Source organism: Arachis hypogaea, chromosome 9, assembly GCF_003086295.3.
Source record: "Arachis hypogaea cultivar Tifrunner chromosome 9, arahy.Tifrunner.gnm2.J5K5, whole genome shotgun sequence".
Lineage (NCBI taxonomy): Eukaryota > Viridiplantae > Streptophyta > Magnoliopsida > Fabales > Fabaceae > Arachis > Arachis hypogaea.
Genome location: NC_092044.1, coordinates 42,478,105 through 42,550,193, shown reverse-complemented (window position 1 = coordinate 42,550,193; position 72,089 = coordinate 42,478,105).

The window sequence follows — 72,089 nt, the reverse complement described above, 5'->3', positions numbered from 1 at the left end:
CTGGTGATTTCTGAGGGAATCAGGCCCAATTTCAAGTTGTCTCTGCATGGAAAAGACCCAAGGATGCTAGGGGGAAAAGGGGAGATCACCCATTTGACACTAGGACACAAATTTTAGCTAGTTTTTGGTTCTTTGGTTATTATAGGGAGAGAAACCCTTGTTCCTCTCTAGATCTAGTTTCCATTTGATCTTCCCTTGTTGATTTGTGAATTGGATTTTGTTAATTACCAGTTTTATTGTTCAATTTGAATTTCTTGTTATAATCTTCCTTGCATCTAATGATAGTTTTATGACTCTTGTCACTTGTCATTTCATACCCATTTCATGAATGTTGTGAATCTTGACTTGTTGATGTTACATTGATGAATTCCATGTTTAGCCTTGTTAATTGCTTGATTGTATGTTGATAATTGTTAGTGGGTACTTGTAGATTTCAATTTAAATGCCAATTTGAACATGTCTTTTGTTAATGCTTACCAAGTGTTCGATGAATTGTTTACTTTGAGTATGGAGTAGTCTTTTCCACTCTTGGCCTAAGTCAAGGGAATTGGGTGAACTTGAGTCATTGGGTCTCATGGATTTGATGATTTGGGAGCCCTTGGTGGTCAATTTGATACTCATTGACGCCAACCCACTACTAATCTAATTAGTAGGTAGGTTGGGGCTTATGGGTTGATGTGACCAAAGCCATTTAACGTACTTCAAGTCTAGGGGTAGATATCACGTACTTAAGACTTTGAGGGTAGACTTAATGAGCTTGGTTCCTCATAATTGTCAAGATATAGTTGTTGGACAAGGATTGTGATCCCAATTCCCATGCCTAGCCAAGAGTTGCTTTTATTATTCATATTTGAAAACCAATTTTCCAATTCAATTGCCTTAGTTATAGTTACTTGCTTGGTTTAAAGTAGAATTTAGTAGAATATTGCTTGTTCATTGAAGTTGCTCAAGTTTTCTTAGATAGTTGAATTAGTTTATCGCAATTTAAGATTATTTGCTTGTTAAGATTTCCATTTATTTTCATGCTCATAACTCACAACCCCAGATTTCTAACCAATGTCGAAGCACATGTTTGCCCATTCCTTGTGAGATGACCCGAGGTTTGAATACTTCGGGTATTTCTATTTGGGTTGAACTTGTGACAACCAAATCCCTCTTCTAAATTTGACCTCTCGAGGAATATTGTTGGTAGAGCTATACTTACAACGTGGTTTTACTAAAGAGACTATTTACCAATACACCCTTGGGAGTCGTGTCAGCGTGCCACTTGGAACAAATGCCACAAAAATGTGTTGGCGTGGCACACCAGATTCTGGGCATGGCACGTTGGTACAACATTCCAGAGAGCAAAAATGAAGACCATCAAAGGGGCGTAGCACACCAATTCATTACTAAAAGAACCATCACTATGGCGTGCCATATTATATCGAAGGCATGGCACGCCAGCTCCAGAGTTCACTTGGGCGTGCCACTTGAGGATCAAGGCGTGGCACGCCAAGCCTAAATGACCTACAATTGAATGGGCGTGCCACTTGAGCAATAAGGCATGGCACGCCAGTGAACAAGAAGACAATGCAAAAGCTGGGCGTGCCACTTGGTATCGAAGGCGTGGCACGCCAGCTCAAGAAGTCCTACTAAGGCGGGCCACTTGAGTGATGAGGCATGGCACGCCAGCACCTATGGAGGCCAAATAAAGCTGGGTGTGCCACTTGGTATCGAAGGCATGGCACGCTAGCTCAATCATCCCACTTTGGCGTGCCACTTGAACATCCAGGCGTGACACGCCAACCTCTGGGACCAAGGCAAATGAAGGTCGTGACACGCCAGTCTCATGGCGTGGCAAACTGGTAGTGTTTTCCAGAGGAGGAATTAAAGGGCCAATGAACTCAGGCATGCCACTTGGGAGATGAGGCGTGGCACGCTAGCAAGAAGATGAAGCAAATAAAGGGCGTGACACGCCAGTCTCATGGCGTGGCACGCTGGTAGTATTTTCCAGAGAGGAGGAAGAGAAGCCAGTGAACTCAGGCGTGCCACTTGGATGACGAGGCATGGCACGCCAGCAAGAGGGTGAAGCTTTAAGAGGGGTGTGGCATGCCAGACCCTGGGCGTGCCACGCTGGTACAAATTTCCAGAACCATAGAGATAAGGAAGATGACCTTGGGTGTGCCACTTGGTGTTGAAGGCGTGGCACGCCAGGTTACTTGGGCCAATTAAAATGTCCTGGGCATGCCACTTTGGCTTGAAGGTGTGGCATGCCAGGGGTGAAACAGAGGACGGCGTGCCACTTGAATGGTCAGGCGTGGCACGCCAAGTCAAAAACAGAGGGAGCGTGACACGCCAGAGAAGCGCCAGTCACACGCCAGCTGGAAGATCACATTTGTTGAGTTTCTTTTTCCTCCAAATTGTAATTTTCTTTTCATTTTTGTAATTTCTTTATTTCTAGATCTAGGAGTAGTATAAATACCCTTGGAAGTATTGGAAAAAGAGGGTTAGCAAGTCACAGAGTTTTGTTTTGATTTCACTTTTCACTTTTCACACTTCATCTCTTCCATCTTTGTACTTTTTTTCTGAGCTATGAGTAGCTAAATTCCCTCTCATTGAGAGAGGGAGCTCTATTGTACTCGATAGATTAATGATAGTGAATTTTTTCTCCTCTTCATCTTCTCTTTGATTTTCTAGAAGGAATTTCGATTTTCATGCTTAATGTTCAATTAACTTGGAAAAGAGATTTAATGCAAAATGGGTTTCATGGGAACCTTGGAAAAGGAAACATGAAACCATGCTAGAAATCCCTTCTCACACTTGAGTAGAATCTAGGTTTTCGTGTTTGGATATGGTGACATACAATCCTCCCTCTACTTGGATCTATGATGATGTGTGGTATAATCAGAGACCAAGCACATCTCTCTTCATGAGCAATTAGACCAAGGAATTGGCTATTGATCAAGATCTGAGAGATTGAGTCACCAAGGAATTGGGGCTCAATCAATCATGATTGTCAAGAGGTCAATGAGTTGCATGATTGAAGAGGATATGAGCTGGATTTAATCCAAAGAGACAATATCTCCTGATCTCAATGAATTCCCCCATTCTTATCTCTCCCATTCTTTTATAGCTTTTACTTACATTCTGCAAAATCCCATTTCCCTTTACATTCCTGCTATTTCTATTCCTGCACTTTATTGCTTTCCTTTATTCTTTTGCCATTTATGTTTCTGCCATTTATAATTTTGCACTTACAACTTATTCTGTTGAGCTTGACTAATTCACCAATTAATTAAAATTGCTCAAATCTACCAATCTCTGTGGATACGATCCCACTCTATTGTGGGTTAATACTTGACAATACTTTTGGTGTGCTTGCCAAGAGCGAATTCATCAATATTATTAGGAAGGGTAGTGAATTCAATTCACCAAGTATCTGGAAATTTAGTACCAGATTCAGAGACGAGGATGTCAGTTCCTATGTAATCCGCATACGGAGGTCGGACAATTGATGATTCAAGAATTTTATGGGAATCTGTGGATCACATACAAAGATGTTTCTGGAGTTAATGAAAAGAACTACAGAAGTTTTATAGAAGGAAGAATCGTTGATTTTAGTCCAGAGACTTTCCGACAGGCCCTCCGATTACCACAAAATGTGCCCACACTTCGATGCTACAGTGAGAGGGTAAACAGAGATCAGCAACTGGAGCAAGTGCTCACTGATTTATGCATTCCAGAGGCCCAGTGGATATTGGGCACAGACGAGAAGCCTTGCCATCTCAAGAGCAGTGACTTGACTCCTTTGGCTAGGGGGTGGCTGGATTTTATCCAGAGATCTATCATGCCCACTAGCAACCGATCCGGGTGCACTGTGGACCGGGCCATTATGATTCACTACATCATAAGGGGAGAGATAGTGGAAGTGGAGGACGTTATTGCTCAGCAATTCTATCACATCGCCTCCAACCCCATTAAGAATGCCAGGTTGGGTTTCCCACATCTCATCTACCGTCTCTGTGAGGCCGCTAGGGTAAAGATAGAGAATGACTTCCTTATTTCAGTTGAAAGACCTATCACGAAGAAGACTATGGAACTGGTCAGGGAATACCAGACACTCCCTAGAATAGAACAAGCTGAATAAGAAGATAAACAGGATCAGCCCCCATTGCCTCAGAGATACTACTTTCCACCCCAAGAATACTGGCCACAGTTCACATCCTCCATTGAGGAACACGAAGGATAGCCACTGGCAACAGTACACTGCATCTATTGAGGAGATGAGGGCGACACAGAAAAGCCGTTGGGAGCATCTCACCACCACTCATGATGAGATGAGAGCTGCTCAGGACTTTCAGCGCCAGGAGATTTATCAGCTAAGATAGAATTATAGCCGCCTGAGAGGACCATACGAATCACAACCAGATGAGAGAGATCCCCACCAGGGAGATTGAGATGGCTTAGTTCCTTTCACTTCCTATATTATTTTGCCATTACTATGTTAGGTTCCTATTTCTGCTGTTTTGTCTTAGTTATTGCATGATTTGTTGTTATTTCAAATCCTAGGTTTTAGTTTGATTTTCTTTTTTTTTTTCTGTTATTTGCTTTTAATTCTGAAAAATATCTCATGTATTGCTTACAGAGCTTGAATTCAAAAGAAAAAAAAGAGAAGGATATATTGCATGAGAAATAGAGTTTACAACAAAGAGTAGTCTTAATTTACTTAAATGTGGTGGTATTCTTGTGATTCTGAATGCATGACATGAACCGTGCATATTTGAATTTGAATCAAGGGATGTTGATGTATAAGGAATATGAATCTAGAGAACTATTATGAATTCTCTGAAGTTAGTGAAAGTTTAATCATTGAAGCAAAAGAAACAGCAAAAGAAAAAATAAAATACAAGGTCTAAGGCTCTGAGCATCAATGACTAGGGAGGTCAGACATGATTAAAAGCTCAAAGAGTTGTTTCCCTAGTCATATGCTTGTGGTGTTTTTGTGTCAAGTAATCCTTGAGATAGAACACTAAGGGTCAAAATCAAATGCAATTCACAGAGTATGCCAAAGACTTTGAGCACCATTGTTTGGGAGCAACTGAAAGAAAAATCAGAACTGCAAGAGAGTTTCCCAGTTAAGTCCTTGTGGTATTTTTGTGTCAATTAATCTTTGAGACAAAACATTTAAAGTCACGGCTAGGCTCAGGATGCAAAGCACCAAAGAAAAGAGAATTAAAGAAAATTTGTTGTGTTCAAGCATTAAACTGAAGTATAAAGATTAGAGAACTCATAATATTATCCGGATTCTCATTTCAAATGACAGTGACACTCCTCTGATTCAAAGGATAGTAAGATGCCAAAACTATTCAGGATTGATGGGTTGGAAAAATGATTCTGTACAAACTAACCGGCAAGTATATCGGGTTGCATCAAGTAATAATAACTCACTAGAGTGAGGTCGATCCCACAGGGATTGATGGATCAAGCAACTTTAGTATGGTGATGAATTTAGTTAAGCGAATATTGATGAATTGAGTGGAATTGATTTAACAGAAAGTAAATAACAAGGAATTTAAATTATTGAAAGTAAATTGACAGAAAAGTAAATAGCAGGAAGTTAAATTGACTGAAACTTGAAGTGCAAGAAAGTAGAAGAGCTGAATCTTAAATTGCAAGAAAAGTAAATAACCGAAGCTTAAGGTGCAGGAATTAAAATTGCAGGAATATTAAATGGCAAGGGAACTTAAATTGCATGAATAATAAAAGGATTTGGGTACTGGGAATCGAAACAGAACTAGTAAATGTAATTTGCAGCAAGTTCAAAAAAATCAAAGTGAAAGAAATTCAGAGAAAATGATTCATCAGGGATTGGAGATACTATAATCCTTCATAAATCAATTGGGTCTCAACTCCTTCCTCAATCGTATGCATAGATCTATGGCGGATTGAAATTGATTGGATCCCAATTCCTTGGCAATCCAATCTCTCTAATCCCAATCAATCTTTCCAATTCCTTGATCTAATTGTCATGAGAAGAGTTCGAGCACATTTCTCTCATCCATTAGCCACACTAACTCTCAATATCTCAATTCCTTCCGAATAGTGTTGATCAAGAGAGTAGTGAATGATAGAGCTTCAATTCTAATGAGGTGATTCCCCTTCCGAGGCTCACACTTGCACTCAATTATCTTAAACCCCCTTCCGGAGTGAATAACTCACAATCAAAAGAGAAGATACCCAATAGCTACACAATTGAATTGAGAAGAAGAAGAATTTCATTGATTCATTGGAATTACAATAGAGCTCCTCCCCCTAATGAAATTGGGGTTTAGTTCATCATTGCTCTACTACCAAAACAAATTTCCTAAGAAGATGAAGAACGGAAAAGGGAAAATAAAGGAAAGCTAAAAAAATGAAAATCCAAACGAAGATCCCCCTATGAAATTGAATTTTTCTCTATTTATACACTTTCTAATTTTGTTCTTCCAGTACTTGGAGTGGGCTTTTTGGCCTTTGAACAGATCAGAATGGGTCCTCAGTTGGCGTGGTTGGGAGCTTTCTTCAGGAGAACGGAGCGTTCTCAAAGTGAACGCTGAGTTCATTCACCGACGCGTGCACGTCCTATGTGCGTGCACGTCCTATGTGCGTGCGCGTCCCTTGCTTTTTTCCCATCGACGCGTCCGCGTACTGCATGCATGCGCGTACCATGCGTTCGTGTGCATCCTTGGTAGCGTTCATTAACTAAATGCTACGTTCGCGCCATGAACGCTCTTCACACGTGCGTGTCCTGTGCGCGTGCGCGTGGATGATGAAATGTCTCTTCCACGTTCCAGCATCATGTACGCGTCTGCACCCTTCACCACTTTTGTTACATCGACACGTGCGCGTTATGCACGCATGCGCGTCAATGCCCATCTTCAAATTCAAATTCTGAAAGTATCGCAGGCGTTCATCCTAATTGAACGTAGCGTTCATTGTTGGTGAACGCTGATCCTCAATCCACACGTGCACGTCATGCGTGCGTACGCGTAGATTTCAAAATTGCTCACCTATGTGGAGGCGTCTTGTACGCGTGCACGTCGCGTGTGAACATAGCGTTCATCAAATGAACGCAGCATTCGTCTGCACCTTGCTTCTTTGCTTTCTTTTTTTCATCATCTTTTCAGCTGTCATCAACCAAACAAGCAATCAAAGTGTCACCAAAATCACAAGGTTTTGCATCATGCATAATAGTCAACTAAATTGTGCATAAATCTCATGATTTTGCATAAAATTAACCATGTTTGATTGAGCCATGATATACATGAAATTCTACTCCAATCACTTACTTATTGTGCAAGAAAGTGTAATAAACCTAATTAAAGCGAGTAAAAATGCTTGTAAAACTAGCATAAGATGACTTGTCATCACAACCCCAAACTTAAACCTTGCTTGTCCTCAAGCAATAAAAGAATTATGCACAAAGGTTCTTTTAATTGGAATGGATTGAAGAATAACTTGTAATGTCCTGTGAGTGAAGTGATTAAGTGACAGTGGGGTGAACTCTAAATTATATGCTCATGCAAGGGCTTCAGTGCTTACTAGTCCCTACATCTTGGAAGTCTTAGGTCTTAGAATTTTTATTCAAATGATATCATGGAGATCTCTCTTTAGGTAATCACCTTGAAGCAGCTTATGGTTTCTGTGTTTTGGCATTAACTCTAAGTGTCATGTCTCAAAGCGGCTCTTTAAATAAGCTTTTAATCAATACTCCCAAACCAGTTGGTTTTAAGGTATTAGGTGTTGAAGCACCCCTTATGATTTACTTGTTCAAGCCTCTCTCTTTGACACAATTCTACCACAAGCATTTAACTAGGATAGTAACTCTTTGATTTCTTATTTCTTTCTTTTTTCCTCATAGTAATTGATGCTCAGAGCCTTTTGCCATGTTCTTTTGTTTTTTTTTGTTTCTTTTATTTGCTTTTGTTGCTGCTTCTTGGATCAATAAATGTTTGAGAAACTCCACAACAATTCTTTGAACTCTATTTCCTGCCTATGAGCTCCCATGAAAGTTTTCATAAACATGCAACCTCAATACACAATCATATAACTAGAACCACCACTTCTCTTAGTCTTTTGCTTGCCTCAAAATAAATTTTTGATTCCTCAATCCTTCTTTTCAAAGAATTGTTCTTTGATGCATTTTTGAGAATTTGAGTGCAAGTAAGTTTTCAATAGTATAGTGTTGTGATATATCAAGAAATAATTATTGCACTACAGAGAAGCTATTCTAAGCAGACATAAAAAAAATCTACACTAATTTAACTAATTAGCAGGGTACACAGAAACTTCCAATTCAAAACACTTTAAAGCAAAAGGAATTAAGTAACGATACAACCTCCTGGGAGTGTCTTCCAACTTTCCTTTTGTCATCATCTATAACTTTCGTACTTCTTTTGGTGATGATGTATGATTTATCCAAGATGATGAATGCCTTTCCTACATAATCACTGGAAGTTGCTTGTTCCCCAAGCACTTGAAATATGGTTAGCATGCATGAATAATTGTAGGCTCTTGAACTTACTTTGGTGTGTGAACACCAAACTTAGCCCCTAGCCACTGTCTATGATGCAGCAAATTGCTATACATGAAACCTTGTGCTTTTAAAGAAAACAGATTATGAATTAGAACCTAAGTAAATGTCAGGTAGTTTCTCTGATTATTTGGAGTTGGTAATTGATCTCACAGAGGGATGTAATGTTTTCTTGATAAAATTGGTGGTGGGACACCAAACTTAGAATCACACATTCACCTTTAAATTGTTTTTGGTGTGCAACACCAAACTTAGTTCCTTACAATGCAGAGAAATCTACTTCACTCTTTATTGAAATAGCTAGAAAAAGAAAACTACCTCCGGTTGGGTTGCCTCCCAACAAGCGCTTCTTTATCGTCATTAGCTTGACGTCCTTCATCTTTACCTATCCCAGCTCCTAGATGCTTTCTTATTTGTTCCAAGATCCTCCCAGGTAAGGCTTGGCTCTGTGACCATTTGCTGTGAATGTGTCCTTTGTGGCTTCATTCAGAAGCTCAATGCTCCCATAAGGAAGAACTTTTGTCACCAAGTAAGGACCAGTCCATTTGGACTTGAGTTTGCTAGGAAACACCTTGAGCTTGGAATTATATAAGAGCAGTTGTTGTCCTGGTTTGAACTTCCTTTTTAAGATTTTCTTGTCATGCCACTTTTTAGCCCTCTCTTTGTATATCTTTGCATTCTCATAAGCTTCCAACCTGAATTCATCCAACTCATTGAGTTGCAATAGCCTTTTCTCTCCTGCTGCTTGAGAGTCAAGATTGAGGAGCTTAGTGGCCCAGTAAGCTTTATGTTCTAGCTCTACAGGAAGGTGACATGATTTTCCATAGATTAGTTGAAAGGGTGACTTTCTAATTGGGGTTTTGAATGCGGTCCTATACGCCCACAGGGTATCATCTAATTTCCTTACCCAGTCTTTCCTTGTGACTCCAACTGTCTTCTCCAAGATTCTTTTCAGCTCCCTATTAGCCAATTCAGCCTGGCCATTAATTTGAGGGTGATATGGTGTAGCCACTTTGTGAATTACTCCATATTTGTGGAGCGGTTTTTCCATTTGTTTGTTACAAAAGTGGCTTCCACCATCATAGATAAGGCCTTTAGGCACTCCATATCTGGTGAAGATGTGTCTTTTAAAGAACTGAAGAACAATTGGTGCATCACAGGTGGTTGTTGCAATGGCCTCTACCCACTTTGATACATATTCCACTGCTACCAGAATATATTTGAAGGAATAGGATGGGGGGAAAGGACCCCATGAAATCTATACCCCAGAGGTCAAACAATTCCACTTCCAAGATGAAATTTTGAGGCATTTCATTTCTCTTTGTTAGTCTTGTAGCTCTTTAACATTCATTACATTGGTGCACAAATTCTCTAGCATCTTTGAAGATAGTTGGCCAATAGAATTCACTTTGAAGCACTTTAGCTGCTGTTCTTTCTAGTCCAAAATGTCCACCATAAGCTAAACCATGACAGTGCCATAATATGTGTCTCATTTCATTTCAGGGATACACCTTCTAATCATCCCATCTGAACACCTCTTAAACAAGAATGATTCGTCCCAGAAGAACTTCTTGGCTTTATTACACAGCTTCTTCACTTGTTTCTTGGTGAACTCTTGAGGAATCTTTCTTCCCACCTTGTAGTTTGCAATGTCATCAAACCACGGTGCTCGCTGGATTTGGAGGAGATGTTCATCTAGAAAGCTTTCATTCACTGGTTAGGAAGCTTCTTAACTTGTCCCTTGTGACAGCCTTGATAAATGATCAGCAACCTGATTTTCACTCCCTTTTCTATCTTTTATCTCAATGTCAAATTCTTGTAGGAGTAATATCCACCTGATGAGCCTGAGTTTAGCATCCTGTTTTGACATCAAATACTTAAGGACAACATGATCAGTATAAACCAGAATTTTTTATCCAATCAAGTATGGTTTGAACTTATCAAAAGCATAGACTACAACTAATAATTCTTTCTCTGTTGTGGTATAATTTTTATGTGCTTCATTCAATACTTTGCTTGCATAATAGATGACATGGTGCAAGTTGCCCTTCCTTTGTCCCAATATAGCACCAATTACAAGGTCACTTGCATCACATATGAGTTCAAAAGGTAATTCCCAATCTGGTGGTGTAATGATTGGTGCTGTTGTGAGTTTAGTTTTTAAAGTTTCAAAGGCATGCTTACAATTTTCATCAAAATAAAAAGGGTTATCAACCACCAGCAAGTTGCTTAGTGGTTTAGCTATTTTGGAAAAATCTTTGATGAATCTTCTATAAAATCCAACATGCCCTAAGAAACTTCTAACAGCTCTCACATTGGTTGGTAAATGAAGTTTCTCTATGATTTCTACTTTTGCCTTGTCAACCTCTATCCCCTTTCTTGAAATTTTGTGACCAAGAACAATTCCTTTGGGTACAATAAAATGGCATTTTTCCCAATTTAAAACTAAATTAGTTTATTGGTACCTTTCCAAAACTAGGGTAAGATGATGCAAGCAAGCATTGAAAGAATCACCAAAAATAGAAAAGTCATCCATAAAGACTTCAATAAATTTTTCTACCATGTCAGAGAAGATTAATAGCATGCATCTTTGAAAGGTAGCAGGGGCATTACAAAACCCGAATGGCATTCTTCTATATGAAAAGACTCCAAAGGGGTAAGTGAATGAGGTCTTCTCTTGATCTATGGGGTCAACCACTATTTGATTGTAGCCGGAATATCCATCCAAGAAGCAGTAATAGGCATGGCCGGCCAACCTCTCAAGCATTTGGTCTCTAAAGGGGAGAGGGAAGTGATCCTTCCTTGTTGCATCATTTAACCTTCTGTAATCGATGCACATCCTCCACCCTGTCACTGTTCTTGTGGGAATGAGCTCGTTCTTCTCATTAATAATCACAGTCATCCTGCCTTTCTTTGGCACTACTTGCACTGGGCTAACCCATGAGCTGTCAGAAATCGGATAGATGATCCCTGCATTCCATAACTTTATTACTTCTTTCTGAACAACTTCTTTCATTGTGGGGTTTAGCCTTCTCTGTGGTTGTACTACTGGCCTAGAATTTTCCTCCAAAAGTATCTTGTGCATGCATATGGCTGGGCTTATGCCTTTCAAGTCATCAGTGGTCCACCCCAGTGCATCTTTGTGAGCTTTTAATACAACAAGGAGCTTCTCTTCTTCTTCTTCACTCAAGGCAGAATTGATGATCACTGGAAAGCTTTTCTCTCTACCAAGGAATGCATATTTAAGATGCGAAGGAAGAGGCTTCAATTCTTGTCTTGGCTTCTCCTCTATCTTACATTCAGAGGAAATTTCAGGCACTTATTCCTTTAAGATATCTTGAGCTACGTCTATTTCTTCTCCTTGTTCTGCTTAACCGTTGGTTTCAAACACTTCTTCCACCAAATCTTCTATCATTTCCACTCTCATATGATTTTTTTTCTCAGGGGGGTATTGCATGGCTTTGAAAACATTGATGATCATTTGTTCATCATGCACCCTGAGGATCATTTCACCCTTCTCTACATTGATAATAGCTCTTGCTATGGCTAAGAAAGGCTTCCCCAAGATAATTGAGTTGTGTCCCTCTTCTTCCATGTATAGAATGACAAAGTCAGTGGAAAAAATAAACTCTCCAATTTTCACCAATAAATTTTCCACAACTTCATTAGGTATCTTGAGTTATCTATCAGCCATTTGAAGTGACATTCTGGTGGGTTTGACTTCCTCTATGGCTAGCTTTTTTATTAGTGAGAGAGGCATCAAATTGATGCTGGCACCTAAGTCACAGAGAGCCTTTTCCAAGGTCATATTGCCAGTGGTGCATGATACGATGAAGCTTCCAAGATCTTTGAGCTTTGGTGGAAGGCCCTTCAGAATCACTGCATTGCATTCTTATGTCAAAATCACAGTCTCTTTTTCATTCCAGCTTCTCTTCTTGTTAATGAGCTCCTTAAGAAATTTCACATTTAGAGGCATCTACTCAAATGCTTCAGCAAGTGGGATGTTAATTTCCAGCTTCTTAAAAACCTCTAGGAACTTGGGAAACTATTGATCCTTAAGCTCCCTTTTGAACCTTTAAGGGTATGGGAGGGAAGGAGTGTATGGCTTCACCACCTTCTTTTCCAATTGTAGTTGCTCTTCCATGACTTATTTTTTCCTTCTTTGATGCTTGTGGTTCCTCCCCCTTTTTATTGGACATATCTTGGTCATGCTTGTCTTCTTCTACTTGCTTCTTGCTGCCAATGTCATTCTCCAGTGTTTTTCCACTCCGAAGTTGAATTGCTTTACACTCTTCTTTGGGGTTGGGAATGGTGTCACTTGGTAGTGCATTGGTTGGTCTTTTAGCCACTATTTACTTGGACAATTGTCCAATTTACCTCTCCGAATTCCTCAGTGAAGATTCATGGTTCTTATTAGCCAATTCTTGGTGCTTGATCATTTTCTCCATCATCATCTCCAAATTGGAGATTCTTTAAGATTCTTGGGGTGGTTATGGTTAAGTGTGAGATGTTGAGGGTGAGTAAAGGTTATTTTAGTTAGCTGAGGGGTCATTAGGTTGATAGAAGTTAGATGTAGGGTGGTTATTTTGTGGTTTTCTGTATGGATTTTGATTAGTGTTTTGATGGGTTTGATGGTTTGTGTTTCTGGAGTTATTTTGGTTTGAATTTCTCTGCCAAGGTTGCTGGTTTTGGATCTCTCCCCACCTCAAGTTGGGGTGGTTCCTCCAAGATGAGTTGTAGGTGTCTCCATGGAAATCATTTGATCCAGCTCTTTGATTGTGCATGTATTGCACTTGTTCAGGCTGCTGCTCCTCATAGCTCTGTTCTTGTTGTACCCACACCACCGGTGGTTGATTTGTGGTGCTCACTGCTACAAGTTGTAACCCATCCATCCTTTTTAACATCATTTCAATTTGTTGTTTGAGTTGCTGATGCATAATCTTATTTTGAGCTAAGATTGTATCAAATCCTTCAAGCTCAAATACTCCTCTCTTTGGAGCTGCTTGCCTCTTAGAGGAGTAGAAGTACTCATTGTTGGCCACCATGTCTATAAGATCATGTGCCTCTTGAGCAGTATTCATCATTTGTAAAGATCCCTCTGAAGAATAGTCCAAGGCTTTCCTTGAACTTAAAGACAAGCCCTCATAGAAATTTTGCAGCTCAACCCATTCACTAAACATTCCTTCTGGACATATCCTAATCAAGGCTTTATACTTCTCCCAAGCTTCATATAATGACTCTCCTTCTTGCTGTCTAAAGGTTTGCACATCAATTTTTAATTTGATGACTCTTTGAGGTGGGTAGAATTTGGCTAGGAATTTACTGACTAGATCATCCCAATTGGTGATGCTTTCTTTTGAGAATGTCTCTAACTAGTGTGTGGCTTTGTCTCTCAGTGAAAATGGGAATAACAAGAGCTTATAGATGTCAGGGTAGACTCCATTGGTTTTAACAGTGTCACAAATTCTTAAGAACACAGAGAGATGTTGGTGTGGGTCCTCAGCAGCACTTCCTCCACATCGACAATTATTTTGAACTAGAGTGATGAGTTGGGGTTTGAGTTCAAAATTATTAGCATAGACATTAGGGGTTAGGATGCTACTACCACAGTTTCTTGGGTTAGGGATAGTGTAGGAGGCTAGAACTCTTCTCTGAGGTTGGCCATTATTGTTAGCCACATCCTCAGGTGGGTTAGGGATGTTACCCTCCATCTCTTGATCTTCTTCCTCTGATTTTTCTTCTTCAATAACTCCCTTCTCTCTTGCTTCTCTTCTCAATCTCAAGAATGTCCTCTTTGGTTCAGAATCAAAAGAGGTGGAATCACCTCTTCTTCCTCCTGGCATGCAACCAAAACAACACAAAACACAAATAGCACACTCTGTTGCTTGAGTGCAGTTAAGATTAGTAGAAACAAAATCTCATATAGTTAGTGTGCTTAACAAAAATAAAAGAAAAATGCTTAATCTAGATTATCACCTTACTTAATCATTGTCAATCTAGATCATCCCCGGCAACGGCGCCAAAAACTTGATGGTTGGAAAAACGATTCCGCACAAACTAACCGGAAAGTGTACCGGGTCGCATATAGTAATAATAACTCACAAAAGTGAGGTCGATCCCACAGGGATTGATGGATCAAGCAACTTTAGTATGGTGATGACTTTAGTTAAAGGAATACTGATGAATTGAGTGGAATTGATTTAACAGAAAGTAAATAATAAGGAATTTAAATTGCTAAAAGTAAATTGACAGAAAAGTAAATGGCAGGAAGTTAAATTGATTGAAACTTGAAGTGCAAGAAAGTAAAGAGCTAAATCTTAAATTGCAAGAAAAGTAAATAACTGAAGCTTAAGGTGCATGAATTAAAATTGCAGGAATATTAAATGGCAAAGGAACTTAAATTGCATGAATAATAAAAGGATTTGGGTACTGGGAATCGAAATAAAACTAGTAAATGTAATTTGTAGCAAGTGTACAAAAATCAAAGTGAAAGAAATTCAAAGAAAATGATTCATCAGGGATTGGAGATACTATAATCCTTCATGAATCAATTGGGTCTCAATTCCTTCCTCAATCATATGCATAGATTTATGGCGGATTGAAATTGATTGGATCCCAATTCCTTGGCAATCCAATCTCTCTAATCATAATCAATCTTGCCAATTCCTTGATCTAATTGTCATGAGAAGAGTTAGAGCACATTTCTCTCATCCATTAGCCACATTAACTCTCAAGATCTCAATTCCTCTCAAATAGTGCTCATCAAGAGAGTAGTGAAGGATAGAACTTCAGTTCTAATGAGGTGATTCCCCTTCCGAGGCTCACACCTGCACTCAATTGAGTTAAACCCCCTTCCGGAGTGAATAACTCACAATCAAAAGAAAAGATACCCAATAGGTACACAATTGAATTATGAAGAAGAAGAATTTCATTGATTCATTGGAATTACAATAGAGCTCCTCCCCTAATGAAATTGGGGTTTAGTTCATCATTGCTCTACTACCAAAAGAAAATTTCCCAAGAAGGTGAAGAACAAAAAAGGGAAAATAAACTCAGATCTCCAACTCAAAGAAAGAACTAAAGGAAAGCGAAAAAAATGAAAATCCAAACGAAGATCCCCCCATGAAATTGAATTTTCCCCATTTATACACTTTCTAATTTTGTCCTTCCAATACTTGGAGTGGGCTTTCAGGCCTTTGATGAAATGGATCAGAATGGGTCCTCAATTGGTGTGGTTGGGAGCTTGCTTCAGGAGAATGTAGCGTTCTCAAAGTGAACGCTGCGTTCATTCACCAAAGCGTGCGCATCCTATGTGCGTGCGTCGTACACAAAATTGTCATTCACACTTTTCACAACTCTGTGCAGCTGCCCAGTAAGTGCATTGGGTCGTCCAAGTAATACCTCACGTGAGTAAGGGTCGATCACACAGAGATTGTCGGCTTGAAGCAAGCTATGGTCATCTTGTAAATCTCAGTCAGGCGGATTAAAATGGTTATGAAGCTTTGATAATTAAAAGATAAATAAACATAAAATAAAGATAGAGATACTTATGTAATTCATTGGTGGGAATTTCAGATAAGCGTATAGAGATGCGTTATTCCTTATGAATCTCTGCTTTCCTACTGTCTTCATTCAATCATTCATACTCCTTTCCATGGAAAGCTGTATGTTGGGGATCACCATTGTCAATGGCTACCTCCTGTCCTCTTAGTGAAAATGGTCCTCTACGGTTTCTGTACGGCTAATCAACTGTCGGATTTCTCGTCTCGGATGAAAAATACCAGGCACAGCTACCGCATGGTTAATCAGCTGTCGGTTCTCGATCATGTCAGAATAAGATCCAATGATCCTTTTGTGCATTGTCACTGCACCCCACAGTCATGACTTTGAAGCTCGTCACAGTCATCCCTTCCCAGATCCTACTCGGAATACCACAGACAAGGTTTAGACTTTTCGGATCTCAGGAATGCTGCCAATTGTTTCTAGCCTATACCACGAAGGTTCTAATCTCAGATTTAAATGCCCCAGTGTCAGAGGGGAAATGATGTGAATCGTTGATTAGAGACCCAAGAGATATGCATTCAAGCTTGTTTTCATGTAGAATGGAAATGTTTGTCAGGCACGCGTTCATAAGTGAGAATGGTGATGAGTGTCACTTAATCATCACATTCATCATGTTCTTGTGTGTGAATGAATATCTTGGAATAAGAATAAGCTTGAATTGAATAGAAGAACAATAGTACTTTGCATTAATACTCGAGGAACAGCAGAGCTCCACACCTTAATCTATGAGGTGTAGAAACTCCACCGTTGGAAATACATAAGTGATAATGGTGTTCATTAGTTTCGGTCCCAGAGAGGGAACCAGAATAACCAAGACCTAGGTCTAAGGACTAAACGTCCAAAGATCTCCAAAAGATGTCAGTACAATAGTAAAAAGTCCTATTTATACTAAACTAGTTACTAGGGTTACAGAAATAAGTAAATAATGCAGAAATTCACTTCCAGGCCCAATTGGTGTGTGCTTGGGCTGAGCATTGAAGCTTTCATGTGTAGAGACTTTTCTTGGAGTTAAATGCCAGCTTTTATGCCAGTTTGGGCATTTAACTCCAGCTTTTATCCTATTTCTGGCGTTTAACGCCAGAATAGGGCAGGAAGTTGGCGTTTGAACACCAGTTTGCATCATCAAAACTCGGGCAAAGTATGGACTATTATATATTGCTGGAAATCGCAGGAAGTCTACTTTCCAACACAATTGAGAGCACGCTAATTGGGCTTCTGTAGCTCCAGAAAATCCATTTTCGAGTGTAGGGAGGTCAGAATCCAACAGCATCTGCAGTCCTTTTTCAGCCTCTGAATAAGATTTTTGCTCAGGTCCCTGAATTTCAGCCAGAAATGACCTGAAATTACAAAAAAACACACAAACTCATAGTAATGTCCAGAAATGTGAATTTTGCTTAAAAACTAAAAAAAATATACTAAAAAGTAGCTAGATCCTACTAAAAACTACCTAAAAACAATGCCAAAAAGTGTATAAATTATCCGCTCATCACAACACCAAACTTAAATTGTTGCTTGTCCCCAAGCAACTGAAAACAAATTAGAATAAAAAGAAGAGAATATACAATGAATCTCACAATATCAGTGAAATTTAGTCCCAATTAGATGAGCGGGGCTAGTAGCTTTTTGCTTCTGAACAGTTTTGGCATCTCACTTTATCCTTTGAAATTCAGAATGATTGGTATCTATAGGAATTCAAAATTTAGATAGTGTTATTGATTCTCCTAGGTTAGTATGTTGATTCTTGAACACAGCTACTTTATGAGTCTTGGCCGTGGCCCTAGCCACATTGTTTTCCAATATTACCATCGGATACATAAATGCCATAGACACATAACTGGGTGAACCTTTTCAGATTGTGACTTAGCTTTGCTAAAGTCCCCAATTAGATGTGTCCAGAGTTCTTAAGCACACTCTTTTTGCTTTGGATCACAACTTTAACCACTTAGTCTCAAGCTTTTCACTTGGACCTTCATGCCGCAAGAACATGGTTAGGGACAGCTTGATTTAGCCACTTAGGCCAGGATTTTATTCCTTTAGGCCCTCCTATCCATTAATGCTCAAAGCCTTGGATCCTCTTTACCCTTGCCTTTTGGTTTAAAGGGCTATTGGATTTTTCTGCTTGCTTTTTCTTTTTCTTTCTTTCTCTCTTTTCTTTTTTTTCGCCATTTTTTCGCTATTTTTTTCTTTTTCACTACTTTTTCTTGCATCAAGAATCAATTTCATGATTTTTCTGATTATCAATAACATTTCTCTTTGTTCATCATTCTTTCAAGAGCCAACAATTTTAACATTCATAAACTTCACTATAAAAAATATGCACTGTTCAAGCATTCATTTAGAAAACAAAAAGTATTGCCACCACATCAAAATAATTAAACTAATTTCAAGATAAAATTTGAAATCCAAGTACTGTTGTTCTTTTGTAATTAGGCACATTTTTCATTTAAGAGAGGTGAAGGATTGATGGAATTATTCATAACTTTAAGGCATAGACACTAGACACTAATGATCATGTAGTAAAGACACAAAACATAGTAAAACATAAAGCTCAAAGCCGAAAACAGAAAGACAAATAGACAAGGAGATTAAGGAATGGGTCCACCTTAGTGAGGGTTGCATCTTCTTCCTCTTGAAGAACCAATGGTGCTCTTGAGCTCCTTTATGTCTCTTCTTTGCCTTTGTTGCTCCTCCCTCATGGCTCTTTGATCTTCTCTATTTTCATGGAGAATGATGGAGTGCTCTTTGTGCTCCATGCTTAGTTGGTCCATGTTGTAGCTCAAGCCTTCCAAAGAGGTGTTGAGTTGCTCTCAATAGTTGTGTGGAGGAAAGTGCATCCCTTGAGGCATCTCAGGGAATTCATGAGGAATTTCCTCATGCTCTTGTTGAGGTCCATGAGTGGGCTCTCTTGTTTGCTCCATCCTTTTCTTAGTGATGGGCTTGTCCTCTTCAATGAGGATGTCTCCTTCTATGACAATCCCAACCGAATTGCATAGGTGACAATTGAGATGAGGAAAGACTAACCTTGCCAAAGTGGAGGACTTGTCAACCACCTTGTAGAGTTTTAGAGGTATGATCTCATGAACTTCCACTTCCTCCCCAATCATGATACTATGGATCATGATGGCCTGATCCATAGTTACTTCGGATCGGTTGCTAGTAGGAATGGTAGAGCGTTGAATGAACTCCAACCATCCTCTAGCCACAGGCTTAAGGTTCGGTCTTCTCAATCGAACCGGCTTGCCTCTTGAGTCTCTTTTCTATTGAGCTCCTTCCGCACATATGTCCATGAGGACTTGGTCCAACCTTTGATCAAATTTGACCCTTCTAGTGTAGGGCCGTGCATTTTCTTGCATCATTGGCAAGTTGAACGCCAACCTTACATTTTCCGGACTGAAATCTAAGTATTTCCCCTGAACCATTGTGTTCATACCCTGGGTCGAGCTGTCCGACCCGGGATGATTAGCAACGAGACGCCCGACCTCCTCAGGTCAAGCTACCCAACCTCTTCTCAAAGAGCTCGGCCAAATTGCAAGGAAAGCCCAACAAAGGGCCCAAATAGAGCAACACGACCCAAATCCAAAGGCAGCTCGAGCCTATAGAGATAAGGGCGGTTCCCATGAAAGATAAAATAAAGATAAGATAAGATAACTAACTTATCTTATCTGCAAAGGTCACTCTACACCATTATAAATACACTGGAGCACCAAGGTATAACTCATACTTTGATTCTACTAAAAACCTGCTTAATATCCTTGCTAACTTAAGCATCAGAGTCCCTTGCAGGTACCCCGCACCCTCCGGTGACGAAGGATCAGCACTGCCACCAAGTCCAACAAGTCGGACATCACAGCTCCGATCAGTACAAAAGATCTTGTCCGAGATTAACCTACAGTTTCAGGTAACCCTCGGAACATTGGCGCCGTTACCGGGGAACCTGGAAGTCATCCCATCGTCATGGTGAACGACCATGATAACGACCACAATTCAGATCTAGAGCATAGAATGCCGCACAAAAATGCGGACACTACACCAAAGGATACTCCTCAACTTAACAACATAAAAAATTCAAACGCGGGAGCCATGGAGGCACTTTAAGACCGTTTAAAACAACTTGAAAAAGAAGCCTTACGTCAATGAGAGGCTGAAAAGATCTACAGAAGGAAATAAGGCGACGCCGGGAATTGGAGGACAAACTCCTAAAACTTGAAGCCGATCTCAAGACCAAAGCCAATCGATCCCCTCATGAGGACAGCTCCCGCAAGGAACAAGATCCATTCACCAAGGAGATGATGAAGAGCAAAATCCCAAAAGACTTTAAACTCCCAGATATGACTTTGTACGATGGCACTACAGATCCCGGCCACTATCTCAGCAATTTCAAAAATAGAATGTACCTCACCAACGCCTCAGATGCAGTTCGTTGCAAAGCCTTTCTGACTACTTTAACAAAGACGGCAATTAGATGGTTCGACAATTTGCCTCCTAGGTCCATCTCGAGTTTCGACGACTTGGCCAAGAAGTTTTTGGCCAGATTTTCCATCCAAAAAGACAAAGCTAAGCACGCCCCAAGTCTATTAGGAATCAGGCAAGGAGAATGGAAAAGTCTTCGCAACTACATGGAAAGATTCAACAAAACGTGCCTGGACATACAGAGCCTACCAACAGAGGCTGCCATTATGGGCCTCATCAATGGCTTGCGAGAGGGACCTTTTAGCCAATCTATATCGAAAAAACACCCCACATCTCTGAACGAAGTGCAAGAACGAGTAGAGAAGTACATCAACATAGAGGAAAAGTCTCGACTAGGAGAGACCTCAAAGTCCGGATTTACCTCCCGAGATAAGGACAAAGAGTCCAAAAAGAAAGAAGATCGATATGGGAAAAAAATAAAAAATACCACAATTACACCCCTCTTCGGGTGTCCCTTGTGGATGTCTACAGAGAGGTTTGCCACACTGAAAAATACCCCCAGCTTGACCACTCAAGGGTAGAAAAGGAGGAGGAAATCAGGCCGAATATCGTGAATATCATCGAATCTGCGGACATTCTACCAACGAATGTTTTGATTTAAAAAATGTCATAAAAAAGCTAGTAAGTAAGGGGAAGCTAGATTGATATCTGGCCACCCGGGACGATGAGCAAAGAAAGAGAAGAAGGGAAGAAGATGTCGGAAGAACCAGCGGTCACCTCGCACACTAGAAAGACACATCCACATGATACATGGCCTATTTGCGGGAGGATGAGTCTCCAGATCATCTCGCAAAAGACATCTTAAAGAAGTATATCATGTTGAAGGGAAGGAGGAAGCACTCGACATCCCCGCAATTACTTTCACCAAAGAAGACGCATCCGGTATCATCTCAGGACACGACGATCCCATGGTCATCACTATTATACTGGCAAACGCAAATTTCCACCGTACACTGATAGACCAAGAGAGCTCTGCCGACATCTTGTTCAAAACTGCCTTCGACAAACTTGACTTGGAAGAAAAAGAACTTAGAGCATATCCGAACAGCCTGTTTGGACTAGGAGAAACCCCGATTCAACCGCTTGGATACATCTCACTACACACAACCTTCGAAAAAGGAAACCAGTCAAGAACACTCAAGATAGATTACATCGTGGTTGACATAAGTTCAGCCTACAACGCCTTAATAGGTCGAACAACATTGAATCAGCTCGGTGTAATAGTCTCGACTCCACATCTATGCATGAAATTCCCAACTGCAGAAGGGATAGCTACGATAAAGGCAGACCAGAAGACGGTGCGCCACTGTTACCATGAAAGTCTAAACCTTAGAGGCAGAGGAGAAGAATTCCACACAATCGAACTCGGTGGAGTTCAGAGGCGGGAAGAACTCTGCCCACAACCTGAAGGTGAAATAGAAAAAATCCAGATCGGGGACACCCTGGACCAAATGACCAATATTGGTACAATCCTAAAAGGAGACATAAAAGAATCACTCATACAGTTCTTACGAGATAACGTCGACCTCTTTGCGTGGAAGGCCGCAGACATGCCAGGCATAGACCCCAAGTTAATGTGTCACAAGCTAGCAGTCTACCCAGGATTTTGGCCAGTACAACAGAGGCCTAGAAAGCTCGGACCAGAACACTCCCAAGCTGTGGAAGAGCAAATACAAGCTCTACTAGAGGCAGGGTTCATAAGAGAAGTCAAATACCCACTATGGCTGGCCAACGTCGTCTTGGTGAAAAATTCAAACAGGAAGTGGTGAATGTGTACCGACTACACTGATCTCAACAAAGCCTGCCCAAAAGATCCTTATCCACTCCCAAGTATCAATGCTCTGGTAGATGCCTCCTCCGGGTATAAATACCTCTCGTTTATGGACGCATACTCGGGATACAATCAAATCCCAATGCATCTACCGACCAAGAAAAAACTTCCTTCTTAACCCCAAAAGCAAACTATTGCTACATCGTCATGCCTTTTGGTCTTAAAAATGCGGGAGCTACTTATCAGAGATTAATGAATAAGGTCTTTTCGGATCACATCAGAAAAATCATGGAAGTCTATGTGGATGACATGCTAATAAAGTCACAAAATGAAGAGATGCTATTGTCCAACCTGACCCAAGTATTCGACACTATAAGACGGCATGGCATGCAACTGAATCCCGCAAAATGCACTTTTGCAGTAGAAGCTGGCAAATTCTTGGGTTTTATGCTCACACAAAGAGGAATCAAGGCAAACCCGGATAAATTCCGGGCCATACTCGACATGAAGAGTCTGACTTGTGTCAAAGAGGTATAACAACTCAACGGGAGGTTGGCAGCCTTGTCCAGATTTCTAGCCAGATCGGCAATAAGATCTTTTCCCTTCTACGCCACTTTAAGGAAGGGAAAGAAGTTTGAATGGACAATGGAGTGTGAGCAAGCCTTCCGATATTTCAAAAGGTTCCTGGGACAGCCACCTATCCTAACTCGGCCACGGGAAGGAGAACCACTCATATTGTCCTTGCGGTAGGAAGTCAAGCAGTAGCCTCAGCACTAGTCCGAGAAGACGACAGTAAGCAATAACCCGTATACTTCATCAGTAAAGCATTACAAGGAGCCGAGCTGAACTACCAAAAAAGAGAAAAGTTTGCCTACACTCTTATACTAACATCTCGACGACTTCATCCATACTTCGAAGCCCACACCGTTAGGGTTCAGACCAACCATCCTATAAAAGGAATTTTACAGAAAACAGACCTGGCAGGTAGAATCTTGTAATGGGCAGTCGAATTGTCGAATTCGATCTTCAATACGAAGCTCGGACAGCCATCAAATCACAACACATGGCCGACTTCATTGTAGAACTTACAGACACACCAGAAATCTCCACAGAATGGAATCTCTACGTGGACGGTTCCTCAAATAAAATTGAAAGCGGTGTGGGTGTGATAATTGAAAGTGACCAAGGAACCCAAATCAAACTCTCCCTCAAATTCAGGTTCCCTGCCTCAAACAACCAAGCAGAATATGAGGCACTACTAGCTGGTTTGAAGCTTGCTAGGGAGGTTGGAGCTCAAAAGCTTATCATCTTCAGCGACTCACAAGTAGTCACTTCACAAATAGCAGGAAGCTACCAAGTCAAAGATCCCACCATGAAAAAGTACTTGGACAAAACCAAGGAACAGCTCAGACAACTCGGAGAATATGAGGTCCGTCACATACCCCGAGAACAAAATGCCCGAGCTGACGCACTCTCAAAACTAGCCAGCATCAAACCAGGGGGCAATAATAGAAGCCTCATCCAAGAAGTTCTACAGAATCCATCAATCTCGGAAAAAGAAAAAGTCCTGGCCATAACAGGTCAGTATCAAGGATGGATGACTCCCATAATTAACTACGTCAAAACAAGAGCACCCCCCACAGAGGAAAATGACGCAAAGAGGTTGAAACAAGAGGCACAATATTACACTACCATAAAAAATACTCTATACAAAAGAGGGATTTCAATACCATTATTAAAATGCATACCGACTTCTAACACAAAGGAAGTTCTAGAAGAAGTACACAATGGCATTTGTGGAAATCACCTCGGAGCACAAGCACTTACCAAAAAAGTACTTCGGGCAGGGTTTTATTGGCCAACTCTACAAAAGGAAGCCACAGAGTTCGTAAAGACATGTCCATCATGTCAGAAACATGCCAACTTTCACATCGCCCCACCAGAGGAGCTCATCAGCGTGACCGCACCTTGGCCATTCATAAAATAGGGACTCGACCTTCTTGGACCCTTCCCTCAGGGATCGGGAAAAGTTAAATTCCTCATGGTGGGGATAGACTATTTCACAAAGTAGATCGAGGCAGAACCCCTAGCTAATGCCACTGTTCAAAGAAGTCGAAAATTTCTATATAGGAACATTGTCACAAGGTTCGGGTTCTATACTCCATCACCACAGACAATGGTACCCAGTTCACAGATGCAGGCTTTAGAAAGCTGGCGGCCGACTTGAATATAAAAAACCAATTCACTTCCGTAGAACATCCCCAAGCCAATGGACAAGCCGAAGCTGCCAACAAAGTCATACTGGCTGGGCTGAAACGGAGATTACAGGACGCAAAGGGAGCCTGGGCCGAGGAGCTCCCACAAGTCCTCTGGGCATATCAAACAATGCCACATTCCACCATAAAGGAATCGCCCTTCCGATTAGCATACAGAATTGAGGCAATGATCCTAGTAGAGATTGAAGAAAGGTCACCTAGAGTGATTTATTATAGTGAAGAAGCCAACTCCCAACTTCAAAGGGAAGAACTCAACCTACTTCCGTAAGTCTGAGAAAGAGCTCGGATTAGGGAAGAAGCATTAAAATGACAAATGGCTGCGAGATACAATCAAAAGGTAGTACAGTGAGTTTTTGTTAAGAATGACCTCATCCTAATCCAAAATAATATCGGAACAACTCTACCTGGAGAAGGAAAGCTGGCAGCAAATTGGAAAGGACTCTACCGAGTCATAGAAGTACTTGGAAAGGGCTACTACAGACTGTCTGAACTCGATGGGCGAGAGCTTCCTAGGTCATGGCATGCCTGCAACTTGAGAAGGTACTACAGTTAGGGATGATAAAGGATCTTAGGATAAGGCGCACTCTTTTTCCTGAAAAGATTTTTTAATGAGGCACCAAGCCAAGACCTACAAATCACCCGACTTAGAGAGATAAAACTCCCGCATGTATATATTTGCATTTTTCTTTTAAATAAAACCTGTCTAGATCTTCTACAAATGCTCAAGCTGCATTAATCTGAAACATTCATCGTTCGATTATAAAGTTACAGATCGGCAGAAAGTGAAAATCAAATTCACTACACGATCACAATAAAGACCAAAGATGAAAGCCAAATTCATTAAAAGGTCGATCAAACGAGGGTTAAACCCAATCTCTACAAAATCGACAAAGATAAAAACAGAATAATGCAAGAAGTTATAGAAAGTGATCCATAGAAAGGACCTGACGAGGTCCTAATAAAATGGATTGCTATAAAATAACTTAAAGACTGGCCGACGTAAAGAAGTTGGACTAGTTGCAATAACCGAAGTTATAAGTAAATCCCTGGAAAGAGGTTTAGCTAGCCCTATAAAAGAGGATTACTATAACTTAGAAGGGCCCGACATGACGAGGTCGGCCCAAAACATAAAAGTTATAAAAGTAATCCCTGAAAGAGACCTGAACAAGGTCCAAGAAAAAGGATTACAAAATAACTTAGAAGGGCCCGACATGACGAGGTCGGCCCAAAACATAAAAGTTATAAAAGTAATCCCTGATAGAGACATGAACAAGGTCCAAGAAAGAGGATTACAAAATAACTTAGAAGGGCCCGACATGATGAGGTCAGCCCAAAACATAAAAGTTATAAAAGTAATTCCTGAAAGAGACCTGAACAAGGTCCAAGAAAGAGGATTACAAAATAACTTAGAATGGCCCGACATGACGAGGTCGGCCCCAAAACTTAAAAGTTATAAAAGTAATCCCTGAAAGAGACCTGAACAAGGTCCAAGAAAGAGGATTACAAAATAACTTAGAGGAGACCGACATGATGAAGTCGACCCTAAGCATAAAGCTACAAGAGTAACTGATGAGCGGATAATTTATACGCTTTTTGGCATTGTTTTTAGTATGTTTTTAGTATGTTTTAGTTAGTTTTTAGTATATTTTTATTAGTTTTTAGTTAAAATTCACTTTTCTGGACTTTACTATGAGTTTGTGTGTTTTTCTGTGATTTCAGGTATTTTCTGGCTAAAATTGAGGGACCTGAGCAAAAATCTGATTCAGAGGCTGAAAAGGACTGCAGATGCTGTTGGATTCTGACCTTCCTGCACTCGAAGTGGATTTTCTAGAGCTACAGAAGCCCAATTGGCGCGCTCTCAACGGCTTTGAAAAGTAGACATCCTGGGCTTTCCAGCAATTTATAATAGTCCATACTTTGCCCAAGATTTGATGGCCCAAATCAGCGTTCCAAATCAGCTCAAAAATGCCCGGCGTTAAACGCCGGAACTGGAACAAGAATGGGAGTTAAACGCCCAAACTGGCACAAAAGCTGGCGTTTAACTCCAAGAGAAGTCTCTACACGAAAATGCTTCAATGCTCAACCCAAGCACACACCAAGTGGGCCCGGAAGTGGATTTTTATGTCATTTACTCATCTTTGTAAATCCTAGGCTACTAGTTCTTTATAAATAGGACCTTTTGCTATTGTATTTTTAATCTGGGTAGCTATCCTTGTTCTTATGCTATCTTAGATCATTGGGAGGCTGGCCTCAGGGCCTTGCCTAGACCTTGTTCTTATGTATTTTCAACGGTGGAGTTTCTACACACCATAGATTCAGGTGTGGAGCTCTGCTGTACCTCGAGTATTAATGCAATTACTATTGTTCTTCTATTCAATTCAGCTTGTTCTTGTTCTAAGATATCACTTGTTCTTCAACTTGATGAATGTGATGATCTGTGACACTGATGAGCGGATAATTATACGCTTTTTGGCATTATTTTTAGGAAGTTTTTAGTAAGTTCAAGCTACTTTTAGGGATGTTTTCATTAGAATTTATGTTAAATTCACATTTCTGGACTTTACTATGAGTTTGTGTGTTTTTCTGTGATTTCAGGTAATTTCTGGCTGAAATTGAGGGACTTGAGCAAAACTCTGAAAAAGGCTGACAAAAGGACTGCTGATGCTGTTGGAATCTGACCTCCCTGCACTCGAAATAGATTTTCTGGAGCTACAGAACTCCAAATGGCACGCTCTCAACGGCGTTGGAAAGTAGACATCCAGAGCTTTCCAGCAATATATAATAGTCCATACTTTATTCGGAAATTGACGACATAACTTGGCGTTGAACGCCAAGTACATGCTCCTGTCTGGAGTAGAACGCCCAAAACACGTTATAACTTGGAGTTCAACTCCAAGAAAAGCCTCAGCTCGTGGATAGATCAAGCTCAGCCCAAGCATACACCAAGTGGGCCCCGGAAGTGGATTTATGCATCAAATACTTACTCATGTAAACCCTAGTAGCTAGTCTAGTATAAATAGGATAAGTTACTATTGTATTAGACATCTTTTGACAGTTTAATCTTTTGACTATTCGGTCACTTGATCATGGAGAAGGCTGGCCATTCGTCCATGCCTGAACCTTTTACTTATGTGTTTTCAACAGTGGAGTTTCTGCACACCATAGATTAAGGGTGTGGAGCTCTGCTGTACCTCAAGTTTCAATACAATTATTATTACTTTCTATTCAATTCTCTTCTATCCTTATTCCAAGATATACGTTACACTTAACTTTGATGAATGTGATGATCCATGACACTCATCATCATTCTCACCTATGAACGCGCGTGATTGACAACCACTTCCGTTCTACCTTAGGCCGGGCGCATATCTCTTAGATTCCCCAACAGAATCTTCGTGGTATAAGCTAGATAGATGGCGGCATTCATGAGGATCCGGAAAGTCTAAACCTTGTCTATGGTATTTCGAGTAGGATTCTGGGATTGAATGACTGTGACGAGCTTCAAACTCCTGAAGGCTGGGCGTGATGACAAGCGCAAAAGAATCAAGGGATTCTATTCCAACCTGATTGAGAACCGACAAATGATTAGCCGTGCTGTGACAGAGCATAGGAACGTTTTCACTGAGAGGATAGGATGTAGCCATTGACAACGGTGATGCCCTACATACAGCTTGCCATGGAAAGGAGTAGGAAGGATTGGATGAATGTAATAAGAAAATAGAGATACGAGAGGAGCACAGCATCTTCACACACTTATCTGAAATTCCCACTATTGCTTTACATAAGTATTTCTATCCCTTTTTATTTTCTCTTTATTTACTAATTTTCGGACTCACCATAAACCAATTTAATCTGCCTAACTGAGATTTACAAGGTGACCATAGCTTGCTTCATACCAACAATCTCTGTGGGATCGACCCTTACTCACGTAAGGTATTACTTGGATGACCCAGTACACTTGCTGGTTAAGTTGAACGGAGTTGTGATCACATATGCCAAAGAGCCATTAAATAAATCTCATGCAAATACAAAGAGGGCAATCACAATTTCGTCCACCAAGTTTTTGGCGCCGTTGCCGGGGATTGTTCGAGTATGGACAACTGACGGTTCATCTTGTTGCTCAGATTACGTAATTTTCTTTTTAAAAATATTTTTCAAAATTTTTCTTTTCTTTTTCGTTTTTCTAACCATGTTTTTCAAAAAAATTAAAATAAAAATACAAAAAAAAATTAGAAAATCATAACAATCAAAAATATTTTTTGTTTCTTGTTTGAGTCTTGTGTTAATTTCTAAGTTTGGTGTCTTGCATGTTTTCCTTGCATCAAAAATTTTTCAAAATTATGTTCTTGATGTTCATCATGATCTTCAAAGTGTTCTTGGTGTTCATCTTGACATTCATAGTGTTCTTGCATGCATTAAGTGTTTTGATCCAAAATTTTCATGTTTTGGGTCATTTTTGTGTTTTTCTTTAAAATTTCAAAAATAAAAAATATCTTTTCCTTATTTCCCTCCAAATTTTCGAAATTTTGGGTTGACTTGGTCAAAAATTTTTAAAATTAGTTGTTTCTTACAAGTCAAATCAAATTTTCAATTTTAAAAATCCTATCTTTTCAAAAATTTTTTCAAAAATTATATCTTTTCATTTTTTTTCTGTTTTTCGAAAATTTCAAAAATCTTTTTCAAAATATTTTCAAAACCTTTTTGTTATCTTTACATCTAATTTTCGAAAATTCACTAATAATTAATGTGATTGTTTCAAAAATTTGAAGTTTGTTACTTTCTTGTTAAGAAAGGTTCAATTTTTAAGTTCTAGAATCTTATCTTGTAGTTTCTTGTTAGTGAAGTAAGTAATTTTAAAATTTTTAAATTAAATCCTTTTATCTTTTATCTTATCTTTTTCAAAAATTTTATCTTTTTCAAAATTTGATTTCAAAATATCTTATATAACCTCCTATCTTCTTATCTTTTCAAATTTTGATTTTAATATCTTTTTCGACTAACTCTTTGACTTTTTGTTTGTTTCTTATCTTTTTCAAAACCACCTAACTATTTTTCCCTCTCTAATTTTCGAAAATATCTCATCTCTTTTTCAAAAAATTCTTTTAAATTTTAATCTTATCTTATCTCTAATTTTCGAAAATTACTAACCCCTTTTTCAAAATTGTTTTCGAAATTCTCCCTCTCTTTTCTTATTCTATTTATTTATTTAATTACTAACACTTCTCTTCACCCCTCTTCACCTAAATATCCGAATCTCCTCTTCTGCTTTCTTCCCCCTTTCTTTTTCTACTAACATAAAGGAATCTCTATACTGTGACATAGAGGATTCCTCTTCTTTTCTTGTTTTCTTCTCTTTCATATGAGCAGGAACAAGGATAAAGGCACTCTTGTTGAAATTGATCCAGAACCTGAAAGGACTCTGAGGAGAAAATTAAGAAAAGCTAAATTACAACAATCTAAAGGTAACCTTTCAGAAATATTAGAACAAGAGAAGGAGATGGCAGCCGAAAATAATAATAATGCAAGGAGAATGCTTGGTGACTTCACAAAGCCAACGTCCAAGTTTGATGGAAGAAGCATCTCTATTCCTGCCATTGGAGCCAATAATTTTGAGCTGAAACCTCAGCTAGTTGCCTTAATGCAACAAAACTGTAAGTTTTATGGACTTCCATCTGAAGATCCTTATCAGTTTTTAACTGAGTTCTTGCAGATCTGTGAGACTGTAAAGATGAATGGAGTTGATCCTGAAGTCTACAGACTCATGCTTTTCCCTTTTGCTGTAAGAGACAGAGCTAGAATATGGTTGGATTCACAACCCAAGGATAGCCTGGACTTTTGGGATAAGCTGGTCACAGCCTTCTTGGATAAATTCTTTCCTCCTCAAAAGCTGAGCAAGCTGAGAGTGGATGTTCAAACCTTCAAACAAAAAGATGGTGAATCCCTCTATGAAGCTTGGGAAAGATACAAGCAGCTGACCAAAAGATGTCCATCTGACATGTTTTCAGAATGGACCATATTAGATATATTCTATTATGGTCTATCTGAATTTTCGAAAATGTCATTGGACCATTCTGCAGGTGGATCCATTCACCTAAAGAAAACGCCTGAAGAGGCTCAAGAACTCATTGACATGGTTGCAAACAACCAATTCATGTACACTTCTGAGAGAAATTCCGTGAATAATGGGATACCTCAGAAGAAAGGAGTTCTTGAAATTGATACTCTGAATGCCATATTGGCTCAAAACAAAGTGTTGACTCAACAGGTCAACAAGATCTCTCAAAGTCTGAATGGATGGCAAAATGCATCCAACAGTACTAAAGAGGCAGCTTCTGAAGAAGCTTATGATCCTGAGAACCCTGCCATGGCAGAGGTTAATTACATGGGTGAACCTTATGGAAACACCTATAACTCATCATGGAGAAATCATCCAAATTTCTCATGGAAGGATCAACAAAAACCTCAACAAGGCTTTAACAATGGTGGACGCACTAGGCTAAGCAATAGCAAGCCATATCCATCATATTCTCAGCAACAGACAGAGAATTCTGAACAAAACACTTCTAATTTAGCCAACCTAGTCTCTGATCTGTCAAAGGCCACTTTCAGTTTCATGAATGAAACAAGATCCTCCATCAGAAATCTGGAGGCACAAGTGGGCCAGCTGAGTAAGAAAGTCATTGAAACTCCTCCCAGTATTCTCCCAAGCAATACAAAAGAGAATCCAAAAGGAGAGTGCAAGGCCATTGATGTAATCAATGTAGCCGAATGCACAAGGGAGGAGGAGGACGAAAATCCTAGTGAGGAAGACCTCCTGGGACGTCCTTCAAGCAAGAAGGAGTTTCCTATTAAGGATCCAAAGGAATCTGAGGCTCATATAGAGACCATAGAGATTCCATTAAATCTCCTTCTGCCATTCATGAGCTCTGAAGACTATTCTTCCTCTGAAGAGGATGAAGATGTGACTGGAGAGCAAGTTGCTCAATATTTAGGAGCTATCATGAAGCTGAATGCCAAATTGTTTGGTAATGAGACTTGGGAAAGTGAACCTCCCTTGCTCATTAGTGAACTAGATACCTGGATTCAGAAAACTCTACCTCAAAAGAAACAAGATCCTGGCAAGTTCTTAATACCTTGTACCATAGGCACCATGACCTTTGAAAAGGCTCTATGTGATCTGGGGTCAGGGATAAATCTTATGCCACTCTCTGTAATGGAGAAGCTGGAGATCATTGAGGTACAACCTGCCTTGTTCTCATTACAATTGGCAGACAAGTCATTGAGACAAGCTTATGGAATAGTGGAGGACGTGTTAGTAAAGGTTGAAAGCCTTTACATCCCTGCTGATTTCATAATCTTAGACACTAGGAAGGAAGAGGATGAATGCATCATCCTTGGAAGATCTTTCCTAGCCATAGCAGAAGCTGTGATAGATGTCAACAGAGGTGAATTAGTCCTTCAATTGAATGGGGACTACCTTGTGTTTAAGGCACAAGGCCATCCCTCTGTGACAAAAGAGAGTAAGCATGAAGAGCTTCTCTCGATTCAGAGTCAAGAAGAGCCTCCACAGTCAAACTCTAAGTTTGGTGTTGTGAGGCCACAACCAAACTCTAAGTTTGGTGTTAAGATCCCATATCCAAACTCTAAGTTTGGTGTTGGGACTATACAACATTGACCTGATCACATTTGTGGCTCCATGAGAGCCACTGTCAAGCTGTTGACATTAAAGAAGCGCTTGTTGGGAGGCAACCCAATTTTATTTATCTAATTTTTATTTTATTGTTATTTTGTGTTTTATTAGGTACATGATCATGAGGAGTCACGAAAAAATCATAAAAATTAAAAACAGAATAAAAAACAGCAGAAGAAAAAATTCACACCCTGGAGGACGCACAGGCTGGCGTTCAACGCCAGAACAGAGCATCATTCTGGCGCTGAACGCCAGAAACAAGCAACATTCTGGTGCTGAACGCCAGGAATGTGCCTAGAGAAGAAAAGCTGGCGCTGAACGCCAGTAACAAGCATGAAACTGGCGTTCAACGCCAGAAACATGCTTTACATGGGCGTTGAACGCCCAGAACGTGCACCAATGGGCGTTTAAGCGCCAGAATGGTGTGCAAAGGCATTTTACATGCCTATTTGGTACAGGGATGGAATTCCTTGACACCTCAGGATATGTGGACCCCACAGGATCACCTCAGGATCTATGGACCCCACAGGATCCCCACCTACTATATTCCCTCCTTACCTCCTAATCCTATTTTTGTGATTTGTATTCCCCATGTCACACTTCCCAACACTCTCCACCAATCACCTCAATTCCTCTTTCCAATCATCACCTTCACCACTCACATCCATCCACTCTTCCCCATAAACCCCACCTACCTTCAAAATTCAAAACCAATTTTCCCACCCATTCCCACCCTAAATGGCCGAACATACACTTACCCCTCTCCCTATATATACCCTTCCATTCTACTTCATTTTCACACAACTCAACCCCTTCTTCTTCACCTAGGCCGAACCTACATCTCTTCCCCTCTACCATATTCTCTTCCTCTTCTTCTTCTTCTCTTCTTTCTTCTATTGCTCGAGGACGAGCAATATTTTAAGTTTGGTGTGTGGTCAAAGCACAATCTTTTTTGTTTTCCACTACCATCAATGGCACCTAAGGCCGGAAAAGGAAAAGGGAAGACAAAAGCTTCCACTTCCGAGTCATGGGAGATGGAAAGATTCATCTCCAAAAGCCATCAAGACCACTTCTATGATGTTGTGGCAAAGAAGAAGGTGATCCCTGAGGTCCCTTTCAAGCTCAAGAAAAATGAGTATCCGGAGATCCGACATGAGATCCGAAGAAGAGGTTGGGAAGTCTTAACCAACCCCATGCACAAGTCGAAATCTTAATGGTTCAAGAGTTCTATGCCAATGCATGGATCACTAGAAACCATGATCAAAGTATGAACCCGAATCCAAAGAATTATCTCACAATGGTTCGGGGGGAAATACTTAGATTTTAGTCCGGAAAATGTGAGGTTGGCGTTTCACTTGCCCATGATGCAAGGAGATGAACGCCCCTACACTAGAAGGGTCAACTTTAATCAAAGGTTGGACCAAGTCCTAATGGACATATGTGTGGAAGGAGCCCAATGGAGAATAGACTCCAAAGGCAAGCCAGTTCAACTAAGAAGACTGGACCTCAAGCCTGTGGCTAGAGGATGGTTGGAGTTCATTCAACGCTCCATCATTCCTACTAGCAACCGATCTGAAGTTACTGTGGATCGGGCCATCATGATTCATAGCATCATGATTGGAGAGGAAGTAGAAGTTCATGAGGTCATCTCCAATGAACTCTACAAAATAGCCGACAAGTCCTCCACCATGGCAAGGCTAGCTTTTCCTCACCTTATTTGCCATCTGTGTTACTCAGCTGGAGTTATCATAGAAGGAGATATCCCCATTGAAGAGGATAAGCCCATCACCAAGAAGAGGATAGAGCTAGCAAGAGAGACCATTCACGGTTCTCAAGAGATGCATAAGGAAGCTCATCATCAACAAATCCCTGAGATGCCTCAAGGGATGCACTTTCCTCCCAATAACTATTGGGAACAACTCAACACTTCCTTAGAAGATTTGAGCCACAATGTTGAACAATTAAGGGTGGAACATCATGAGCATTCCATCATTCTCCATGAAATAAGAGAAGATCAAAGAGCAATGAGGGAGGAGCAACAAAGGCAAGGAAGGGACATAGAAGAGCTTAAGGACATTGTTGGTCCTTCAAGAAGAAGACGCCACTAAAGGTGGATTCATTCCTTGTTCTTTATTTCTTTCTGTTTTCAGTTTTTAATGTTGTGTTTATCTATGTTTTGTGTCTCTACTTCATGATCATTAGTATGTAGTAACCATGTCTTAAAGCTATGAATAAAATCCATTAATCCTTCACCTCTCTTAAATGAAAAATGTTTTAATTCAAAAGAACAAGAAGTACATAAATTTCGAATTCATCCTTGAATTTAGTTTAATTATATTGATGTGGTGACAATACTTTTTGTTTTCTGAATGAATGCTTAAACAGTGCATATTTTTGATCTTGTTGTTTATGAATGTTAAAATTGTTGGCTCTTGAAAGAATGATAAACAAAGAGAAATGTTATTGATGATCTGAAAAATCATGAAATTGATTCTTGAAGCAAGAAAAAGCAGTGAAAAGCAAAAAGCTTGCGAAAAAAAAACAAAATAATTGGCGAAAAAAAAGAAAGAAAAAGAAAAAGCAAGCAGAAAAAGCCAATAGCCCTTAAAACCAAAAGGCAAGGGTAAAAAGGATCCAAGGCTTTGAGCATCAATGGATAGGAGGGCCCAAGGAAATAAAATCCAGGCCTAAGCGGCTAAATCAAGCTGTCCCTAACCATGTGCTTGTGTCATGAAGGTCCAAGTGAAAAGCTTGAGACTGAGTGGTTAAACTCGTGATCCAAAGCAAAAAGAGTGTGCTTAAGAGCTCTGGACACCTCTAACTGGGGACTCTAGCAAAGCTGAGTCACAATCTGAAAAGGTTCACCCAGTCATGTGTCTGTGGCATTTATGTATCCGGTGGTAATACTGGAAAACAAAATGCTTAGGGCCACGGCCAAGACTCATAAAAGTAGCTGTGTTCAAGAATCAACATACTTAACTAGGAAAGTCAATGACACTATCCGAAATTCTAAGTTCCTAGAGAAGCCAATCATTCTAAACTTCAAAGGAAAAAGTGAGATGCCAAAACTGTTCAGAAGCAAAAAGCTGCAAGTCCCGCTAATCTAATTAGAATTAAGATTCATTGATATTTTAAAACTTATAGTATATTCTCTTCTTTTTATCTTATTTGATTTTCAGTTGCTTGGGGACAAGCAACAATTTAAGTTTGGTGTTGTGATGAGCAGATAATTGATACGCTTTTTGGCATTATTTTTAGGTAGTTTTTAGTAAGTTCAAGCTACTTTTAGGGATGTTTTCATTAGTTTTTATGTTAAATTCACATTTCTGGACTTTACTATGAGTTTGTGTGTTTTTCTGTGATTTCAGGTAATTTCTGGCTGAAATTGAGGGACTTGAGCAAAACTCTGAAAAAGGCTGACAAAAGGACTGCTGATGCTGTTGGAATCTGACCTCCCTTCACTCGAAATAGATTTTCTGGAGATACAGAACTCCAAATTGCGCGCTCTCAACGGCGTTGAAAAGTAGACATCCAGAGCTTTCCAGCAATATATAATAGTCCATACTTTATTCGGAAATTGACGACATAACTTGGCGTTGAACGCCAAGTACATGCTGCTGTCTGGAGTTAAACGCCAGAAACACGTCATGATCCGGAGTTGAACACCCAAAACATGTTATAACTTGAAGTTCAACTGCAAGAAAAGCCTCAGCTCGTGGATAGATCAAGCTCAGCCCAAGCATACACTAAGTGGGCCCCGGAAGTGGATTTATGCATCAAATACTTACTCATGTAAACCCTAGTAGCTAGTCTAGTATAAATAGGATAAGTTACTATTGTATTAGACATCTTTTGACAGTTTAATCTTTTGACTATTCGGTCACTTGATCATGGAGAAGGCTGGCCATTTGGCCATGCCTGAACCTTTTACTTATGTGTTTTCAACAGTGGAGTTTCTGCACACCATAGATTAAGGGTGTGGAGCTCTGCTGTACCTCAAGTTTCAATACAATTATTATTACTTTCTATTCAATTCTCTTCTATCCTTATTCCAAGATATACGTTACACTTAACTTTGATGAATGTGATGATCCGTGACACTCATCATCATTCTCACCTATGAACGCGCGTGATTGACAACCACTTCCGTTCTACCTTAGGCCGGGCGCATATCTCTTAGATTCCCCAACAGAATCTTCGTGGTATAAGCTAGATAGATGGCGGCATTCATGAGGATCCGGAAAGTCTAAACCTTGTCTATGGTATTCCGAGTAGGATTCTGGATTGAATGACTGTGACGAGCTTCAAACTCCTGAAGGCTGGGAGTGATGACAAGCGCAAAAGAATCAAGGGATTCTATTCCAACCTGATTGAGAACCGACAGATGATTAGCCGTGCTGTGACAGAGCATAGGAACGTTTTCACTGAGAGGATGGGATGTAGCCATTGACAACGGTGATGCCCTACATACAGCTTGCCATGGAAAGGAGTAGGAAGGATTGGATGAATGTAATAAGAAAATAGAGATACGAGAGGAGCACAGCATCTTCACACACTTATCTGAAATTCCCACTATTGCTTTACATAAGTATTTCTATCCCTTTTTATTTTCTCTTTATTTACTAATTTTCGGACTCACCATAAACCAATTTAATCTGCATAACTGAGATTTACAAGGTGACCATAGCTTGCTTCATACCAACAATCTCTGTGGGATCGACCCTTACTCACGTAAGGTATTACTTGGATGACCCAGTACACTTGCTGGTTAAGTTGAACGGAGTTGTGATCACATATGCCAAAGAGCCATTAAATAAATCTCATGCAAATACAAAGAGGGCAATCACAATTTCGTCCACCAGACACTCATCATCATTCTCACCTATGAACGTGTGCCTGACAACCACCTCCGTTCTACCTTAGATTGAGTGGACATCTCTTGGATCCCTTAATCGGAATCTTCATGGTATAAGCTAGAATTGATGGCGGCATTCAAGAGAATCCGGAAGGTCTAAACCTTGTCTGTGGTATTCTGAGGAGGATTCAATGATTGAATGACTTTGACGAGCTTCAAACTCCTGAAGGCTGGGCGTTAGTGACAGACGCAAAAGAATCACTGGATTCTATTCCAACCTGATTGAGAACCGACAGATGATTAGCCGTGCCGTGACAGGGTGCGTTGAACATTTTCACTGAGAGGATGGGAGGTAGCCACTGACAACGGTGAAACCCTACATACAGCTTGCCATGGAAAGGAGTAAGAAGGATTGGATGAAGACAGTAGGAAAGCAGAGAGACGGAAGGGACAAAGCATCTCCATACGCTTATCTGAAGTTCTCACCAATGAATTACATAAGTATCTCTATCTTTATCTTTATGTTTTATTCATACATCATCCATAACCATTTGAGTTTGCCTGACTAAGATTTACAAGGTGACCATAGCTTGCTTCATACCAACAATCTCTGTGGGATCGACCCTTACTCGCGTAAGGTTTATTACTTGGACGACCTAGTACACTTGCTGGTTAGTTGTGCGAAGTTGTGATAAAGAGTTGAGATTACAATTGTGCGTACCATGTTGATGGCGCCATTGATGATCACAATTTCACCCACCAAGTTTTTGGCGCCGTTGCTGGGGATTGTTTGAGTTTTCGACAAGCTTTTGGTCCGGTAACATCAGTGCCAAATTTCTGATCCGGCAACAGCACCAAGTTTTTGGCGCCGTTGCCGGGGATTGTTCGAGTTTGGACAACTGACGGTTCATCTTGTTGCGCAGATTAGGTATTTTTCTTCAGAGTTCTTAAGAATGAATTCTAGTGTTTCAAGGTGATATTCTTATCATCACCAAAGCTGATTGATTCTCATCAATTTAGCTCTTGAATGCAATGTCCTGCTGAAGCTTGACTTGCCATGTCTAATTTATTTAGACTGAAGCTTTAGACTAATATTGCATGATTCCTGGAATTCTCATTAAGAATTTTGATATTTTTATTTTTCCTCTTCACTTAATTTTCGAAAAATCCAAAAAAAATTACTAAATCGTAAAAAAAAAACCAAAAATATTTTATGTTTCTTGTTGAGTCTAGAGTCTCATTTTAAGTTTGGTGTCAATTGCATGTTTCTGTTCTTCTTGCATTCATTCATGTGTCTTAAGGATCTTCAAGTTATTCTTGATGATTTTCTTGCTCTGATCTTTAAATTCTCTTGACTTGAGTGTTTTGTTGTTTCTCATATGCATTCTCATTTTGTTAGTGTCAATGGTATACAAACTGCTAAGTTTGGTGTCTTGCATGCATTGTTATTTGATTTTAGTGCATTTTGATTATTCCTCATTATTAAAAATCCAAAAATATTTTTAATTTGTGTCTTTTCAAGTCAATAATACAGAGAATTGAAGATTCAGAACATACAGCAGAGGAATTATACAGAAAAAGCTGGGCGTTCAAAACGCCCAGTAAGGAAGGCAAATTGGCGTTTAAACGCCAGCCAGGGTGCCTGGCTGGGCGTTTAACGCCCAAAAGGGTAGTGGTTTGGGCGTTAAACGCCAGAATGTGCACCATTCTGGGCGTTTAACGCCAGGATGGCACAAGAGGAAAGATTTTGTTTTCAAATCAAATTTTTTTGTTTTCAAAATCTTTTCAAAATCAAATCTTTTTCAAATCAAATCTTTTCAATCAAATCTTTTTCAAAATCAATTTTTTTCCATTTTCAAAGATACTTGCTATCAATTAATGATTTGATTCAACATTTCAAGTATGTTGCCTTTTCTGTTGAGAAAGGTTTAATGTTTGGATCATATCTTTTCTTGTTAGCCAAGTTATTAATTCTTAAAATCAAATCTTTTTAAAATGTTTTTCAAATCATATCTTCTCAATCACATCTTTTTAAAAACCAATCATATCTTTTTAATCACATCTTTTTGAAAATAGTTTTCAATCATATCTTTTTAATTTCTTATTTCTTCCCCTCTTCTCACATCCTTCTATTTATGGACTAACACTATTCCTTAATGCACAATTCGAACTCCATCCTTCTTGATAAGTTCGAATTTTTTACCTCTTCCTTCTATTTTTCTTTTCCTCTGACACCTCAAGGAATCTCTATACTGTGACGTAGAGGATTCCATATTTTCTTGTTTTCTTCTCTTTCATATGAGCAGGAGCAAAGACAAAATCATTCTTGTTGAGGCTGACCCTAAACCTGAAAGGACCTTGAAGCGAAAGCTAAGAGAAGCTAAGGCACAACTCTCTGTAGAGGACCTAACAGAAATCTTCAAACAAGAAGAACCCATGGCAGCCGAAAACAACAACAATGCCAACAATGCAAGGAAGGTGCTGGGTGACTTTACTGCACCTCTCCAGACTTCTATGGGAGAAGCATCTCTATCCCTGCCATTGGAGCAAACAACTTTGAGCTTAAGCCTCAATTGGTTTCTCTAATGCAACAGAATTGCAAGTTCCATGGACTTCCATTGGAAGATCCTCATCAGTTTTTAGCTGAATTCTTGCAAATCTTTGACACTGTCAAGACTAATGGGGTTGACCCTGAGGTCTACAGACTTATGCTATTCCCTTTTGCTGTAAGAGACAGAGCTAGGATATGGTTGGACTCACAACCTAAAGAAAGCCTAAACTCTTGGGAAAAGCTAGTCAATGCCTTCTTGGCAAAGTTCTTTCCACCTCAAAAATTGAGTAAGCTTAGAGTGGAAGTCCAAACCTTCAGATAGAAGGAAGGAGAATCCCTCTATGAAGCTTGGGAAAGATACAAACAATTGATCAGAAAGTGTCCCTCTGATATGCTTTCTGAATGGAGCATCATAGGTATTTTCTATGATGGTCTGTCTGAACTGTCCAAGATGTCTTTGGATAGCTCTGCTGGAGGATCTCTTCATCTGAAGAAGACGCCTACAGAATCTCAAGAGCTGATTGAAATGGTTGCAAATAACCAATTCATGTACACTTCTGAAAGGAATCCTGTGAACAATGGGACGAATCAGAAGAAAGGAGTTATTGAGATTGATACTCTGAATGCCATATTGGCTCAGAACAAAATATTGACCCAGCAAGTCAATATGATTTCTCAAAGTCTGTCTGGAATGCAAAATGCACCAGGCAGTACTAAGGAAGCTTCATCTGAAGAAGAAGCTTATGATCCTGAGAACCCTTCAATGGAAGAGGTGAATTTCATGGGAGAACCCTATGGAAACACCTATAATCCTTCATGGAGAAATCATCCAAACCTCTCATGGAAGGATCAACAGAGACCTCAACAAGGTTTCAACAACAATAATGGTGGAAGAAACAGGTTTAGCAATAGCAACCCTTTTCCATCATCTTCTCAGCAACAGACAGAGAGTTCTAAGCAGAACACTTCTGACTTAGCAACCATGGTCTCTGATCTAATCAAAACCACTCAAAGTTTCATGACTGAAACAAGGTCCTCCATTAGAAACCTGGAGGCACAAGTGGGTCAGCTGAGCAAGAAAATTACTGAACTCCCTCCTAGTACTCTTCCAAGCAATATAGAAGAAAATCCAAAAGGAGAGTGCAAAGCCATCAACATGGCCGAATTTGGAGAGGAGGAAGAGGCAGTGAACGCCACTGAGGAAGACCTCAATGGACGTCCACTGGCCTCCAATGAGTTCCCCAATGAGGAACCATGGGAATTTGAGGCTCCCACTGAGACCATAGAGATTCCATTGGATTTACTCTTGCCATTCATGAGCTCTGATGAGTATTCTTCCTCTGAAGAGGATGAGTATGTCACTGAAGAGCAAGTTGCTAAATACCTTGGAGCAATCATGAAGCTAAATGACAAGTTATTTGGTAATGAGACTTGGGAGGATGAACCCCCTTTGCTCACCAAAGAACTGGATGACTTGTCTAGGCAGAGATTACCTCAAAAGAGACAGGATCCTGGGAAGTTTTCAATACCTTGTACCATAGGCACCATGACCTTCAAGAAGGCCTTGTGTGACCTAGGGTCAAGTGTAAACCTCATGCCTCTCTCTGTAATGGAGAAGCTAGGGATCTTTGAGGTGCAAGCTGCAAAAATCTCACTAGAGATGGCAAACAATTCAAGAAAACAAGCCTATGGACTTGTAGAGGATGTTCTGGTGAAAGTTGAAGACCATTACATCCCTGCTGATTTCATAGTCATAGAGACTGGGAAGTGCATGGATGAATCCATCATCCTTGGCAGACCCTTCCTAGCCACAGCAAAGGCTGTGATTGATGTGGACAGAGGAGAATTGATCATTCAAGTGAATGAAGAATCCCTTGTGTTTAAGGCTCAAGGATATCCCTCTGTCACCATGGAGAGGAAGCATGATGAGCCTCTCTCAAACAGAGTCAAACAGAGCCCCCACAGTCAAACTCTAAGTTTGGTGTTGGGAGGCCACAACCAAATTCTAAGTTTGGTGTTGAACCCCCACATTTAAACTCTAAGTTTGGTGTTGGGAGGTTCCAACATTGCTCTGAGCATCTGTGAGGCTCCATGAAAGCCCACTGTCAAGCTACTGACATTAAAGAAGCGCTTGTTGGGAGGCAACCCAATATTATATTTTATCTATTTTCCTTTGTTATTTTATGTTTTCTGTAGGTTGATGATCATGAGAAGTCACAAAATCAATTGAAAAAGCAAAAACAGAAAGAAAAACAGCACACCCTGGAGGAGAACTTGCTGGCGTTTAAACGCTAGTAAGGCTAGCAGATGGGCGTTTAACGCCCAGTCTGGCACCATTATGGGCGTTTAACGCCAGAAAGGGGCACTAGACTGTCGTTAAACGCCAGGAAAGGGCAAGAACTTGGCGTTAAATGCCAGAAATGGGCACCAGCCCGGCGTTTAACGCCAGAATTGGCACAGGGAGCAATTTTGCTCGCCACTTGGTGCAGGGATGACTTTTCCTTGACACCTCAGGATCTGTGGACCCCACAGGATCCCCATCTACCCCACCACTCTCTCTCTTCTTCACCCATTCACTAATCACCTCAACACCTCTTCCCCAAAAACCCTTCACCTATCAAATCCCATCTTTTTCTTCACCACTCACATCCATCCTTCATAAAACCCCACCTACCTCACCATTCAAATTCCAACCACTTTCCCACCCAAACCCACCCTCCCGTAACCGAACCCTACCCCTCTCCCCACCCCTATATAAACCCATCTTCACTCCTTCATTTTTACACAACCTAAACACTACTTCTCCCCCTTTGGCCGAACCACAAAGCCATTTTCATCTCCTTTATTTCTTCTTCTTCTACTCTCTTCTTTCTTCTTTTGCTCGAGGACGAGCAAACCTTTTAAGTTTGGTGTGGTAAAAGCACTGCTTTTTGTTTTTCCATAACCATTTATGGCATCCAAGGCCGGAGAAACCTCTAGAAAGAGGAAAGGGAAGGCAAAAGCTTCCACCTCCGAGTCATGGGAGATGGAGAGATTCATCTCAAGGGTGCATCAAGACCACTTCTATGAAGTTGTGGCTATGAAGAAGGTGATCCCCGAGGTCCCTTTCAAACTCAAAAAGAGTGAATATCCGGAGATCCGACATGAGATCCGAAGAAGAGGTTGGGAAGTTCTTACCAACCCCATTCAACAAGTCAGAATCTTAATGGTTCAAGAGTTCTATGCCAATGCATGGATCACCAAGAACCATGATCAAAGTGTGAACCCGAACCCAAAGAATTGGCTTACTATGGTTCGGGGGAAATACTTGGATTTTAGTCCGGAAAATGTAAGGTTTGCATTCAACTTGCCCATGATGCAAGGGATGAACACCCTTACACTAGAAGGGTCAACTGTGATCAAAGGTTGGACCAAGTCCTCACAGTCATTTGTGAAGAGGGCGCCCAATGGAAGAGAGATTCAAGAGGGAAGCCGGTTCAACTGAGAAGGCATGACCTCAAGCCTGTGGCTAGGGGATGCTTGGAGTTTATCCAACGCTTAATCATTCCCACTAGCAACTGGTCCGAAGTTACCATAGACCGGGCTATCATGATTTATAGCATCATGATTGGAGAAGAAATAGAAGTTCATGAGGTTATATCCCAAGAACTTTATAAGGTGGCGGACAAGTCCTCTACCTTGGCAAGGTTAGCCTTTCCTCATCTCATTTGTCACCTCTGTTATTCTGTTGGAGTTGACATAGAGGGAGACATCCCCATTGATGAGGACAAGCCCATTACTAAGAAGAGGATGGAGCAAACAAGAGACCCCTCTCATCATCAAATCCCTGAGATGCCTCAAGGGATGCACTTTTCTCCACAAAACTATTGGGAGCAACTGAACACCTCCCTAGGAGAATTAAGTTCCAACATGGGACAACTAAGGGTGGAGCACCAAGAACACTCCATTCTCCTCCATGAAATTAGAGAAGATCAAAGAATCATGAGGGAGGAGCAACAAAGACAAGGAAGAGACATTGAGGAGCTCAAGCACTCCATAAGATCTTCAAGAGGAAGAACAAGCCGCCATCACTAAGGTGGACCCGTTCTTTAATTTCCTTGTTCTTTATTTTTCTGTTTTTCGAAAAAATCATGCTTATGTTTATCTATGTTTGTGTCTTGTGATCATTAGTGTCTTAGTGTCTATGCCTTAAAATTATGAATGTCCTATGAATCCATCACCTTTCTTGAATGAAAAATGTTCTTAATTGAAAAAGAGAAGAATTGCATGAATTTTAAGTTTTATAACAGATTAATTATTTTGATGTGGTGGCAATACTTTTGTTTTCTGAATGTATGCTTAAACAGTGCATACGTCTTTTGAATTTGTTGTTCATGAATGTTGGCTCTTGAAAGAATGATGAAAAAGGAGACATGTTACTGAGGATCTGAAAAATCATAAAAATGATTCTTGAAGCAAGAAAAAGCAGTGAATACAAAAAAAAGGGGAGAAAAGAAAAATGAAAAAAAAAGAGAGAAAAGAGAAAAAAAATAAAGTTGTGATCCAAGGCAAAAAAGAGTGTGCTTAAGAACCCTGGACACCTCTAATTGGAGACTCTAGCAAAGCTGAGTCACAATCTGAAAAGGTTCACCCAATTATGTGTCTGTGGCATGTATGTATCCGGTGGTAATACTGGAAGACAGAGTGCTTTGGGCCACGGCCAAGACTCAATAAGTAGCTGTGTTCAAGAATCATCATACTTAACTAGGAGAATCAATGACACTATCTGGATTCTTAGTTCCTAAAGAAGCCAATCATTCTGAATTTCAAAGGATAAAGTGAGATGCCAAAACTGTTCAGAGGCAAAAAGCTAAAAGCCTCGCTCATCTAATTAATACTGATCTTCATAGATGTTTTTGGAATTCATTGTATATTCTCTTCTTTTTATCTTATTTGATTTTCAGTTGCTTGAGGACAAGCAACAATTTAAGTTTGGTGTTGTGATGAGCGGATAATTTATACGCTTTTTGGCATTGTTTTTAGTATGTTTTTAGTATGTTTTAGTTAGTTTTTAGTATATTTTTATTAGTTTTTAGTTAAAATTCACTTTTCTGGACTTTCCTATGAGTTTGTGTATTTTTCTGTGATTTCATGTATTTTCTGGCTGAAATTGAGGGACCTGAGCAAAAATCTGATTCAGAGGCTGAAAAGGACTGCAGATGTTGTTGGATTCTGACCTCCCTGCACTCGAAGTGGATTTTATGGAGCTACAGAAGCCCAATTGGCGTGATCTCAACGGCGTTGGAAAGTAGACATCCTGGGCTTTCCAGCAATATATCATAGTTCATACTTTGCCCATGATTTGATGGCCCAAATCGGCGTTCCAAATTAGCTCAAGAATGCCCGGCGTTAAACACTGGAACTGGCACAAGAATGGGAGTTAAACGCCCAAACTGGCACAAAAGCTGGCGTTTAACTCCAAGAGAAGTCTCTACACGAAAATGCTTCAATGCTCAGCCCAAGCACACACCAAGTGGGCCCGGAAGTGGATTTTTATGTCATTTATTCATCTTTGTAAACCCTAGGCTACTAGTTCTTTATAAATAGGACCTTTTGCTATTGTATTTTTAATCTGGGTAGCTATCCTTGTTCTTATGATATCTTAGATCATTGGGAGGCTGGCCTCACGGCCATGCCTAGACCTTGTTCTTATGTATTTTCAACGGTGGAGTTTCTACACACCATAGATTAAGGTGTGGAGCTCTGCTGTACCTCGAGTATTAATGCAATTACTATTGTTCTTCTATTCAATTCAGCTTGTTCTTGTTCTAAGATATCACTTGTTCTTCAACTTGATGAATGTGATGATCTGTGACACTTATCATCATTCTCACCTATGAACGTGTGCCTGACAACCACCTCCGTTCTACCTTAGATTGAGTGGACATCTCTTGGATCCCTTAATCGGAATATTCGTGGTATAAGCTAGAATTGATGGCGGCATTCAAGAGAATCCGGAAGGTCTAAACCTTGTCTGTGGTATTCTGAGTAGGATTCAATGATTGAATGACTGTGACGAGCTTCAAACTCCTGAAGGCTGGGCTTTAGTGACAGACGCAAAAGAATCACTGGATTCTATTCCAACCTGATTGAGAACCGACAGATGATTAGCCGTGCCGTGACAGGGTGCGTTGAACATTTTCACTGAGAGGATGGGAGGTAGCCACTGACAACAGTGAAACCCTACATACAGCTTGCCATGGAAAGGAGTAAGAAGGATTGGATGAAGACAGTAGGAAAGCAGAGAGACGGAAGGGACAAAGCATCACCATACGCTTATCTGAAGTTCTCACCAATGAATTACATAAGTATCTCTATCTTTATCTTTATGTTTTATTCATACATCATCCATAACCATTTGAGTTTGCCTGACTAAGATTTACAAGGTGACCATAGCTTGCTTCATACCAACAATCTCTGTGGGATCGACCCTTACTCACGTAAGGTTTATTACTTGGACGACCCAATACACTTGCTGGTTAGTTGTGCGAAGTTGTGATAAAGAGTTGAGATTACAATTGTGCGTACCATGTTGATGGCGCCATTGATGATCACAATTTCGCCTACCAGTAACCCCTGAAAGAGACCTAAACAAAGGTCCAAAAAAGAGGGTTACAAGCAACAACTTGGACAACAGTGACCTGACGAAATCGGCAACCTCAGCGTTATACAAAGAAATTCCTAATAAGGACCTAAACAAAATCCAAACAAAATGAATTGCTGGAAATAACATCAGGCAAAGGAATCAAGCCAATCCAAAGAGGTCAGACAAAGTTCCAACACTCCCAAAGCCTAGAAAGGTACCTAGACGAGTGTAGACAGACATGATATGAAAACTCAAAGTTATAATAAAAGCAAGATTTAGAGGCCACCAAAGATCAGCCCAAAAAGCTTGGAAACCACTTTGTTTTTCAAAAGAAAGTTGCTAAACAAGCAACTAAAAAGGGTATCAACCGTCAGCAAAACATCATTTACAAAAAAAGAGTTTAAAAGCCCATAAGTCGAGCTATCTACACAAGCAATCAGAAAATTCAGTTAACATCCGAAGGCTTCTCGATAGCATCAACACGGGGTGAAGGATGATCGATCCCGGTTCAAGATGTGGCAATCCGGTTCTGACTCAGGATGATCGATCTCAGCAGTGGAAGTCAAAGAGGCCGACACGACAGAGGTCTTGGTGGCAGGCAATGAAGGACGATCATCATCATCATCATCAGGGTCATCAGGAATAATCTTACCATCCCTAACAACGTTGTCCAGGCTAAAAAGGGAAAGATCAAGCTCTGGCACAAGAACTCGAACTTGCTCCTTCAGATTCTCATAAGCAGCAGTAACGTTGCCTACAAGGTGACTTTGAAGTTCGGTATAGTTGGCCCGGATAGATTCCAAGCTGTTCCTGAGATCCATCATCTCTCTATAGGTGGTAACATAGCTATCCTTATGTTTTAACGTCGTGTCCTCAGCTAGTTGCACAGCAGCCACCAGACCAATAGCCCGAGCCTTTTCCCCCTCCAACTCCTTCTCTAGCTCAGTCACTTTCAACTCAAGCTCCTCTTTCAAACCCCTTAATCCGGTCAAACTCCGATTTTGCCTCCTCCATAAAGGCCTTTGCAGCATGGATAGGAAGATCTTGAGTGGTCTGGTATAAAGCTGCTCCCATGTCTGCCCATTTAATGCCACTCCAAGTAATAAAATCCAAGTGATGAAGAATTGATACATCATCAGTAGGCATGACACCATAGGGAGCAATCTGTTGATCTACAAACCTGCCAGCATCAAAGTCGAGAGCATCTAGACTAAAAGGCTCGACAATTCGAGGTCTTTTTGGAGAAGGAGCTGCGGAAGGAGAAGAGGTACCAGCGGAAGTTTGTGAGGGATCAACCAAACAAACCCGAGGAATAGGGATCATCCTCCTCGGTCCAGGAGAGCTCGGAACCAAAGGCTTCGACAAAACTTGAGAAGACCCCTCCCCGGCCGACTTGGCTGAGACGTTTTGAGTTGCAGTAGCCTTCCTGTCCTTTTAAAGGCCTTTATGGATTCGTTATTTTTAATCATCTCTGCAAACAAAATATCACAGCAGCAAAACAAATTACGAATCAAAAAAGATCTCATAAGAGACAAATTCAATAAAACAAAGCAAAACCAAAAGAGAATTGATCACTACCCAGCTCAGCTCGGAGGAGAGAGGGGTTTGCTAAGAATCTCTTTGTGTCGAGATGAGGAGGCTGCCCCCAGTTTTCTTCCAACACAGTCACAAAAGCTTGTTCAGCCTCATCTAACATCTCCCATGAATATTTCGATACCATTACATTCTTTTGCCATTCTAAAGGAAAGTTGGGCTCATCATTTTCATCCAGGAAAAAGGGTCGAGCTCCTTCAACAGCTCGGATCCTAAAAAAGTAATTTTGGAATCGCAAAAAAGATTCATCAAACATGGAGAAAACTTTTTTCCCCTGGGAAGCTCAAAAAGAAACCCAAGCGGCTTTCTTCTTCACTACACCAGGCTTTGTCAAAACAAAGAGATAAAAGAAGAGAGATTGTGAAGCAGGGATACCAAACTCACGACACAGCAGCTGAAAGAATTTTATAAAACCCCAGGAATTGGGGTGAAGTTGGGATGGAGCTACATTACAAGACCATAACAGGTTGGTCTCAAAAGGGGTAAAAGGAAGAGTAATGTTTATTTGACTAAAAAAGAAGTCGTAGGCATAGAAAAAGGGGCACTCTCCAGTAATTCGGGTAGAAAAGCAGACCATTTCCTCAGAAATTGGAGATATGAGCTCATAATTCTTTTCATCACTACCGTTGCCACAAATCCTATGAAATTGCCTAAGTTGCTTACAAAACTTTGAGTCAACCAATGAGACACACAAAAGGATCATAGAATTCACCTAATCAGCCATGCCCTCAGGGACTTGGGAAGACGTCTCAACAATATTTTTGCGAGAAGACATTAGGTCAACTAGTCCTACAAGAAAAAAAAAAGATCGGATTACTCAAAAACATCTCGGCACACTAATCAAAAAACTTGGGCATAAATAGAGACAACTCGAAACTAAAGCATACAGGTGTCAAGAAGCCAGGCAAAGCAACAAAAAGAAACCCCAGGACCCACTCCAAAAAGATCCAGGGGCATCCTTTGGAGGCAGAATAAGGACTCGGGGAAATCTACAAGCCTACATCCCCACACTTCCCAACAGGAAGATAAAAGTCTCTATTTCAACAAAAAATGACACTCTGAAAGGCTACAAACCGGATAAAGTCATCAAACAAGCCATTTATACAGAAACAGGCAACAACATGTAAAACCCTAGAAGCTTCAACCATCAAGGAAATGCCAGAAAAGAAGAAACTAGAAATCACAGTGACAAAAAGTATAGAAATGCAAAAAGGTTCAAGCTTTTCAGACATACACTCAAGTAAAACCTCTACTTTACCAGGAAATAGAACAATGCAAAGAAGAAAAGATGAACCAACCTGAAATAGGAGAAGAGTACGGAAGGAAGTTGAAGACGAAAAAATCAGGAATTGCTGTTGAAAGCAAAGAAAGCACCTACGATCACCAAACAACGTCGCAGGAAGAAAAACAAAAACTGCAAACTTCAGGCAAAAACAGAAAGAGAGAAAGAAAATGGAAGTTACGGAGAAGAGAAACCGTTTTTCTGAAGAGTGAAAATTCAAAATGAAAAGGCTAAGAGAAACGGCGCAATTAAAAATAATTAATGAGGGTACTAAACCCTCGCCTGTTCCCAAGGCTAAAAGCGCTAATGTAAAAGCGCGCGCTTTTAAAGAAGAAGCAAAAGAAAACGTTCCGCATTCAAAGGATAACTCTACAAAGAAGAAGTCGACAAAATGCTCGAGTTCAACTTCACCAAAGAAGGATTGAAGTCCTAAAACTTAAGACTTGACCTCAAAAGGAAGACCGAGCTCGAGCAGGGGCACTATTCATACCCTGGGTCGAGCTGTCCGACCCGGGATGATTAGCAACGAGACAACCGACCTCTTCAGGTCAAGTTACCCGACCTCTTCTCAAAGAGCTCGGCCAAATTGCCAAGAAAGCCCAACAAAGGGCCAAATAGAGGAACACGACCCAAATCTAAAGGCAGCCCGAGCCTATAGAGATAAGGGCGGTTCCCATGAAAGATAAAATAAAGATAAGATAAGATAACTAACTTATCCTATATGCAAAAGTCACTCTACACCATTATAAATACACTGGAACACCCAGGCATAACTCATACTCTGATTCTACTAAAATCCTGCTTAATACCCTTGCTAACTTAAGCATCGGAGTCCCTTGCAAGTACCCCTCACTCTCTGGTGATGAAGGATCAGCACTGCCACCAAGTCCAACAACATCACAGCTCCGATCAGTACAAAAGATCTCATCCGAGATCGACCTACAATTTCAGGTAACCCTCGGAACACATTGTAAGATAATTCTTTGGATTTGGGTTCATACTTTGATCATGGTTCCTAGTGATCCATGTATTGGTATAGAACTCTTGAACCATTAAGATTCAAACTTGTTGAATGGGGTTGGTGAGAACTTCCCAACCTCTTCTTCGGATCTCGTGTCGGATCTCCGGATACTTATTCCTTTTGAGCATGAAAGAGACCTCAGGGATCACCTTCTTCTTCGCCACAACTTCATAGAAGTGTTCTTGATAGACCTTTGAGATGAATCTCTCCATCTTCCATGACTCAGAGGTAGAAGCTTTTGCCTTCCCTTTCCTCTTTCTAGATGTTTCTCCGGCCTTAGGTGCCATAAATGGTTATGGAAAAACAAAAATCAATGCTTTTACCACACCAAATTTAAAAGGTTTGCTCGTCCTCGAGCAAAAGAAGAAAGAAAGAAGGGGAAGAAGAAGAAAATGGAGGAGATGGAGGGTGGTATGTGGTTCGGCCAAGGGGTAGAAGTAGTGTTTATGATGTGTGAAATTTAAGGAGGGATGAGGGGTTTATATAGGAGTGGGGGGAAGAGATAGGTTCGTGTATTTGGGTTTGGGTTTAGGAGGGAAAAGTGTTTGAATTTGAAAAGTGATGTAGCTGGGGTTTTGGGGGAAGAGGGATGGAGGTGATTGGTAAAGAGAATATAGGGAAGAGTATAGGATTTGATAGGTGATTGGTGTTTTGGGTAGTTGTTCATACCCTGGGTCGAGCTACCCGACCCGGGATGTTTTACAGACAAAGCGACCGACCTCTTCAGGTCAGATCAATCCGACCTCTTCTCAAAGAGCTCGGCCAAGTCACGAGAAAGCCCAAACAAAGGGCCCAAATAGAGGAACACGCCCCAGATCCTAAGGCATCCCAAGCCTATAATAGAAGGGCGGTTCCCTTGAAGATAAGATGACCTCACTCAAAAGATAAGATAAGATAAGATAACTAACTTATCTTATTCAAAAGGTCACTCCACACCATTATAAATACACTAGAGCACCCAGGTATAACGCATACTCTGATTCTACTCAATACCTGCTTAATACCCTTGCTAACTTAAGCATCGGAGTCCCTTGCAGGTACCCCCCACCCTCCGGGGACGAAGAATCAGCACCATCACCAAGTCCAACCAGTCGGACACGGCGGCTCCAGCCACCATCATCAAGTTAGACACAACAGCTCCGACCAGCACAGAAGATCTCGTCCGAGATCGACCTACAGTTTCAGGTAACCCTCGGAACAGTAGTGTTATAGAGATGTGTGAGGGGGAAAGAAAGAGAGGTGGGGAAGGTGGGGATCCTGCGTGGTCCATAGATCCTGAGGTGTCAAGAATTTCTCATTCCTGCACCATTTAGGCGTGCAAAATGCCCTTAGAATGTAATTCTGGCATTTAACGCTAGACTGCTGCTTGTTTCTGACATTAAACGCCAGCTTTTATACCTTTCCTGGCGTTTAACACCAACTTGGTGCCCTGTTCTGGCGTTAAACGCCAGTCTAGTGCCCATTTCTGGCGTTAAACGCCCAGAATGGTGCCAGACTGGGCGTTTAACGCCCATCCTGCTACCCTTACTGGCGTTTAAATGCCAGTAAGTTCTTCCTCCAGGGTGCGCTATTTTTAATGCTGTTTTTGAATTTGCTTTGATTATTGCAGTTGTTTTTGTGACTCCACATGATTGTCAACCTAAAAAAAACATAAAATAATAATGGAAAATGGAAATTTAATATAGATAAATAAAAATTAGGTTGCCTCCCAATAGGCGCTTCTTTAATGTCAATAGCTTGACAGTGGGCTCTCATGGAGCCTCACAGATAATCAGAGCATGGTTGTGGCCTCTCAACACCAAACTTAGAGTTTGGTTGTGGCCTCTCAACACCAAACTTAGAGTTTGGTTGTGGCTTCCCAACACCAAACTTAGAGTTTGAATGTGGGGGCTTTGTTTGACTCTGTATTGAGAGAAGCTTTTCATGCTTTTTCTCTATGTGTACAGAAGGAGAACCTTGAGTCTTGAATACAAGGTAGTCCTCATTCAATTGAAGGACCAACTCTTCTCTGTTAACATCAATCACAGCTTTTGCGGTGGCTAGGAAAGGTCTGCTAAGGATGATGGATTCATCCTCATTCTTCCCAGTGTCTAGGATTATGAAATCAGCAGGGATGTAAAGGCCTTCAACCTTCACTAGCACATCCTCTACTAGTCCATAAGCTTGTTTCATTGATTTGTCTGCCATCTCTAGTGAGATTCTTGCAACTTGTACCTCAAAGATTCCTAGTTTCTCCATTACAGAGAGTGGCATGAGGTTAATACCTGACCCTAGGTCACACAGAGCCTTCTCAAAGGTCATGGTGCCTATGGTACAGGGTATTAAGAATTTACCAGGATCTTGTTTCTTTTGAGGTAAAGTTTGCTAAACCCAGGTATTTAGTTCATTAATGAGCAATGGAGGTTCATCCTCCCAAGTCTCAATACCAAATAGCTTGGCATTCAGCTTCATTATTGCTCCTAAATACTGGGCAACTTGCCCTTCAGCAATGTCTTCATCTTCTTCAGAAGATGAATAGTTATCAGAGCTTATGAATGGTAAAAGAAGTTTAATGGAATCTCTATGGTCTTTGTATGAGCCTCAAATTCCTTTGGTTCCTCATTGGGGTACTCCTTAATGGCCAGTGGACGTTCCCTAATGTCTTCCTTACTGGGAATCACTGCCTTTTAACTCTCTCCAGGTTCGGCCATGTTGGTCACAGTTATGGCCTTGCACTCTCTTTTGGAATTCTCTTCTATATTGCTTGGGAGATTGCTAGGAGGAATTTCAGTAACCCTTTTACTCAGCTGACCCACTTGTGCCTCCAAGTTTATGATGAAGGACCTTGTTTCATTGATGAAACTGAGAGTGGCCTTAGATAGATCAGAGACTATATTTGCTAAGCTAGATGGATTCTGCTCAGAATTCTCTGTCTGTTACTGAGATGATGATGGAAAAGGCTTGCCATTACTAAACCTGTTTTTCCACCATTATTATTGTTAAAGCCTTGTTGAGGCTTTTATTGATCCTTCCATGAGGAATTTGGATGATTTCTCCATGACGGATTATCGGTGTTGATGTGTGGAAAACGATCCAACACAAAACTCACCGGCAAGTGTACCAGGTCGCATCAAGTAATAAAAACTCACGGGAGTGAGGTCGATCCCACAGGGATTGAAGGATTGAGCAATTTTAGTTTAGTGGTTGATTTAGTCAAGCGAATCAAATATTGGTTGAGTGGTTTATCATTAACAGAAACTAAATTACTTGAAATGTAAAGGGTGAGGGGAGAATTAAAGAGCAAGAAAAAAAAGTGCTGAATCTTAAAGAACAAGAAATTAAATGACTGAAACTTAAAGTGCAAGAAATGTAAATTGCAGTAACTTAAATTGCAAGAAATGTAAATTGCTTGAATGGAAAAGGGATTTGAGGATTGGGAATTCAGAATTTCAGCAAGGGAAATTAAATTGCAACAATTAAATAAGCAGAAATTGAATTAGAAACAACTAGAATTCAAACAGAAATGGGAATTAACTTGAATCAGAGGTTCACAGAAGAACCAACAAGGAAAATGGGATCTCAGGACCCAAGAGACTAGATAGCAAAGTCTAGATCTCAATTGCCTTCCCAGATCCAAGTTCACAAAGCAATTAACCAGAAATTGAAGAAGAAGCAGTAAAGGAATTGTGATTAAACTCAATTATTCAGAAGAGGAATTAAAGAGATTTTGAATGGAGATTGAGACAGAATTTCCTCAATTCTTCACACCCAAAACTCAAACAAGAAAAATAAAAGTGCTCAAGCAAGAACGAGGAAGAAGAGAGATCAATTCTCCTCCCCAGTTCTCTGAAATCTCAGTGAAGTCTCCAAGAGAAAGTTCAAAAGCTCAAAATAAAAGTAAAGGTTCAAAGGAAAATTCAAAGTTCCAAAGTAAAAGTAAAAGTGGTCCTAATTACATCAAACTAGCTCCTATTTATACACTTTCTATTCTTGGATCTTAGGATTTGGATGGGCTTTTGATTTGGTGAAGGAATGAATTTTATTGGATTTTTAATCCAATTTTAGCCCATGAAGGATTGCTTCCAGGAGTCTGCCCTGCCCTTGTGGAGGGCAGGGCAGGATTTGATGCGTGTGGCCTTGGTGCGAGCGTGGTGTGCGAGCTTGGTGCGCAGGATGCTGCCCTGCCCTCGCGGAGGGCAGGGCAGAAATTTCTGGTGTGCCATTTTGGTGCCTGTGCGTGCTGCTGGTGCTGCCGAGTGATGCCTTGGTGCGCCAGTTTGGTCCGCTGGCCGTGCCACAACAAAATGCTGCCCTGCCCTTGCGGAGGGCAGGGCAATGTTTCCAAATTGAAGTCCCGTGTTCAAGACTTGGCCGATGCACACGCTACTATTTTTCCTCGACTTTCTTGGCACCATAATGAGGCCTAGTTCCTTGCTTTCTCCTTGTGCCGTGTTCGACTCTTGTGGCAAGCATTGGTAGGCTTTTTCCTTTGATTTATTTTCCATGAAGGCCCGATACTGCCCTTGTGGAGGGCAGGGCAAGGTTTTGCTCTTCTTTGATCCAAGGCACAATTTTGTGCTCTGCCCTTGTCGTGGGCAGGGCAGAGTTGCCTCTCAAGCCTTGTTTCCTTATGTTGCCCTCCTAGAGGGCAGTGTGCCCTTGTGGAGGGCAATACTTGCACTCTTCCTTTATGCGCCACGCCTTTTTCTCCTTGGGTCACGCTTTCTTAAGCCACGCTTTCTCTTTTCTTCTTTTCTTCACCTACAATCAACCAAAACAACCACTCAAAGTATCACTAAATTCACAAGGCTTATAAATCAATTAAAATTCAATTAAATTTAGCTTAAACCTCATGAGTTAGCATCAATTTAATAGTAGTTGCTTGATCTAAAGAAGTTATGCATTTTCACTCCAAATCACTTACTTAGGATGCAAGAAAGTGCATAAAGATTAATAAAACAAGTGAAATTAGCTTGAAAAATGGGTATATGATGACTTGTCATCACAACACCAAACTTAAATCTTGCTTGTCCCCAAGCAAGCATCAAAGCTAAGAGAAAATGAAATGAACAAGAAAAGAACACATATCCTTATTAGGCATATAGCAGAACTTGATTTATGGAGTCTTTATGCAGACAATGATAACTCAATTATTGTTGCTGTTACATAATATACATCTTTCCTCAAAGGCTTGCTAAACTTGCTGTTATAAGACTTACTTTTTAATTACTCCCTTGCTAACTTTTCTTTCTTATAATGCTTTAACAAGCTTATTATTGTTTTGGAGGTTTGGTGTCTAATGTTGCAATAGTAGCCTTTGGCTTTAAATTTTTCTTTTACCCAACATCTTTCCACTACAGACACATGGCTCACTATTTCTTCCTAGGATCATTGATGCCCAGCATCTCTTTGGATAACTAAATGTTCTGTATCTAAGTTGCTCTTTATTGTGGACTTTCAATTGGCCATCCCAAATCAGTTGATCTAAGTGACCGGGTTTTAAAATACCCCTTAGATTTACTTATCCAAGCATGTCTTAGTACAAGAACACCACAGGCATATGTCCTAGGGTCCAAGCTATTGGTGTCCAACCTTTATTCTTTGTTTTTCTTGCCACATTGGCTTTTTCTTCTTCCTTTTCTTTCTGTTTTTGTTCTCAATGGCTTTTTCTTTATTGATAAGAATCTTTATAACAGCAAGCTAACTCACACTTAAATGAAAATGATACTGTGCAGCAATTATTTCATGAGTTATGCATTTAATCAAACACATATACCACCATTAACTTCTATTCTACTTATGCAACATTGGATATTTACTTTCTAATTCAAATAATTCTCTTTTATTCAAGCATGTGGGAAACAAAACAAAATCTAGCTAAGTGATGGATAACAAGCATTATGCAGATTTAGCATTTCTCTAGCGATTTATTAAATGACTAAAAGAAAAGCAAAGAACAAAAATTGCATGAAGTAAAAGAAATAAACAATGGAGGCATATCATGTTTCAGACATGCATCTCCTTATTAGAGACATGAAAGAGGAAGTATGAAAGAACTTTGCCACCTTCTAATGATTGTGGCCGCTGCTTGATTCTCCCTTTTTCTTCTTTCTCTTTCCTAGTTTGGAGTAGTCTCGGACTTCTTCACTAGGACATCTTCTATCCCAAACAGAATCCAAGAGCCCTGAGAGTCCAATTTCTTCCAATCTGTTAAGTGTTAGCTCCGTATAATGATGAGACCTTGCTTTTTGCTTGGCGTCAAATTCAGGGCATTGCTCAAATGGCTTGATCTGTGGATTGAGTGTTGGCAAATTGTGGGTCAAATACTCCAACCTTGCTTGTATGTTTTCATCACTCTCCATTCTTTGCACATATCTAACTTCTTCCATGGTGTGATGAATATTCTTCCATTGGTACAGGTTGTGACTATATTCCCCTGCTTTAGCTTGACTAAAATACAGCTTATCATATGATTCTTTGAATTCTTTGTATTGCTTTTTTTGTCCTTCAAGAATATGTGCTTGAAATTCTTGCTGCTGAGTCATCATTTGTTGCTGCCATCTCTCTTGTTTCTCCTCCATTTGATGCTGCCAAGCTTCTCGTTCCTCTTTATCTTTCAAATATTGCTCCCTAAATTCTGGATGGGGCTCTAGATATTGCTCTTGGCGCCCCTGATTTTGGCCTTGTTGAGCCTGCATGAGTTGTTGAGATAGTTCTTCAATTGAACTTTGTAACTGGCTCATGTCTATGGCATCATGAGCTTGATTTCGTCCTTCCTCTCTTTGTGATCTCCTTTGTCTGGGAGCTGCCACCCCTTCTTGATCATCTTCTTCATTCATTCCTTCCATACTTTTCTTGGTGATTCCTTTCCCTTTTTTCACCTTTTTTGTGTCCTCATCTTCAAAGATCACTCCCGCTTTGTTGCATAGCCTAAGGATGGTGCTTGGATGTCCGAGACCACTTGATTTACTTATGCTGTTAGCCATCTCTTGAATACTGTCGGCTATGAGTTGTGCGAGGTTGATTTCACCTCCATGTAGGATGCAATATGTCAAGAGTGCTCGTTTGATTGTGACCCAAGAGGCATTTCCAGTAGGGAGAATAGACCTCCTTACTATCTCATACCATCCTTTGGCCACAGGAGTAAGGTTTATTCTCTTCAAGTGGCTTGGAACTCCTTTTGAGTCTCTTTCCCAGTCTGTATTTTCAACACATAGCCCTTGCAAGATCTCATCAGGATTGTTTTCCATCTGCAATCTGGTCTCATAACTAGGCTCTGCATAAGTTATGGTTCTCAACTTTAGAGCTCTAGTGATGGCTGCTGGACCGAAGTTCACTTCAACTCCTCTGACATAACTTGTGTAAGGAGCACTATCTTTGTTTTCTTTTACAGCATTTGCATAGAACTCCCTGATCATGACTGCACTGATGTCAACAAGAGGAGCACATAAGAGTTCTCACCTTCTTTCTTTAGTGATTTGCCTCATGATGGGGTATTCCCCGTCCCTCAACTCAAGGCCTTTCTCATAGATGACATTCTTTGCCTCCATAAACCTATGATATCTTCCTTTATGGAATTGGGATCTAAATTTGCTTGCATCAAATGATGGAGGTTCGGCTACCATAGGTTCCTTTCCCGGCCTTCTTTTTGAACTTGAGGAGGCCATCGGTTTTGAGGTGAGATGGAGGGAAAAGTGAGAATAGAAGAAAGATGTGTTGTGTTTGGGATGATTCTCGGTTCTATTGTGTGAGATAAGGGAATTGTTTTAGTTTTGGGAGTAGAGGGGATTATGGCTTTCATGTGAAGGTAGCTTGAACGGGTGTGTAAACTATTTAGTGCTAACGGCTATTTATAAGCAGATTCTCCAAGCTTTCCAACAAAACCACAATGAATGAGGAATGAGTTCGTTGGTACTCATGAAGGGTTGAGATTGAATTGATCACACCAAAGGTTCATGGATTGAACGGTCTGCATGCCTTGTTGAGGCTTTGACGAGGATTCTCTTCTCATTGGTTGCATGTATTTAAGTGTTCGATGATGCATGCATGCAGATTCTGCTTCCCAAGGAACGCATTTCTCTAGGCACATGTGACCATCCTCTTTTAGCCTATCCTAACCGTGGCCCCTCCTTGCTTTTGTCGCCATCTCTTCCTCCTAAATAAATCAAACAGCTAGCCTTAGAATATTAATATAAACGTTGGCAATTGACTTGTAATAAAGAAAAAAAATTTTTTTGTTCTGTTTAATTATCATTTGAATTTTTTTTATGATCAATTGTGTCCCTTAATTAAAGATGCTAAAAGTTGGTGAACACCAAACTTATCTCTTATTGAGGGGACGGCTTAGCAATGCAAACCATTCTTCACAATTGATGTATTTTATATTAAAAAATGATGCATGATCCCTTTCTGTATGGTTTTGATTCCATGAATAGGAAACTAATCTGTAGAACAATATTACATATGTAGACACCAAACTTAGTGTTTGGTCATATGCTTCATCAAAATGACGTTTCATATGTTCTAAGAATAGCCCCCTTTCTTTTGGAAAGCAAAAGTTGAGTGTGCCTTAAGGGACACCAAACTTAGAAGTCTGACTTATGCTCTAAAACAGTGTATGCATTTATCAAATATGAAAGTTCAAAATCATACTCAGGGGAATCATAGCTTATTAGATGAAAGAAAAGACAGAAATCTTAAATCATGGGTTGCCTCCCATGAAGCGCTCTTTTATTGTCACTAGCTTGACATTGAACTCCCTTTAGGGTGGTTGATGCTGGTGATGTCTCAACTTGTCACCTCTCACTGTAAGCTTTCTCTGTGTGCCTTGATGCTCAATTTCAATATGCTCAAGAGAAAGTACTTGGTTGATAGTGTAATAATCTTCTCTTCCCAGCTGTTGATATACTAGTTGCACCTTATCACCTTTAGAAAATCCTTCAGTTGGGATTTTCTTATTCTTCCACCCTTTGTAAGCCTTCTTCTTGCTCTTCATCTTTTTCTTTCTTGTTGATCTTTCTTTCTTGACAGTGACTTGGGTTGTGATACCTTCCTTCTTGTTTATCATCCCAGCTTCTTTTTGAATTCCTTTTTTCTTCTTGCAGCTGCTTATTTTTATGTTCTACTGCCTTGTTGGCTGCTTGCTTTGGAAGGAAGTCACTACTTGTCTTGCTTGTTTCTTCATTCCTTTGTGATTCTGGAAAAACTTTCAAGGTGATGCTCTCCTCATGCATCCTGAGGGTTAGCTCTCCCTGCTCTATATCTACGATGGCTCTAGCAGTGGCCAAAAATGGTCGACCAAGTATTATGGAGTCATTCTCATTCTCTGCTGATTCTAGGATCACAAAGTCTGCTGGAAAGATGAACTTGTCAACCTTAACTAAAAGGTTTTCAATCAACCCTTTAGGGTATACCACTGATTGGTCTACTAATTCCAAGGACATCTGTATTGGTTTCACCTCTCCTATGCCAAGCTTTTTCACTAAAGAAGATGGAATTAGATTTATACTTGCTCCTAAGTCACACATCCCCTTGTTGATGAATAGGCTTCCAATAGTGCACGGTAGGAAGAAGCCTCCAGGATCTTCAAGCTTGGGAGGAAGTCCTTTTCTGATTAATGCACTGCATTCTTCACTGAGCATTACAGTCTCCTTCTCACTCCAACTTCTTTTCTTATTGATGAGCTCCTTCAAAAACTTGGCATATAGAGGCATTTGCTCCAATGCCTCAGCTAAAGGTATGTTGATTTCCAGCTTCTTGAAAGTCTCAAGAAATTTGTGGAAATGTTAATCCTTTGTCTCTTTGTGGAATCTTTGGGGATAAGGCAATGGAGTTGTCAAGCTTTTCTCCCCTTGAAGTTGTCTTGGAATCGGTTCTTCCATGATCTGCTTTCCCTTCTTCAAATTTTGTGGTCTATTTTCTTTCTCTTGGGGTTGATTCTGAGAGTACTTGCTTGCTGTTGCATCTTCATCATTGGTTTCCTCTTTTTCAACTTGCTTATTGTCACTTTCCTTGGGCTTCTTGGTGGCTTCTTCATCTTTCAGCAGTGTTTTTCCACTCCTCAACTGTATTGCCTTGCATTCTTCTTTTGGATTAGGAATGGTGTCACTTGGTAGTGAGTTTGATGGTTTTTCAACAGAAATTTGTTTGGAGATTTGCCCAATCTGCCTCTCTAGGTTCTTCATGGAAGCTTCTTGGTTCTTTGTTGTCAATTCTTGGTTCTTCATCATCTTTTCTATGAGCATCTCTAGATTAGTGATCCTCTGAGAGTCTTGTGAGATTGGTTGGTTTTGGGGTGTTGATGGATGGTGATAGGTGTTTTGATTAGTTGGGTGGTTATTTGGTGGATAATGGTTAGAGTTGGGATATGTATTTTGTGGTTTTCTGTATGAGTTTTGTGTAGCAGTTGGTTGGTTGTTGTGGTTTGTGTTTTTCCAATTGTTTTGAGTTGAGTTCCTTTGCCATGGCTGCTGAATTTGATTGTGGTTGTCTCCCCATCTAAGGTTGGGATGGTTCTTCCAAGAAGGATTGTAAGTCTCTCCATAGACTTCATTAGCTCCAGGATTTTGGTTGTGCATGTATTGAACTTGCTCTTGCTGTTGCTCTTCTTGAATTTCTTCATTTTGACCCCAAGGAGTTGATGGTTGGCTTGTGGCACTCACTGATGCAACTTGCAGGCCATCAATCCTTTTGGCCATTTGCTCAAATTGTTGTTGAATCTGCTGCTGCATCATTTTGTTTTGAGCTAAGATTGAATCCACTCCTTCCAACTCCATTACTCCTCTCCTTTGTGATGGTTGGCGTTGCCTTTGGTGTGCAAAGAAATATTGGTTGTTAGCCACCATATCAATGAGATTTTGAGCTTCCTCTGTAGTTTTCATGAGTTGTAATGAGCCTCCAGCTGAATGATCAAGTGCTTCTTGAGCCTTAAGAGTGAGTCCCTCATAGAAATTCTGCAGCTTGTCCCACTCAGTGAACATCTCTGGTGGACATTTCCTCAATAGTGCCTTATATCTTTCCCATGCTTCATATAAATTTTCAGCCTCCATTTGAGTGAATGTCTGCACCTCAGTCTTCAATCTTATGATCCTTTGAGGGGGATAAAATTTGGCAAGGAACTTGCTTACCAAGTCATCCCACGTGTTGATGCTCTCCTTTGGAAATGTCTCTAGCCATTGAGTGGCTTTGTCTCTGAGAGAAAATGGAAAGAGCAGCAACTTGTAGCTGTCAGGAGGCATACCATTGGTTTTCACAGTATCACAAATCCTCAAGAAGGTGGATAAGTGTTGATTTGGGTCCTCCAATGGTCCTCCTCCAAAAGAACAGTTGTTTTTAACCAAAGTGATGAGTTGTGGCTTTAGTTCAAAATTGTTTGCATTGACATTAGGAGTAAGAATGCTACTTCCATAGTGTCTAGCATTTGCAAATGTGTATGAAGCCAGGACCCTTCTTTGTTGTGGGTTATTGTTGGCCCCTCATCCTGGTTGATTGAGATTTGATGGATCTCCTTCCATCTCTTGGAATTCCTCCTCAGATTCTTCCTCTCCAATAACGTTCTTTCCTCTTTCAGCTCTTCTTATTCTTCGAAGAGTTCTTTGGCCAATTTCAGAGAGGACAGGGGAAGATCTTCCTGTACCTGACATACAAACACACAACAATAAACACACAGATCTAGAAAACCAATGAAACTTCAATCTATAGCTAGAATGAAGTTTTAGTTAGTTTAAGCAAAAATTCAAACAGTTAGTATGTTAGCCAAAATTAAAAACAACAGAAAAGAAAAAGTGCTTGATCTAGATCTCCACTTCACTTAATCATTGTTAATCTATTTCAATCCCCGGCAACGGCGCCAAAAACTTGATGTGTGGAAAACGATCCAACACAAAACTCACCGGCAAGTGTACCGGGTCGCATCAAGTAATAAAAACTCACGGGAGTGAGGTCGATCCCACAGGGATTGAAGGATTGAGCAATTTTAGTTTAGTGGTTGATTTAGTCAAGCGAATCAAATATTGGTTGAGTGGTTTATCATTAACAGAAACTAAATTACTTGAAATGTAAAGGATGAGGGGAGAATTGCAGTAAATTAAAGAGCAGGAAAGAAAAAGTGCTGAATCTTAAAGAACAAGAAATTAAATGACTGAAACTTAAAGTGCAAGAAATGTAAATTGCAGTAACTTAAATTGTAAGAAATGTAAATTGCTTGAATGGAAAAGGGATTTGAGGATTGGGAATTCAGAATTTTAGCAAGGGAAATTAAATTGCAACAATTAAATAAGCAGAAATTGAATTAGAAACAACTAGAATTCAAACAGAAATGGGAATTAACTTGAATCAGAGGTTCACAGAAGAACCAACAAGGAAAATGGGATCTCAGGACTCAAGAGACTAGATAGCAAAGTCTAGATCTCAATTGCCTTCCCAGATCCAAGTTCACAAAGCAATTAACCAGAAATTGAAGAAGAAGCAGTAAAGGAATTGTGATTAAACTCAATTATGCAGAAGAGGAATTAAAGAGATTTTGAATGGAGATTGAGACAGAATTTCCTCAATTCTTCACACCCAAAACTCAAACAAGAAAAATAAAAGTGCTCAAGCAAGAACGAGGAAGAAGAGAGATCAATTCTCCTCCCCAGTTCTCTGAAATCTCAGTGAAGTCTCCAAGAGAAAGTTCAAAAGCTCAAAATAAAAGTAAAGGTTCAAAGGAAAATTCAAAGTTCCAAAGTAAAAGTAAAAGTGGTCCTAATTACATCAAACTAGCTCCTATTTATACACTTTCTATTCTTGGATCTTAGGATTTGGATGGGCTTTTGATTTGGTGAAGGAATGAATTTTATTGGATTTTTAATCCAATTTTAGCCCATGAAGGATTGCTTCCAGGAGGCTGCCCTGCCCTAGTGGAGGGCAGGGCAGGATTTGATGCGTGCGGCCTTGGTGCGAGCGTGGTGTGCGAGCTTGGTGCGTAGGATGCTGCCCTGCCCTCGCGGAGGGTAGGGCAGAGATTTCTGGTGTGCCATTTTGGTGCCTGTGTGTGCTGCTGGTGCTGCCGAGTGATGCCTTGGTGCGCCAATTTGGTCCGCTGGTCGTGCCACAACAAAATGCTGCCCTGCCCTCGCGGAGGGCAGGGCAGTGTTTCCAAATTGAAGTCCTGTGTTCGAGACTTGGCCGATGCACACGCTACTATTTTTCCTCGGCTTTCTTGGCACCATAATGAGGCCTAGTTCCTTGCTTTCTCCTTGTGCCGTGTTCGACTCTTGTGGCAAGCATTGGTAGGCTTTTTCCTTTGATTTATTTTCCATGAAGGCCCGATACTGCCCTTGTGGAGGGCAGGGCAAGGTTTTGCTCTTCTTTGATCCAAGGCACAATTTTGTGCTCTGCCCATGTCGTGGGCAGGGCAGAGTTGCCTCTCAAGCCTTGTTTCCTTATGTTGCCCTCCTAGAGGGCAGTGTGCCCTTGTGGAGGGCAATACTTGCACTCCTCCTTTATGCGCCACGCCTTTTTCTCCTTGGGTCACGCTTTCTTAAGCCACGCTTTCTCTTTTCTTCTTTTCTTCACCTACAATCAACCAAAACAACCACTCAAAGTATCACTAAATTCACAAGGCTTATAAATCAATTAAAATTCAATTAAATTTAGCTTAAACCTCATGAGTTAGCATCAATTTAATGGTAGTTGCTTGATCTAAAGAAGGTATGCATTTTCAATCCAAATCACTTACTTAGGATGCAAGAAAGTGCATAAAGATTAATAAAACAAGTGAAATTTGCTTGAAAAATGGGTATATGATGACTTGTCATCAGGTGTTTCCATAGGCTTCACCCATGTAATTCACCTCTGCCATTGCAGGGTTCTCAAGATCATAAACTTCTTCTTCAGAAGATGCTTCTTTAGTACTGTTGGATGCAGTTTGCAATCCATTCAGACTCTGAGAAATCATATTGACATTCTGAGTCAACATTCTGTTATGAGCCAATATGGCATTCAGAGTATCAATTTCAAGAACTCCCTTCTTCTGAGGCGTCCTATTATTCATAGGATTCCTTTCAGAGGTGTACATGAACTGGTTATTTGCAACCATTTCAATGAGTTCCTGAGCTTCTACAGGCATTTTCTTCAGGTGAATAGATCCACCTGCAGAATGGTCCAATGACATCTTAGATAATTCAAACAGACCATCATAGAATATATCCAGGATGGTCCATTTTGAGAGCATGTCAAAAGGATACTTTTTGGTCAGTTGCTTGTATCTTTCCCAAGCTTCATAGAGGGATTTACCTTCTGATGTGTGGAAAATGATCCAACACAAAACTCACCGGCAAGTGTACCGGGTCGCATCAAGTAATAAAACTCACGGGAGTGAGGTCGATCCCACAGGGATTGAAGGATTGAGCAATTTTAGTTTAGTGGTTGATTTAGTCAAGCGAATCAAGTATTGGTTGAGTGGTTTATCATTAACAGAAACTAAATTGCTTGGAATGTAAAGGGAGAGGGGAGAATTGCAGTAAATTAAAGAGCATGAAAGTAAAAGATGCTGAATCTTAAAGAACAAGAAATTAAATGACTGAAACTTAAAGTGCAAGAAATATAAATTGCAGTAACTTAAAGTGCAAGAAATATAAATTGCTTGAATGAAAAAGGGGTTTGAGGATTGGGATTTCAGAATTTCAGCAAGGGAAATTAAATTGCAACAATTAAAAAGCAGAAGATGAATTGGAAGTAACTAGAATTCAAACAGGAAATGAAATTAACTTGCAGCAGGGGTTCACAGAAGAACCAAAAAGGAAAATGGGATCTCAGGACTCCAGAGACTAGAGAGCAAAGTCTAGATCTCAATTGCCTTCCCAGATCCAAGTTCACAAAGCAATTAACAAGAAATTAAAGAAGAAGCAGTAAAGGAAATGTAATTGAACCAAATTATGCAGAAGAGAAATTAAAGAGATCTTGAATGGAGATTGAGACAGAAATTCCTCAATTCTTCACACCCAAGACTCAAACAAGAAAAGTAGAAATGCTCAAGCAAGAACGAGGAAGAAGAGAGATCAATTCTCCTCCCCAATTCTCTGAAATCTCAGTGCCTAGTGAAAATCTCCAAGAGAAGGTTCAAAAGTGAAAAATAAAATAAAAGGTTCAAAGCTCAAAAAAAATGTCTTAATTACATCAAACTATCTCCTATTTATACACTTTCTATTCTTGGATCTTGGAATTTGGATGGGCTTTTGATTTGGTGAAGAAATGAATTAAATTGGATTTTTAATCAAATTTTCAACCCAAGAAAATTTGCTTCCAGGAGGCTGCCCTGCCCTTGTGGAGGGCAAGGCAGGAAGGTGTGCGTGCGGCCCTTGTGCGTGCGTGTTGGTGCATGTGGTGCTGCAGGATGCTGCCCTGCCCTTGTGGAGGGCAGGGCAGAGTTTTTTGGTGCGCCAGATTCTGCCCGTGCATGCGTGCTTGCTGGCCGAGACTCCTTGGTGCGCCAGATTCTTGTGCGCTGGCCGTGCATCACACAATGCTGCCCTGCCCTCCGTGAAGCTCCGCGTTCGAAACTCGGTGGATGCACACGCTACTTCTTTTCCTTGGTTTTCTTGGCACCAAAGTAAGGCCTAGTTCCTTGCTTCCTCATGGTGCCGAGTTCGATCCTTGTGGCAAGCATTGGTAAGCTTTTTCCTTGAATTTATTTCTTTGATGAGCCCGATATTGCTCTTGAGGAGGGCAGGGCAGAGTTTTTGTTCTCCTTGATCCTTGGCATCAATTTGTGCTCCGCCCTTGTTGTGGGCAGGGCAGTGTTGCTTCTCAAAGCTTGTTTCATTATGTTGCCCTCCTGGAGGGCAGTGTGCCCTTGTGGAGGGCAATGTTTGCTTCCTCCCTTCCATGTGCCACACTCTTTTCTCCTTGGGCCACGCTTTCTTAAGCCACGTTTTTCTTCTTTTCTTCCTTTCTTCACCTACAAGAAACCAAAACAACCAATCAAAGTATCTCTAAACTCATAAGGTTTATAAATCATTAAAAATCAATTAATTTTAGCTCAAACCTCATGATTTAGCATCAATTTAATGGTGGTTGTTTGATTTAAAGAAGTTATGCATTTTCATTCCAAATTACTTACTTAGGATGCAAGAAAGTGCATAAAAACTAGTGAAACAAGTGAAATTAGCTTGAAAAAATGGGTATATGATGACTTGTCATCACTTTCTTTCTGCCTGAAGATTTGAACATCCACTCTAAGCATGCTCAGCTTTTGAGGAGGAAAGAATTTGGCTAAGAAAGCCGTGACTAGCTTATCCCAAGAGTTCAGGCTATCTTTGGGTTGAGAGTCCAACCATATTCTAGCTTTGTCTCTGACAGCAAAAGGGAAAAGCATAAGCTTGTAGACCTCGGGATCAACTCCATTGGTCTTAACAGTATCACAGATCTGCAAGAATTCAGTTAAGAACTGATAAGGATCTTCTGATGGATGTCCATAAAACGTGCAATTCTGTTGCATCAGAGAAATTAATTGAGGCTTAAGCTCAAAATTGTTTGCTCCAATGGCAGGGATTGAGATGCTTCTTCCACAGAAGTTGGAAGTTGGTGTAGTAAAATAACCAAGCACCTTCCTTGCATTGTTATTATTGTTGGGTTCAGCCATTACTTCTTTCTCGAGATTCTCTGTAAGGTTTTCTCTGGATTTTTGTGCTTTAGCTTCTCTTAGCTTCTTCTTCAGAGTCCTTTCAGGTTCAGGGTCAGCTTCAACAAGAATGTTCTTGTCCTTGCTCCTGCTCATATGAAAAAGAAGAGAACAGAAAGGAAGAAGAATCCTCTATGTCACAGTATAGAGATTCCTTAAGGTGTTAGAGGAAAATAAGAATAGAAGGGTGATGTAGATAGAGGCAAATTCGAACATATAAGGAATGAGAGAGTCCGAATTGCTAGTAGAGGAGAAATGTTAGTGATTAAATAGAAAGAGATGAGAAGGAGGTAATTTTCAAAAAATTAAATCAAAATTTAAAACAATTAGTTAATTCAAAAAAATTTTGAAAAATGGTTAATGGTTTTCGAAAATCAAAAGAGAGAAAGTGGTTAGGTGGTTTTGAAAAAGATAAGAAATAATTAATTTGAAAAGATAAGAAGTTAGAAAGAGATTTTGAAATTATAATTTAAAAGGATATGATTTGAAAAAGATATGCTTTAAAAAAATATGATTGGCAAACAATTTGAAAAGATTTGTTTTTTTTTTTAAAAACATAAGAATGCAAGATCAAAACAAATAATGCATGCAAGGACACTTTGAATGTCAAGATGAACACCAAGAACACTTTGAAGATCATGATGAACATCAAGAACATATTTTTGAAAAATTTTTAGAAAAGAAAGACATGCAAGACACTAAACTTAGAAGTTTGTATACTATGGACACTAACAAATTGAGAATGCATATGAAAAATAACAAATCATACAAAACAAGAGAATTTAAAGATCAGAACACAGAAAATCTTCAAGAACAACTTGAACATCAATAAAGAACATAATGCATAGAATTTCGAAAAATGCAAGAAAAAAAAGAAAACATCCAATTGACACCAAACTTAAAATTGACTCTAGACTCAAACAAGAAACACAAAATATTTTTTTATTTTTTTAATTTTTTTCTTTTTAATTTTATAATTTTTTTTGTATTTTTTCGAAAATTATTTTTGGAAAAAAAATAAGAAACTCAAAATTTTTAATAAGAATTCCAAGAATCATGCAATGTTAGTCTAAAGCTTCAGTCTAAAAAAAGATTAGACATGGCTAGCCAAGTTTCAGCAAGACATTACATACAACAGCCAAATTGATGGGAATCAACTAGCTCCTGTGATGATAAAGACATCCTCTGAAACTCTAGAATTCATTCTTAAAAATTCTGAAGAATAAAATAAAAAGAAAAATACCTAATCTAAGCAACAAGATGAACCGTCAGTTGTCCAAACTCGAATAATCCCCGGCAATGGCGCCAAAAACTTGGTACACGAAATCGTGATTCACACTTTTCACAACTTCGTGCAGCTGACCAGCAAGTGCACTGAGTTGTCCAAGTAATACCTTACGTGAGTAAGGGTTGATCCCACGGAAATTGTCGGCTTGAAGCAAGCTATGGTCGTCTTGTAAATCTCAGTCAGGCGGATTCAAATGGTTATGAAGCTTTGATAATTAAAAGATAAATAAACATAAAATAAAGATAGAGATACTTATGTAATTCATTGGTGGGAATATCAGATAAGCGTATGGAGATGCGTTACTCCTTCTGAATCTCTGCTTTCCTACTGTCTTCATTCAATCATTCATACTCCTTTCCATGGCAAGCTGTATGTTGGGGATCACCATTGTCAATGGCTACCTCCCGTCCTCTCAGTGAAAATGTTCCTCTACGGTTTCTGTACGGCTAATCAACTGTCAAATTTCTCGTCTCAGATGAAAAATACCAGGCATAGCTACCGCATGGCTAATCAGCTGTCGGTTCTTGATCATGTCGGAATAAGATCCAATGATCCTTTTGCACACTGTCATTGCACCCCACAGTCGCGAGTTTGAAGCTCGTCACAGTCATCCCTTCCCAGATCCTACTCTGAATACCACAGACATGGTTTAGACTTTCCGGATCTCAAGAATGCTGCCAATTGTTTCTAGCCTATACCACGAAGGTTCTAATCTCAGATTTAGATGCCCCATTGTCAAAGGGGAAACGATGTGAATTGTTGATTAGAGACCCAAGAGATATGCATTCAAGCTTGTTTTCATGTAGAACGGAAGTGTTTGTCAGGCACGCGTTCATAAGTGAGAATGGTGATGAGTGTCACTTAATCATCACATTCATCATGTTCTTGTGTGTGAATGAATATCTTGGAATAAGAATGAGCTTGAATTGAATAGAAGAACAATATTACTTTGCATTAATACTCGAGGAACAGCAGAGCTCCACACCTTAATCTATGAGGTGTAGAAACTCCACCGTTGGAAATACATAAGTGATAATGGTGTTCATTGGTTTTGGCCCCAGAGAGGGAACCAGAATAACCAAGACCTAGGTGTAAGGACTAAACGTCCAAAGATCTCCAAAAGATGTCAGTACAATAGTAAAAAGTCCTATTTATACTAAACTAGTTACTAGGGTTACAGAAATAAGTAAATGATGGAGAAATCCACTTCCGGGCCCTCTTGGTGTGTGCTTGGGCTGAGCATTGAAGCTTTCATGTGTAGAGACTTTTCTTGGAGTTAAACGCCAGCTTTAATGCCAGTTTGGGCGTTTAACTCTAGCTTTTATCCTGTTTCTGGCGTTTAACGCGAGAATAGGGCAGGAAGTTGGTGTTTGAACGCCAGTTTGCATCGTCAAAACTCGGGCAAAGTATGAACTATTATATATTGCTGGAAAGCCAAGAATGTCTGATTTCCAACGCAATTTAAAGCGTGCCAATTAGGCTTCTATAGCTCCATAAAATTCATTTCGAGTGCAGGGAGGTCAAAATCCAATAGCATCTGCAGTCCTTTTGCAGCCTCTGAATCAGATTTTTGTTCAGGTCCCTCAATTTCAGCCAGAAATTACCTGAAATCACATAAAAACACACAAACTCATAGTAAAGTCCAGAAATGTGAATTTTTCTTAAAAACTAATAAAAATATACTAAAAAGTAGCTAGATCCTACTAAAAACTACCTAAAAACAATGCCAAAAAGCGTATAAATTATCCGCTCATCAGTGTGCGTCCCTTGTTTTTTCCCCTATCGACGCGTGCGCGTACTACATGCATGTGCGTTGATATTGCCTTTTGCCTCAACCAAGCATGCGCATACCATGCGTGCGTGCGCATCCTTGGTAGCGTTCATTAACTGAACGCTACGTTCGCGCCATGAACGGTCTTCACGCGTGCGCGTCCTGTGCGCGTGCGCGTGGATGATGAAATGTCTCTTCCGCGTTCCAGCGTCATGTAGACGTATGCACCCATCACCACTTTTGTCACATCGACTCGTGCGCGTCATGCACGCGTGTGCATTGATGCCCATATTCAAATTCAAATTCTGAAAGTATCGCAAGCGTTCACTCCAATTGAACGTAGCGTTCGTTGTTGGTGAACGTTGATCCTCAATCCACACGTGTGCATCATGCGTGCGTACGCGTGGATTTCAAAATTGCTCACCTACGCGGAGGCGTCTTGTACTCGTGTGTGTCGCTAGTGAACGTAGCGTTCATTAAATGAACGCAGCGTTCGTCTGCACCTTGCTTCTTTGCTTTCTTTTTTTCATCATCTTTTCACCCGTCATCAACCAAACAAGCAATCAAAGTCTCACCAAAATCACAAGGTTTTGCATCATTCATAATAGTCAACTAAATTGTGCATAAATCTCATGATTTTGCATAAAATTAACCATGTTTGATTGTGCCATGATAAACATGAAATTCAATTCTAATCACTTACTTATTGTGCAAGAAAGTGTAATAAACCTAATAAAAGCAAGTAAAAATGCTGGTAAAACTAGCATAAGATGACTTGTCATCAAGGATTACAGTGTATAAACCCCACTTTAAGGAGAGACAAAAGCTTAATTGAGCACTCATTTCTCATCCAAATTCACATCCTAAGCCTATGTTAGTTTTGGTTGCTTAAGGACAAGCAACAATTCAAGTTTGGTGTTGTGATGCCTGAGCATCTTTTCTATCTTTTCCTAGTGAATTTGCGTTCGAATTGTTAAGTTTAATCAGGATTTAAATATCTTTTATCCACTATAAACACTACTTTCACTTGTGTGCAATTCTATTTATTTCCGGTAGCATGTTAGACGAATTTGACAGAGTTTGCATGAAGAAACAAAGACAGAGCAGAATAAGGAGGTGAAGCCAAACTTGGACTCTCTAAGTTTGGCGCCACACACTCAAACTCTAAGGAATACAAGGCATGGATGTTGAAGCCAAACTTGAGATACCTCAAGTTTGGCACCACACTCACCATTCTCCATGAAGCACACGAGCTTGATAAAGCCAAACATGAGATACCTCAAATTTGGCGTCACACTCAAGAGTCCAAGGAATACAATGCAGACGTGATGAAGCCAAACTTGAGATACCTCAAGTTTGGCGCCAGCTAAGGAGATTTGAAGAGTGCATTCAGGTGTGTTGAAGCCAAACTTGGTTCAGCCCAAGTTTGGCGCCACACATAGCAAATCAAGTGGTCCCCATTCTTTATGCTAGGCTTGCATGAGATGTATTAAATTAATTCTGATTAAACTTTATTTTATTTACAAAGAGGAAAAGATATTATTTTAGTTTTAGAAAATATATTTTACATTAATTAGGATTAGATTTAAAAGGGAAAAGAATCAGCCCTTTGGTGGACGAAATTGTGATACAAGAGTTCCAGGTACTGTTAGAGAAGCTTTTTCTTTCCACAACTCCGTTCAACTTAACCAGCAAGTGTACTGGGTCATCCAAGTAATACCTTACGTGAGTAAGGGTCGATCCCACAGAGATTGTTGGTATGAAGCAAGCTTTGGTCACCTTGTAAATCTCAGTTAGGCAGATTAAATTGGTTTATGATGAGTTCAAAAATTAATAATAAATAGACAATAAAAAGGGATAGAAATACTTATGTAAATCAATAGTGGAATTTTTAGATAGGCTTATGGAGATGCTGTGCTCCTCTTGAATCTCTACTTTCTTATTACATTCATCCAATCCTTCTTACTCCTTTCCATGGCAAGCTGTATGTAGGGCATCACCGTTGTCAATGGCTACATCCCATCCTCTCAGTGAAAATGTTCCTATGCTCTGTCACAGCACGGCTAATCATCTGTCGGTTCTCAATAGGTTGGAATAGAATCCCTTGATTCTTTTGCGTTTGTCATCATGCCCAGCCTTC